We start from the raw sequence: 67,500 nt of genomic DNA, 5'->3' as shown, positions 1-67,500 counted from the left end.
ATAAATTGTGGTAGGTGAGGGCGCTCACCATCCACTCGCTTGATGTAGTGCTGCTCTCAGGTGTCTGCCCTTTCCTCTCCTCCGTCCTTCTTTCCTTCCATCCTCTTCTCTCTTTCCTTCATTCTTTCCTCTTCCTTCTGCCTACGGGTGACTTTACACTCCCTCTTCTGTCTTTCTTTCCTTCATTCTTTCCTATTCCTTCTGCCTGTGGGTGACTGTACACTGAGTGACAAGCCAAATGGTTTCCTGTACACCAGGAAACCATTTACTACGCTGGGTGGTAACCATATAACCAAATTATGGCGCCTGTTGGTTTAGTGGGTAATTAAGGCGCTCCAATCGGAATCAGCCGGTGAAGGTTTATATTCAAGGGGTGGTTGGGGATTATTGCTCATGTGATGCCATTCAGGGATGAGTGAGGCTGGTCACTCTCATCTTAAATGTCAGGACCATCTTGACTAGCCCCGGGCTCCTACGCTCCTCATGGGCGAAGTAGGACTGGATGATGGATGGATGGATGGATAATAATAATAATAATAATAATAATAATAATAATAATAATGATAACAATAATAATAACAGAAAGAAACAAAACAAGGGTTAAAGTGAACAGAGTATGACTGATCCAAAGTTTGCATGCGAATCCGGATGCTTGCTTACAATGGGATACGAACCATACGAACGTCACTGCTTCGGTACCTCGACGGCGAAGCGATGGAGCAGACAGGGCAGTTATTCTAGCCAGTCCCTGCACCACCTTCACGACAGACGGATCCAGCTGCCCTCTGGCTTCATGCTGCTGTCTCTCTCGCCCACTACCTTTCGTAATTTCCAGTCATCGAACGATTACTAAATAACAGTAAATAAACCTTGAAATCTTACGTAGAAATTCTATCATATTCTGAACTATTTCCAGACCCTGAATTACTACTAAGTATCGGTGAATAAACCCCTAACTCTTGCCGAAATATAGAGGTAATATGTATCATAGTACTGTTTGATTGTACTGGCTTTGTTTACTAATTAATTTTGATTGGCTAAGCTCCTCAGGTCATCTACCAACGAATAGGACACGATGGAGTACAACAGCAGCAATTTCTCTCCCTCCACCACTTATTTTATCACTCCACCACTTCATCAGTTACTCCTCCACTCCACCTACTCATTTAACTGTTATATATCCTGTGACTCAAATTTCTTCACATCTGCTATACTCTTTTTACTCTAAGTTGGCTCTTATTTTCATCCTGCAACTCATTTCACGTAGTTCAGCGGCAGAAATGGACATTACTTTTCTAATTTCCATAGTTTTTCTTCCTAAACAGCACTGATAGTCCTAATCTCCTGTTGCAGCTCAAGATTCAAGAGGGAGAAGTAGCAGTTTTAGACCAAGTTAAAGAAAAAAGCGTAAAACTTGAGGAAAGATGGATTGCTGGAGTTTAAATAGGTCCTCCCTGTGCACCACCATCAACGCCCCACCACCCACCCTCCACACTATAACACCGGTGGAGACCTCCCTCGTTGTGCTGGCGGTCCTGTTCGTCGTCCTACTGGCGCTTTTATTCATCTGCGTCTGCCCCTGCTGTTACAACTACTGCATCAAATATCTGTACATGGAGTAAGTACGGGATTCAGAGCTGAACTGTGTGTGTGTGTGTGTGTGTGTGTGTGTGTGTGTGTCTGTCGGTGTCTGTCTGTCGGTGCCTGTCTGTCTCTCGGTGTCTGTCTGTCTGTCGGTGTCTGTCGGTTCTGTGTATCTGTATGTATCTGTCTGCCTGTCTGTCTGTCTGTCTGTCTGTCTCTCTCTCTCTCTCTCTCTCTCTCTCTCTCTCTCTCTCTCTCTCTCTCTCTCTCTCTCTCTCAGCGATTTTCTTCATCTCATTATCTTGTCGGATGTTTTGATGCTGCAGGTATAGCTTTTTTTTGTTTTTAATGCTAAATCTGTCCCACCAAAAAGATATACATTGAAGGGGGCTATGTTTCTGGTGGGGGTGAGGGCGTCACTGGCTGTTACTCATGGCGAAATAGTTTAATTTGGCTAAGCTGGTATCTCCTTTGGTTAGACGAGTTTGATATATACCGAAAATTATCCAACAGTCTGCAGCATTAAATCGATCCACACAGGAAAAAATGAAAAAACCGCTGAAAGGAGCCCGTCAATTAATATTAACCCAGGGGACGGGTCAGTCTGCTGGTGTGGGTCTGTGGCCGTGGGACTAGGAATATAAATGTAAGGTGGATGTTCATGTAAAGCCACTAGGCGAAAGGGAAAAAGGTATATGTTGACCATCTCATATATATATTACATTTAAGGATTTCTAAAGCCAGTATTGACGAAGAAAATGTTAACATTTATGATCAGGTGATGCTTTTATCTGGACTTAGTTGATACAGGCAAGTAATTATCAGGATGTAACTGATAACATTAGATAAGCGTGTGGAGTAATAGATTAATGTATGAAATTAGATAAACTTGGGGCCAATATCGTTAATCTTAAATTGCTTGTCACACAGCTTCCCTTATAAATTTTTTTTTTTTTAATGGCTGACTACATAAACAAATTTCTTATCAATACTTTTTATGGTTTTGACATGAGGAATATTGTCATGATACCTACCACCCTATTATTATTATTATTATTATTAATTTTAACAGCCCCTGTGAAGATGAAACCCGTCCTCTCCTCGGGGACGCTCCATCTCGCACCCCATTCCTGGAGCCATCACCCACAGACCAGACAAATCCAACACAAGACAGCAGCGAATCCTGCTCTTCAGACGAGACTGAATTTTCTACAGACCAAACTGAGCACAGCACAGAGCAGACCGAACCCTCCAGAGACGAGACCGAACGCCAGACCAGCAGATATTTGTTTGAGCCGGTATTCTCAGACATGCCGCGGGTTGTCTTTCTGCGGGAACTGCGAAAAAGGTTCAGTCAGCGAGGCAGGAGCGTAGGCAGAGTAATCTGTGTGAAATGAGTGGGTTGTTTTTAGCGCGAAATGTCTTGAAAATGTAAATTCCTTAGTTTTATTAGACTAGTTCGTAACCAGTGTGAAATGAATTGACTGAGGTTAAATGAATACTTGAAACTCTGCTAATTCGGTGATTTTTTAAAACTTTGCAAGGTGAAAATGACCTTACTTCCTTAAACCTCTTCGGTCCGACGATCTATTATCAGTTTTAAACAGGCTAGCACCAGACGATAAGCGGAGGCTGTTCCTTTCCACTCCAATTCGAAATGGATCTAACAAACTGTATAGTAAGATAATACTGTACAATCTGTAATAGAAAAAATAAACCCTCTCAAAAAAAAAAAAAAAAAAAAAATCACACCATAAGAAGTCTCCGGATTGTCAACCCACATTCGCACTTTTTTTTTTTTTTTTTTTTTGTGTCCTACAGTTGAAAATTTCCTGATCAGAATGTAAAGGTCTGGTATTATATGGTATATAGTTTTTTTTTTTTCAGTAATAGACTTGGGATCCTCGAACACAGTCACCCTTAATTCCCCTTCGTAATTCATGATTTTACTAGAAAAACTAACCAAGGGAGGCTTTTGCATGCATTTCCCTAGTCTTCCTGCAGAAAAAGTTAACCTGCTGTAATTTTCGTCTTTGATTTATTGTTAGAACATGAGACTGGAAGATTAGACAGCCTCCCTATCCTTCCTGCAATTCAAAAGCAGAGTTAAGACAGGGAACTGGTAGTGTTCATGATGACTGATAAAAGTTCTCGGTCTGAAGAGGCTATAATGTAGTTTGTAAAATTTATTCACTTTTTAGTAATTTTTTTTTATTTCTGATTCTTTAAATAAAATATTTAGTTTTCATTGTATTTTATTTCCACCTAAACAGATAACTGTGTACCAAATCTTTCTGAAAGAATAAAAATGTGTTTACAGAAGTGTTTAATGTAAAAACCGCTGTGACCAGATAGGCTTTAGTGGTGTAGGTTATTTAAAACTAAGGTACGCTAGATAAACCGTAAGCAGTTACAGCAGGTGTGGCCAGGAATGAAGTATATAGTTTATGAACTGGAGGAAAACTGCATAGATTTGGATAAGTACTGGAGGGGAAGATGGAGGGATATAAAGTCTCTTCCCCTCTCCTCTCTTTATGTCTTGCAGTAATAAACTTAAAATATAAATTAAAGTGGTTCTTGGATATGTTGTAACCTGGTAACTGCCAAATAAAATAGATTACATATGAGGCCCAGCAATCCTACGCTAAATAGATGGGTCAAAGCCTTCTCATGTCACCGCTTAAACACTGAATACATGGCAGGGCCGGGGTAACGGCAATAGATGTTTTTACGACACAAGATGGTAATGTTATGATGGGAATAAACCAAATCTTCAACTAGGCTCATTGTATCATTGGCTGGGACATCTCGTGTGAAGGCGATTTGCGGTAAGATAGCTAGAATTTCAAGCCTATATAATTCACGTGAGATGTATATAAATCTGAGAAGATGGGCTAAATTCCAAACATAAATTCACGTTAGATCTATCTAAATCTATGGTAGGATGGGTAAAATTATAAAGTATATGAATTCACGTGATATTTTGAGGTAATAGGGGTAGAATTCCAATTAAACATATAGCTTCACGTTAGATGTATATAAATCTGAGGTAAGATGGGTACAGATCTAAAACATAAACAAGGGAGAAACAATCCTTAGTCTTACAGGACGGGAAATCGAACCTCTGCTTCCTCTTGCAAGCTAGATAAATTAACTAGTGTACCGCCGACCTCCCCCCTCCCACCCAAAGAAAAAGACAAAAGGGAGAAAAAGAAAAAGATCGAGGCAATATGAAAAAACAAAGGAGGCAAAGGAAAGGAAGAAAAAATAAAGCAAAGAAATGAAAACTAAAAAGGAAGTAAGTGTAATAATTATGAAGAAATAAATAGGGAAATTTCTCCACCAACCCAATTTATATTTAACCCTCCTTTACCCAAAAATGCAAGCATCATTAGCAAACAATCTTGCGGGGTTCTGGCCTTTGGTTCCTTCTTTCCAGCATAGAAAAGCTCACTTTAGGCGGGATTCTCGAAGGTATATACCCTATATACAGTGGGTTCCAGTCATATCTCATATTCATTCCTGTAGGATTGGTTAATGACATTTGAATTTTTTCTTCTTGCGTTCTTTCGTCAAAATAATTCCTGGTGGCGAGAGGAAAATTGCCACAGCTGTTGTCTATTTTGGATAGAAGGACAAAGAAAAAAATAGAAACTTTTGTCTCCAGCTCTTCCTATTAAAAAAAAAAAAAGTTCGTAAACATTTTCGAGCATCCCATCTCTGACTTCTGGGGTGGAGAATAGGCCACGATGCATAATAATAATAATAATAATAATAATAATAATAAATCACTATACTCTGACTACTTCAACTTGGCCTAAAATTTCCATCTCTCCATTTTGAATGTCGAGACGAAAGAAGATATAAATACTAGAATGGGAAGCCAGTTACGAAGTTGTGCTGTGGAAGGGATGTAGGGACTACATACTGTACATATTATTGTATTATTCAACTACTATGCTACGAGAAATAAGACGAATATGAAAAATCCATCAGATTAACCTGAACGAACGATAATTTCTCGCGGTTCATGCTTTGAACATACTCTATGTGTTTGTGTTTTCTTTACGATGATGGATTTCTTTCAATTTTGTTACCTCCGGACGATTTTATTCAGCTTAGAAAATACCTACCATGTGGATAAGGATAATGAAGCCTATATCAAACCCCTTCATTATAAAAGATAAATAAATAAATAACTTTAATATCAGGAAATCGAATACAGTGTAATGTAGATCTAATTAATAACAGTACAATAGATACGGAAAAAATCGTTTGACTATCGCTATATGTAAAATAGGTGTCGCTAAAAGGAAGTGAATGTCTTTAGGTTTAGTGGATAGAAGCACTACTTAGCAACTGTAAGAAAAGAAGTAGCTTGGTTTCTTATTCCTATACGTTAGAAACTGTCGCTAAAGGGAAGTGAATGTCTTTAGATCTAACTGAAAAACACACTAAGTTAGATATTTTTCGCTATACTATTCCATTTCCCTCCCCCACCGGTCAGTGCATCACAACCGCTAACTCAGAGGTTCGAAACAGTGGTGCATTTTGAACATACCTGGACACTATGATTAACCTTTATTGTTTTTATTATTATTATTAGTTTTGCATTTTCCATATATAAATTTTCTTCTTCCATCTACACAATTTGAAGCAATGATTGATTTGTTCTGAGCTTCCATTTGCATAACGCGAATTTCATCAGAGCTGTACGGTACGGAATAAACAAAAATCCTGTCTCATTTCTCGTAGCTTGTGGATGAGTTACTTCGAAATCGAAGTTTCTTTCACCGGTAACCTTCTGTCTTCAGTGACCGAGCAGCAGCCAGACTGAGTGCCCACAAAACACTGAGTGTTGCTTTGAAAACGTAAATCATTGTTACTTGATATCAATATATTATATTTTTGCGCCTTTGGGATATATTAACAAGATAGGATAGCTCTGGTATACGCAAGATCCCAGGTTCTAATGGTGTTTAATAGGACGCCTAGGGTTATTAAATCTGATCATCCTGCGTCCCATAGAATTAAATGTGGTGAGCCAGACACGTTCCACAGCATAGGGATCATTTCGTCATCAACCAAGGGGTCGATTCATACTTAACAGTAGTTGGGTACTGATTTGAGAGTTCATTAGTAGACCTCAGTCTTACAGAACTCGACAGATGAAGGTTCACTGGTGACCATGATTGGGGACGTGCCTTCTTCATTATTTGTTTCTATTTTCTTCGATATGGTCAGGGTGCTATAAACAGGGTGATAAGGGTGGGGGAGCAGGGTAAAAAAAAAAATAATCTTATCAGTTTTAACCAAAATATAATCTTGAGAAACTTTATTATACTGTTTCATCAATATTCCAGCTAATTTCCTTCTGCAACATACTTTTTTTTTTTTTTTAGTACTCTAAACTATTATTACTTTCTTGTTTCTAGCAGGATTGTGAGGAAAAACTTATTATTTTATATCTTCCAGGATTGTAAGGAAAGATGTGGGAAACGCTGGAGGCCGTCGCAAAAAGGTTACGCAGGAGGGTGATATACGTCGATTCTTCCTCCGATGACAACCCCCTAAATGACTCTCATCCCCAACGCCAAGGTTCAGTGTTTACTCATTTTCTTGACAAAAGTTTTTGTAAGGGATTGCTTGTTCCTACTTGCTTGTCTTCACTTATACAGCTGTCTTAAACGTCACAGCCGAAACAGTTGAAATTGTTTATACTTCTTTACTCATCCAACATCTATAAACAGTCGGAGGTTATTAGATTATTTGTTTATAGTTTTGCCTTTATTCGTACAGTTCCCATGCACTTTACCAAGAGCCGATATTGTTGTTAAAACCCGGTCTGTCTGGCCGAACAAATCCAATAAGCAACTGAATATGTGAGGCCGTCTACATGTGTAGTACATACGCTGTGTAGGGATACGGCGCACGCCTTATGGAAGATAGCTCCTTGTCAGGGTCAGACCTCTAGGTTTCTCCTCAGGGCAAGGTACAGGGAACTGAGGTGGTTTGGCTCCTGGGTGGACGTCGGAGCTGTTCCATTAGGGTGCTCAGTGTCACTAAGTGTAGGCTCCTCGTCATCGCGAGTTATTAAAATAAATTTAATGATAGTAAACTGCTAGATAAATGATAAAAATTGCTTATATAAATTTTTTAATTAACTCAGACTCCGGCCCCACAATAAAAAAGATCGACACTGATGTGGGCTGGGAGGACTACGGGAAAGCCATAGTGCCGGTGTTCATCGTGATATTTTTCGTCGGGATGCTCTGTTGTGGAATCGGGGACTTCTGCAGACGTAAGTGTACTGTTTATTTTGGGTGGCTGTGGGAGTGTTTGGGTGGTTTTGGGAGTGTTCTCGGGAATTTTTGTATATATGTAGTTGCTGTATGTAGCCTACTTATGTCACGACGTCTGTGTGTTTCATCACAGTCTTCTATTTTTTTAAGTTTTCAGCTACAACTATTTTGTTCCCGCAAACGTAAAACTTTTTTTTTTTTTTTTTTTTTTTTTTTAGATTAGCGGGTAACGTAAATTTTAAATCTTGTCTAGTAACTGACTTTCTCCGTCAGTGAACTGCCCCGGATGGTATCAGTCAGCGAGGAGAGTGCTGAGCTGGTGGTTCCCGGGGTGGGTGAGGGTGGCGCAGCAACAGGAGGGCCCCGTTGTCATGCACGTGCTGGACGGGGACGACCTGCACAGGAGAGATGAGACACGACCTCGACGACAAGACCCCGACGAGCACAGACGGGTGCGGACGGGGGCACGGCAAGGACGGGGACAGGGAGAGGAAGGCTCGAGAGATGAGGCTGAGGCACTGCTGCTTGACACCCGTTGCTGAGCTGACTGATGCTGCATGATTCACTGGTGCGCTGACTGATGCTGCATGAATCACTGGTGCGCTGACTGATGCTACATGAATCTATTTTAACTGATGTTATGAATTCAGTGCTGCACCACACGAGACCTAGGCAATCGGTGTCATGACTCCATCTACACTAACTGCAGCATGACTCAGTGTGCTACATGATCCTCACTGACGGTGTTGGGGTTGGTAAGGCGTGGTAAAACTAAAAAAAAATCAGTTTAATACTTGGCCTACCTCATTTGAGTGTATACTAATCCCGTATAACTGTCTACGTTGTCATGGTTTATAGACAAGCACTGACACCGATACAGGTGCATGATTTTTATTGTTGCAAAACATTTTTAGAGCACTTTCTGCATGAGTCTGACATCGCATGATTGTGCAACCTGACTTGGCAATGGACCACAACTCGTCCACAGTAAATCTCAAAATTGCCATTTTTATGAAAGATAGCCTTTATTTTTCAGTGAATTGACATATTAGTTTTTAAGCGAAATGGAATTTTTAAAAATTGTTCTACCTTAAGGTGTGTTGAGAATGGGTCTTGCTAATTTTTTTTTTCTTGTGAGCTTTGTAGATTTCAATAAACAAATTTACCAGAACAATTATTTCAATGTACATAAAAATAAAAAATTTTATCTACTTGCTACTTAATAATCCTTTTATATGGAACCATGTAGAAATTTCTCGTTAATATTTTCAGTCAGAGGAAGCAAAATTGTAGTAACGTGTTCCAAGTATTTTGCCAAATTTTTTATTATTTCTAGCACGGGAGGAGACTTATAAAACAGGAGGGGTTAGTCTTGAGTAAGTCCTGAAATGAAGAAGGTCCAGAATGAATTAAGGTGGAGGGTGAATGTCGCCGGACTAAAGTATTTAATTTGGCTACTAACAAACTACTTTAAATTCGGCTAAGAACTGATTTTCTCTAGATTGCCGAACCGACATAAGAGATAAGAGGTAAAGTACGTCTATGGTCACGAAGAAGTGCCATGGAAAGAGTAGAGCCGTTGTATTGTCATTATGCCTTTAAACTACGAGATAAGCTGTCCAACCTCCATCAAGACAAAAATAACTGGATTGAAGTTTTCCCTGTGTCCCTCCTCACCAAGTAGTGCGATTGGGGACCTGGAAGTAACACTACTGCAGGTCGTGTACAAGGGAATGATAGAATGTACGTCATCTGACTGAAAGGGTTAGGACGCACCACTTAAAAATGTTGCTTTATTTAAAAGGTTTAGATATGAGTAAAGTATTCTGAATTTTTTTTTCTTATTAGTCATACTCTGGGCATAGGCTTTAATAGTCAGGTCCATGAGACCCGTAGTCCTACGTGCACACCTCACTATGTCACTACTTGGGCGCTAACACTCGCCATCCATATTGAATAGATGTTAGGACTGTCTCGCACAAGGCTGGTGTACTGGTATTAACAGGGGTGTTTTTACATGCCAGGTCTTACGGTAAGTCGGTAAAGTCTGCTTTGACGACATTAAAGTCAAACTGTTCCTTGTCCCAGCCGGGATTCGAACCCGCATATACTTTACTTAACAGCAGATAACCTCTCTACCGTCTCTGTCAACACCTTCCCTTATTGTTAACTGAAAGAGAAAATTTTCTTCACCTTTATTTGACAGACGTTCACATAATTCAGACTTACACCAACTGCAACAAGGATCCACAACAAAAAATTACACAGACTGTAGCTGATCATATACTAGAGAATCCATAACGACTAATCAAGTAACAAATGTCTAAAACATCTAAAATTATAAAAAATAAACAGCTGGACCTCTTACATGGAGTCTTTAAAAACTGGTCAGTGAAGACGTACAGAATTTCAGTGCAATTTACGTAATTTGTTAATACAGAGCAATCTATAAGCTAAAACATGTAAAGCGAAAACATGAAATTTGTGAAGTTAAAACATGGAATTTGTAAAGCTAAAACATTTCGCTTATAATTTAGTTAAGCTAAAATAATTGAGCAGTGCAATTTTACATAGTTTTTAACATTATAGGTCAATTTGTGGAGCTAAAACATGTCACAGATCAAAGCAAAAACAAAGCTAAAATATAAAGCTTAAATATACATTAATTCATTTGCGCAAGTTAAAAACATTTGTCCTGTTAATTTCATCTAAAAACACGAAGATGTCTTGCGTCGTCTGGTCCTCATTGGTCGCATCAGGACTTGCGCACCTATTAGAAAGATTAGAGAGTAGAAAGATTAGATTATATCAGATTAGACTGTAAAGATTATAAATTTATTTTATTATTATCTTTTAACTAACTTGGCCTAAAATAGCAACTGGTATCTTTCTATCTCGAATGTTGAACTATAACACCAGATCAATACGAGAATACAAGTCAAGAAAAAATGCAGTGGAAAGATGTTGAGCGTAGCAATAGATTAACAGTAGAATATGATGCTAGTCACGAAGAAGTGCTGTAGAAAGGCTGTGGAGCCGTAGCACTGTATTTTTCTCCCACTGAGCTACGTGAAATAAACTACGAAAGTCAGGGGTGGATCCAGGAATTTTCGGTGGGGGGGGGGGTCTGATTCGCTGATTCAACCAAAGACTTGACAAGACATACTGATATTTCAATGTTGAAATTGCCTCTTTATTCAATGATGCATGGCCGGTGGGGGGGATGCATCCCCCCATCCCCCCCCTGGATCCATCCCTGACGAAAGTGACTCAAATCTGAACCAAGTTAAGGTACAAGAACCATAGTGTAAATCTATCGAGCTTACGTATGCCATTTCGTATCCTTACCATATCAATTTTTTTTTTTTTATATGCACAAGTTAAAGCAAAGGGAAAAAAACGGAAGAAAATTAAGATAAAATTATCAATTTAGCCATTAGATTTACCAGATATCACACTCACGTCTGTCTGTTGAACCGTTAAAGATCACATTAGCGATCTAAGTCCGGCATGTCATCAAGTTCCTCTTCCTCCTCGATGCCCACGAAGAGTACATAGATAACCACAGACCACATGAAGAAGAACGCACACAGGAACGTCCCCGCCACCAGGGTATCCAGTGCCGACAAAGCATTCCCCATTCTCACGGCTGATGTGCGTTCAAACATCGTGGAGAAAAATACTCCTTGAAATATACCAGATCTCTTCATTCCTCAGGCTGCTATACGTTCAAATAGCCTGTGGGAAAAAACACTTTACTCCTACTACTGCTACGCACTTAGAAATCCTGGGGAAAAAAAAAAATGCATCTTTGACTCTCACGGCTGCAACAAGTTCAAACCTCCTTCATAGGGAAAAAACTAATCATATTTTTCAGAATTAAATAAAAAAGCTTTGACCTCCTGGACGATGATGCCAAGACTTTCCGGGAAAAAAAATCAGGCTCCTGTGACTCAGATGAAATTACAGAAATATAGCTTTAGCTAAAACGGAATAATATAATTGCTCTGACCACGACAGGCATAAACACAACAAGTTTTTGTCTTCACCTCCATTTCACCTGCATATACTGAGACTAAACTAGATTCGTGTTACTTTAACTTGGCCTAAAATTCCCATTCCCCCATCTTGAATGTCGCGTTGCAAGGATAGATTGATATTAGATTATGATGCTAGTCACAAAGAAGTGCTATGGACTGCGGTAGCGTTGTCACTGTCAGCCACAAAGCTAAGTGAAGTAATCTGTAAAAGAACGAAAATCTGGGCCAAGTTAAGGAGAAAAAAGTATAGAAACCTACTTCTCCGGGATGAATAGAATATAACAACGAGATAAATAATAAAACCTACTTTCCCACGGGCTGCAAGATAATAAAGCAATAAAGGTTAATTAATAAAATGAGAGGAATATTTGCCAAGAAATGCGACCAACCGTGCCAGTCTGTCCAGGATGCGACTCCGAGCCCTCCGATCCCCGGCCCTGACTTCACCTCGCATCAGCTCGCCAAAAACATTCGAGTCGGGGTTTCGAAACATAAAATGCCGTATATATAGGTGATCATGACCATTTTCTACGATAAAGACGTCTAAAAATAAAATAGTAATAATGATGATTATAATAATCATCATCATCATAATAATAATAACAAAAACTATTGGCATCTATCGATCTAGAACGCTGAGGTGTAGCAAGATAATAATGCTGGAATGTGAATGTGATGCTAGTCATGAAGCAGAGATATGGAAAGGATGTAGAGCCGTAGCATTGTCTTTTCCTGCCATTTAGCTACGTAATATAACCATTAAAAGAACGAAAATCTGGGCCAAGTTAGTGTAAAAGAATTATAGGGAAGAGTAAAGGATAAAAATGACACAATGTTAGTGAAGACGGAAGGGAAAGTGAGCAGATGGGGAAGGATATTAATTTTTATTAGATTTAAAGAGCAAACAGGGACATGAACATATCCTATCTCATTCTTCGTACATTCTCGTGTGTGTGTGTGTGTGTGTGTGTGTGTGTGTGTGTGTGTGTGTGTGTGTGTGTTTTAATATCGACATAGCTTGCATCAAGAACAGGATACTGAGGTGTCGTGCAGAATAAATCACTGGCAAAGATGTGATACGAAATCTCCGAAACTACTCAGTCTAGCAGTGTGACCGGCCCGGGAATCGAACGAAAACATTGTCTTATTCCGTGAGTCGAATCTGGCAACAAGCATGACCCGAGCTGACCTGTGCTGGCTGACTACCATTTCCACTCACTTCAGTCCCAGCCCTGTCTTTCACCTGTCAATTCTTTCATTCTGGGTCGAGATTTATTTTGGTATTGTACACTTTCGATTATTAGATTTCCTTGCATTGGAGTTTGTTTATTTTACTTATTTCAGCATTATTCAGTTTTAACTATGTACTTGATATGATTACTTTTTTTTTTTTTTCCTTTTCATTTTATTGTCCAGTTACATCTAAATTAAACTACGCTTAGCAACAACGTTCTACTTGTAAGCCGAGGTGTAAGTTTTTATCATTTCCTTTTAGATTATGCATCAAAGTATTTCTAGGATTTAACGCTCATACGAGTATACTACACGGACATACGGACAGTCGACTATCCCTAAGACTCCAGGTTTCGTTTTAGATGTCTTGCTTAATTTAGAAGAAAACTGTCTACTGAATACAGTCCCTAATTAATCTAAATTCAAACCTCCCTCTAGACTGACACACAGCGCTCGAATTTATAATGATAGTCCTATTTTAATTTAGGTAAGATTAGGTTATACTAGGAGAGTAAGGTGTTGAGCAGACTATCCCTACTTTATTTTTCGCTGTGACCTTCAACCGTCAAGTTTTCATTCCAGATCCCCAATTCTGTTCCAGGCACGATGTCTTGGCTGGTGTTTAAGGATCCAAACGTGCCCTCCGAGGCTCATTCCGACCGTATCATCCTGACGTCCGTCTTGGCCCCCGTCCATCACCACCCACCTACCTTCCACCCGCCGCCCAACTACCACCCACCGCCCACGCCTTGGCCGCCCACCACCCACGCACATGACATGGAAACCTACCTCCCTGTGTCCTTCATGGTGTTCAAGATCTTTGCTATTTCCATGGCCATAACTTTTCTCGTGGCTGGTTTATTTGTTTTGTTCTTCTGGTGCTATTATGCAGTTAAAAATGGTAATTGATTCTTTTATTGCTGGGTTACCGATTGGGCTGGGATGTTGGTGGGTGGGGCTGGGATATTGATAGGATTGGAAGGGTTGGGATGATGAAAGGATTGGGGGGGCGGCTGGGATGATGATAGGATTAGGGGGGTGCGGCTGGGATGATGATAAGATTAGTGGGGGGGGCGGCTGGGATGATGATAAGATTAGTGGGGGGGGCGGCTGGGATGATGATAAGATTAGTGGGGGGGGCGGCTGGGATGATGATAAGATTAGTGGGGGGGGCGGCTGGGATGATGATAAGATTAGTGGGGGGTGCGGCTGGGATGATGATAAGATTAGTGGGGGGTGCGGCTGGGATGATGATAAGATTAGTGGGGGGAGGCGGGGATGATGATAAGATTAGTGGGGGGGGCGGCTGGGATGATGATAAGATTAGTGGGAGGGGGGCGGCTGGGATGATGATAAGATTAGTGTGGGTGGCGGCTGGGATGATGATAAGATTAGTGGGGGGGGCGGCTGGGATGATGATAAGATTAGTGGGGGGGGCGGCTGGGATGATGAAAAGATTAGTGGGGGGGGCGGCTGGGATGATGAAAAGATTAGTGGGGGGGGCGGCTGGGATGATGAAAAGATTAGTGGGGGGGGGGCTGGGAAGATTAAAAGATTAGTGGGGGGGGCGGCTGGGAGGATGAAAAGATTACAGAGGGGTGAGCAACGGAAGATGATAAGAATAGTGGGGGGGCGGATGGGATGATGATAAGATTAGTGGGGGGGGCGGCTGGGATGATGTTAAGATTAGTGGGGGGGCGGCTGGGATGATGATAAGATTAGTGGGGGGCGGCTGGGATGATGATAAGATTAGTGGGGGGGCGGCTGGGATGATGATAAGATTAGTGGGGGCGGCTGGGATGATGATAAGATTAGTGGGGGGGGGCGGCTGGGATGATGATAAGATTAGTGGGGGGGGCGGCTGGGATGATGATAAGATTAGTGGGGGGGGGCGGCTGGGATGATGATAAGATTAGTGGGGGGGGCGGCTGGGATGATGATAAGATTAGTGGGGGGGGCGGCTGGGATGATGATAAGATTAGTGGGGGGGGGGCGGCTGGGATGATGATAAGATTAGTGGGGGGGCGGCTGGGATGATGATAAGATTAGTGGGGGGGCGGCTGGGATGATGATAAGATTAGTGGGGGGGCGGCTGGGATGATGATAAGATTAGTGGGGGGCGGCTGGGATGATGATAAGATTAGTGGGGGGGCGGCTGGGATGATGATAAGATTAGTGGGGGGGCGGCTGGGATGATGATAAGATTAGTGGGGGGGCGGCTGGGATGATGATAAGATTAGTGGGGGGGCGGCTGGGATGATGATAAGATTAGTGGGGGGGCGGCTGGGATGATGATAAGATTAGTGGGGGGCGGCTGGGATGATGATGATAAGATTAGTGGGGGGCGGCTGGGATGATGATAAGATTAGTGGGGGCGGCTGGGATGATGATAAGATTAGTGGGGGGGCGGCTGGGATGATGATAAGATTAGTGGGGGGGCGGCTGGGATGATGATAAGATTAGTGGGGGGGCGGCTGGGATGATGATAAGATTAGTGGGGGGGCGGCTGGGATGATGATAAGATTAGTGGGGGGGCGGCTGGGATGATGATAAGATTAGTGGGGGGGCGGCTGGGATGATGATAAGATTAGTGGGGGCGGCTGGGATGATGATAAGATTAGTGGGGGCGGCTGGGATGATGATAAGATTAGTGGGGGGGCGGCTGGGATGATGATAAGATTAGTGGGGGGGCGGCTGGGATGATGATAAGATTAGTGGGGGGGCGGCTGGGATGATGATAAGATTAGTGGGGGGGCGGCTGGGATGATGATAAGATTAGTGGGGGGGCGGCTGGGATGATGATAAGATTAGTGGGGGGGCGGCTGGGATGATGATAAGATTAGTGGGGGGGCGGCTGGGATGATGATAAGATTAGTGGGGGGGCGGCTGGGATGATGATAAGATTAGTGGGGGGGCGGCTGGGATGATGATAAGATTAGTGGGGTGGATGCTCGGATGATGATGATTAGTGGGGGTGGCGGCTGGGATGATGATAAGATTAGTTGGGGGGCGGCTGGGATGATGATAAGATTAGTGGGGGGCGGCTGGGATGATGATAAGATTAGTGGGGGGCGGCTGGGATGATGATAAGATTAGTGGGGGGGCGGCTGGGATGATGATAAGATTAGTGGGGGACGGCTGGGATGATGATAAGATTAGTGGGGGGGGGGGCGGCTGGGATGATGATAAGATTAGTGGGGGGGGCGGCTGGGATGATGATAAGATTAGTGGGGGGGGCGGTTGGGATGATGAGAGGATTGGGGGGGACGGCTGGGATGATGAGAGGATTGTGGGGGGACGGCTGGGATGATGAGAGGATTGTGGGGGGACGGCTGGGATGATGAGAGGATTGGGGGGGGACGGCTGGGATGATGAGAGGATGGGGGGGGGACGGCTGGGATGATGAGAGGATTGGGGGGGACGGCTGGGATGATGATAAGATTAGTGGGGGGGGCGGCTGGGATGATGAGAGGATTGGGGGGGACGGCTGGGATGATGAGAGGATTGGGGGGGACGGCTGGGATGATGAGAGGATTGGGGGGGACGGCTGGGATGAAGAGAGGATTGGGGTGGACGGCTGGGATGATGAGAGGATTGGGGGGGGACGGCTGGGATGATGAGAGGATTGGGGGGGACGGCTGGGATGATGAGAGGATTGGGGGGGGACGGCTGGGATGATGAGAGGATTGGGGGGGGACGGCTGGGATGATGAGAGGATTGGGGGGGGACGGCTGGGATGATGAGAGGATTGGGGGGGGACGGCTGGGATGATGAGAGGATTGGGGGGGGACGGCTGGGATGATGAGAGGATTGGGGGGGGACGGCTGGGATGATGAGAGGATTGGGGGGGACGGCTGGGGTGTTGATAGGATGGGGAAGCTGGGATAATGATGTGGGGATTCAATTTTTTTTTTTTTTGTCGTATAACCAGTAAGGTAAGTAATCTAGTTTCTAAGGAAGAAGTCTCTGTTTAACATTACGTACTCTAGTTAACTTTGCTCTGCCTTTGAAGTAACTAAAGCCTAAAACTGATGTGTATTTTTAAGAACATATAGATTCATAACTAATATTTCTTTATTTTTCTTATTTTTTTCAGGACAAGCTTTACGATGGTGGTTGGCGGCTTCTCGTCGGGTGCACAGTCTCTTCCCACGCTGGTTGTCTGCAGTACCGTCAGAGGTGCCAGAGCAAATTCTGTTGGAAGAGATACCTGAAAGGGAAGGGGAGACCGGAAGAGGGGTCCCGGTGCAGGGTGGAGAGGAGGGGGTGGAACAGGCAAGGGAGAGGCAAAGGGGGGTCCGCACCCGCCCTAGGCCCGTCCGTACACCCCCTAGGCCCGTCCGTACACCCCCTAGGCTTATGAGACAATCCAGGATCAACACCATTCGGCCGGAGGAGAATACGTCTACGATATGACTTTAATATTTCGACCGGATGAGAGGGAGAAGTGACTTCCGTCAGAGGAGAGTAGGGTGATTGTTTAGGTGGAGGAAAGTTAAAATTTAATGTTATTTATTCAACTGGAGAAGTTCTTCAGTGCGACCTTCCTGTGCCTAAAAGAGACTGTGAGGACTGGGACTGGAGTCTCCTTAAGATTTTAACTGATATACGAAGCTACACCGATACTCGTATTTGGTGTCTGTCAACCTGACGTGCTACTAACTTTCACTTTTACACGTAGAAAATTTTTAACATGACTGGCTACAATTATAATAAATTTTAAGGCTGGGCTGTGTTTTGCAATACCTTTGGAGGGATCATTTACGCAAGGACGTCTGCTACGCTGAAGTCCTTGCACTAGCCAAGAAGCTCTAGAACTGAAGGGATTACGATACACTGCAAAGCTTTTAATTTCTTTGAGGTGAATTAGAAGTCTGATTATACCAAGAATGGTCACTTTACGTGGGATAGTTATTAATTATGAAGTTTTCAGAACTCTAAACTGAGAGATTCTAAAGCCGAAACGAATGGAAACTATTCATGATGTTGTTGTTGTTTAAGTAGTGAAGGTTAGTTATAATTGTAGAATCGATTACACACTGATCACAGGGAAAAATACTATAACCTTGTTATTCAGTCACCATTTTTTCATTGCAGGTATTACTGCTACAAGACTTTTTTTTTTTTTTTTTTTTTTTTTTTTTAAACCTTGGGAAAAATTAGTGGAAGTGGATGTAGGAAGTATATTTTATACCCTTTATGAACTCTGGGTCTCTCCTGAGCTGTAAATCTGGCAGCATCTGAAATGTACCACAAAATGTAAGTGTTGAAAGAGTTAAAGGGTTTTTCTTAATTATTTTGTGAAATGAAATGAATATTATTGAAAGGCATTTTATAAACATTCATTTGGCAAAACCGAGTTTTATCTCTAATTTTAGATTATAATTATAACGATACAAGAAGGTTCTTTAAAGCCTAAACTTAAATCAGCACTTTAAGAATTATTCCTAAGAATGAAATGGCCTAAAAGATGTAAAAACGGGCCTGAAATGCATTGGTTATTAAACTTAGTATAGGCAATATAGATCAGTAACGTTAAATATAAACCCTGAGAGTAAATGGGCCGCTTCATTTTGAGCATACGTGTTGACCTAAGTCCCGTAGGGGCTGGTCAGGATAATGAGGACGTACTGTACAGGAGACATTTTATTTTTAATTTTAGTGCAACCAGTAGTTCATTTAAGGTTTCAATTTTTCAAAGGAGAAAGTTTGATTTATATATATTGTGGCCTGTTTCATTAGGCACTGAGTTGGTAATTCTGCTTTTCTACTGTACACGTTTAGCTAATAAATGAACATTAAGGTAACATGCTTATTTTGTCCTTTTTTAACAATATAAGCTACATCAGTCTTCACTAGCGAGTGGAGGAATATGTTCAAGCATCTGTCTACATCTATACATCAATCTATATATTTCTCTATACAGTTTAATGTATAATGGCGTGAAAGTGTGTGCACGCGCTTAGTGTAGGCCTATGGCTTAAGTTAATCTTTAGGAAAAGGGCATATTGCAGTGTAGATCTCCCCAAAGATAGTTACTGCTGGGCCAACGAGGACGTTTATCCACATCTGGGCCTTTGGAGACTCCCCTCCCCCCCTTTAACATGGACCTATGACCTTGCCCTTTTTTGATTTCTCAAAATCGAATTAGTTTTGCGTAATCTTAAGCCCTCCCAGTTTGGTATATAAATCGGATCAAAACTGTTTAAGCTGTCTTTTTTTCGTGAGACCTTGACCTTCGACCTACAATAAGGTAACCCCTGGGAGGACTCCAGCCCTTTCCAGATTTGATAACGGGATACACGCGCCAAAGTACCCCCTACCGATTTCAGCGTGCGCGGGTGTAGAAGAACGTCTGCAAGTTCAAGGATGAAGAGAGAGAGAGAGAGAGAGACGAAATATTGTTCTAGAATGGCAAAAAGAAAATACGTCTTGGAGTTTAAAGTAAAGCATAATGTGCCAAAATTATCTTATTTTAGATAACAAAAAGGACTACAACAAAGTGTAGCCGTAATAAGTTTGTGTCAATTTCTCTCAAGCTCGGTGGTAAACAAGCAGACGATGTTTGTAGGCTTACCGCTTGTACTTGAAGTATTCATGGGTTACATTGTAGTTTTACCATGGAAAAGTACATGTTTAAGTCACAAAAAGTAATTCAGGGCTGTATTTTTGAGAGAATAATATTAGCTATTAGTGTGTGGCACACGTTGCATTATTCTTAGGCTAATGCCGAGGCACGGCGATTCTTCAATGGCAGGTGAGTTCCAGTAATAGTTTGCGGTCTCTTCATAATCTTCATCTGGGCAGTTGGCTCAAACACACACTAAGTCTCTTTCTCTTGTGGTGCCCATGGCTCAATTTCTCCTTGACATGAGTTATCCACCCAGTGCACAGGCAACAACTCCTTGCAGACTTGCCTATAACCGAGAAAACATGGTGCTACACTATACCCAGCAGTTATCCGTAGGCCTTTCAATAAGTTAGACTGGTTCCCACTCAGACCTTATTTTAATTCAGCTGTACACATCTGTCTGAAACAATCCATTACCTTGATTTTTTACCCCCAGTAGGTTAATGTAAATTAGGCTATGGATAAGTTAAATGTAAAAAACTGCCTAATAGCCTACTGTAAAGCCTGTATACTTGGTAATGATAAGTGAACAGTTGACAGCTATGGTAAAATCAAGTCCATTTTAACTGTGACAAGTAGATTTATGTCCAACTTTCTGTAACAAAACAGTAATCCTTACCATATATGGTTGGTTCAAGAGTTCTGTCCTTTTCAAACACAGTTCCCCTACTGTACTTTGGTTCAGTACCTGATAGAGTGCTGGAAAGGGATACTTTCATGTAAAGGCACTAACATGACTTGTTAGCTCTAGTGGCCAATTTTACAAATTCCCCACAGCTTCTCTCTCCCCTGAAAGGAGGATGATTAACTGCAGGAAAAGGGCAGCTTAAGAGTACAGCTGACTGGATTCACATCTAAATGAGCCTGAGGACAATAACAGGAACATCAGCTGCACAAACTATTGGTACCATGTGGCTGCTTAGAGCTTATGAAACCAGTAGCATGCATTTATGGCTGTACCAGAAAACACTGTTATACAATTCATTGTTAATGCTGTATTGGTAGATATGGTATGAGTATTATGTTTTTTTTTTTTTAATTATTATTATTGCAGATGATGATATAGTTGGCTTAGTACTGGCACGAGGAGGTAGCAAGGGGATAATGGGCAAGAATCTGGCATTCCTGGATGGCAAACCACTTCTGCAAAGGTGTCTGGAAGTGATGCTCAAAGCTCAGTGTAAGTAATTGGGTTTTAAAACATAGTTTTGTTTTGTTTTTTTCATTCATTCATATGGCAAGTATTGTATTGCAATGCCCTGTTTTAATTCCAGTATTGTTACAGTGAAATTCAGTACCGAGTATAAAGCTGTTTGTGTGAAACATTCCTTCTTAATCTTATAATGTACCAGTATTTTCTGTTTCGTTCTTGCAGTTTGTAGAGAATTCTGTTTAACTTACTGTCTGGTGCACTCATGATATTTTCCATTTCACTTATTTTTTTAAGTACCACAGACATCATTACATATAGGTTCAGAGTTACTGTAGTACTAAATTGGGTTAAAAAATTTTTCCTTCATATCTAACCATATCTTTGGTTGCAAAAAGGCCATGATGATGATGGTGGTGATGATCTTTTTTTTCCTTCTCTCTTTAATTTCAAGGCTTCAGTAGTGTGTGGGTGAGCACCAATGATGCAAATGTGGCTGAATGTGCCAGGCAGTGTAGGGCTGAGGTGCACCACAGGGCTCCATACACTGCCACTGATGATGCTTCCTCTCTCTTAGCAGTTCAAGAGTTTCTACACCACCATCCAGGTAAGCCTAAAGGGTTGAGCAGTTAACAGAGGAAAGTTGTATTTCACTGAGCTTGGGGTTGTTTTTTTGTTCTTAGTTTAAACATTTCTGTTTTACCTTATAATGTTGTTCCAGTATTCTGTTTCCTTCCATTGGCATACTTGAGAATTTTTTAAAACTGTAGGAATATATCTGTACAGTATTTCATGAGCAGTGTAACCTATAGATGATGGTAATTTTCATTGTAATTCCACTGTACCAGAGAATATTGTAAATTTATATTTTAGAAATGTAATATTGTTCTGTATGGTGTGTTTACTTATTGTTACAGGATCTGATGTTACATACTGTAGTACAGTAGCCTACTTGTCTGTATTTTTCATGGTGGTGCAAGAAGTGTCTGTGGTGTGCTTGGTGCAGTGTACATCACCCTTTCTACGCCCTGAGTACCTGGTGGCTGGTGTGAACAGACTGAGAGCTGATCATTTGGACTCTGTGTTCTCAGTCACACGCAGACACCTCCTTAGGTGGTCAGAAGGTGGGTAGCATAATGAGCATCCAGATATAATGCATTTTTTTTTCTTTCTTATTTTTGTGTGTCCGACTTTTGGCATAAACTTGATAGTCATTTCTTAGAGACCTAGTGGTCCTCCTACATGCCATGCAGCTTATTATATCACCTAAGCAAGCCCATTCACATACATATACACAGAAACACATAGACTTCCAAAATGTATACATTTTTATTCTTAAGCACCTCCTCTTAAATATAAAAACAACATCATTCAAACTCCAGTACTTCTTGTAGCCTCTTTAGATATTCATTCTCATTCACCATTCTCTTATGACAGGTAACCCTACTGATGCACTTAACTTTGACCCACAACATCGACCAAGACGGCAAGACTGGAGTGGAGAGCTATGTGAGAATGGAATGTTTTATATTGCGAGGTTCGAGCTGGTGATGAGAGGACTGCTACAGGGCAAGAGGTACAGTTATGTGTGATTGATATTGTATTCTTGAGCATAAGAAGTGGACTTCTTTAGGTGGATGTATGACTTTTGTTTCCCCCTTTCTTACGTGTCCTATTCTGGACATGAATATAATAGTCCATTCCTTGAGGTCAAGCAGTTCTCTTTAGGTGCTCTCACCTTCACATGCCACCACTTTAATACCCTCTTCCTTGGTCATTACATCCCAGAGCTCTCTCATTCAGGACTGGTGTGATGATATTAGAAAGGGCATTTTTATAACATGCTGGTGGGTCTTCTGGAAGTTTGGTAAAGTCTCATTCACCAAAATTTACAGTATATCAATAAACTGGCTCCAACTCAGGTTCTTTCAGACAGCTGCCTGCTTCTCTAACCGGCTTGACCACCCTGTTTGGGATGTTTGCTAGTATGAATGAGGAATGAGTTGGTCTGTGTAGGAAAGAGTGGGTTTGTTTCATTGATAATTTAGTGAATATGGGTTTGATGAGTTTGGTTTTAGTTATTCTAATGACTGAATGAGATAAGGAATGAAGGAAGGGTGACGTTGGAGAAGATGGCACAGGTTTAACCCTAGAGTGTCATACTCATTATAATTTTATTCATCTCAAGAGTCAGAACCCCAGAACCCTCTCCCTCCTATTTGTATTTGTACTGATGAAGAGGTAGACTCTACTACCTAGCACTTGTATTACAAGCTGTTTCATGCTCTTGGATCACAGAAAGAGGGGAAAATTTACATGGGACTTCTGTTTTCCTCTGCCATACAAGTATACTGGATATCTGCAGATAAACCAAAGCGTCAAGCTCTACAAATTTCCACTTTATATCAACATGAAATGTTGTGTTAGAATGACTGTGATGGTGTCCAATATAAATCTTAAAATGCATTTGTAATTTCTGTTCCAGCAGAGGGCATGTTGCCAGAGTTTTTCATTTTGGTCAGGACATAGAAGTACATTGGTACCTTTTGCAGTGAAGTAAAGTTACAAGTTGAATTTGATGTTCAACATGCAGTGAGAGCTTATGGAGTTGTATACTTCTGTAAAATGTGCATATTTAGTGAATACATATTTTTCTTCAATAGTCTGACAATAGATAGATAGATAGTTATCACATCATTATGCACAGATCACCATATTCACCTTCTTTGGCATGCTAATAGCTTCAGTGGTGTTCTTGCAGCTGTGGGTATGTGGAGATTCCAGTGGAGGATAGCTTGGAGATTGACACCTCAGTAGACCTGATTGTGGCACAGGCAATGCTCTCTCGGCAGGCAGCAGGGAAGGCAGATGCATGGCAAGAGACTATATGAAGGACAGCCATTTAGAAACCATTTAGAGTGCTGAGTGTGTGATAACCATATAATCAAATGGACACATGGTGGTCTGTAGAGTTAATGCACTCCAGTGGGATGTGGATGATGCTGATGTTATTCAGTGTGGTGATGTCAGCTTGTGTCTCACATAATGCCACCCTGGAGTGAGCAAATGGTCACTCTTGTTTTAAATGTCTGGATCAGTTTGCCTAGGTCTGTGTTTGTATATTGCTGATGGGGCAGTGAAGGATAAGAGGGCCTATGCTTCTCATGGGTCAACACAGGATTAAATGATGAATAAATTAATTAAACTTTCTGGTCTGGTGATATACCAGGTATTTTAGTGGCTTATTCTTGCTGCCTCTGGGGGATTTTATTCAGCTGTGGAAAGGCATCACTGTTTGAGGAGGTTAATGAAGTGTATACCGTATTTAACCCTACTGATTAGGAAGGACTGCAGTATTTTATTCAGAGTAGGTAACGCTCCTGTTATTTGAGGAAGGCTATATCAAACCTCTCTACTTAGAAAAGTCTTCCCTGAGCATAATAAAATCATCTTGAGATATCATGATTAATTGAAAAATATTTTACATAATTGAAGTGAAAAACCTCAGATTGCAGCAAGGATAGTATGGCAGTGTCCTAAATATTATTCTAGTCATTCTTGATCATCATGCATCATACTTACAGTATTAATTACAGTATACTACGTACAGTATTAATTACAGTATACCATGTTATTTTTTTTTGTCATACTTTTAGAATGGTTCAGTATTTTATAATTGCAATTGCCATATAGTAATTTCATAGAATATTTACTTATCAAGATAAAAAATACTAAACAGTCCTCTGAACCAATTTCTCTGCTATAGTTTTTAAAACAGGGTATATCTTTAAGGTCAGTCTTAGGATTATAGATGCTTGCTTGAAACCATTATTTGTACCTTATTATCAGCCACAAAAGCCGTTAATACCATCCAGTTGATGTTTCATGCAGTGTGGAAAGCAATCATTAATTGAAAAAGGTTGACATGTGCAAGTGTGGAACACACTGCCTTTCAGGATTAATCAGAATCAGTTAGGTACCATTGGTGTAATTTTTTTTTTAATTTCATCCTTCATTATGCAGTACTTCAGTCAGGCTTGAGATATGTATATTTAAAGTTTTATTCAAATTGTAATCTGTAATAAGCTAAAGAAAAAATTGAAACTGTTTTGGTATCCTTTAGTGTACAGTATTAAACTTGCAGGTATTTCTCAGCTTTGTTGAAGTAATTTTGTTATTCACATTATTGTAAGGTTTCATATACTGTAATGTAATGTATTTAACTTCTGACACAGTTGTTTACAGTATAGTATTTCTAATTCTTCCAAGTCTTAATAAAACTAATCTCTCACTGTCTTATATTTTCATTTTCACACTTGGGTGACTATGTTTTATCCACATTAACTTGACATAGAATTTTGCATTTTTGTAGCTTATTTTCCATAGCTCCATGACAGAGTAGTGTAGCATTATGGCTCTATGGTTTCCTCGTAACACTTCATGACTAGCATCATATTCTAATGTCAGATTCTTGAAACAGCTAAGCACTCAAGTTGAAGACATGGCAAATTTAGGCCAGGTTAAACTGAACATCATATACTGTATCGAGTACAGTTAGTCATAATGAACTGTAGACCTAGACCACAACCTCTCATTCTTGTGGTTTTATTATACAATCACAGGTGCCTGACAGAAAACCTTTTCCTTGAATGAGTTTTGTTTTTTGCACAGATAATACATAGCAAGTACTGTATGACCAAAATCATCATGCTGTTGTGATATCCATGCCATCTAGGTGATGCAAACATATACTGTACTGCTTATAGTGAACTCGGCATCTATGATGGTCAGTTAGGTCATTTTTCATTACTGCATCCTTGTTTCTGACTCCAGCAACATCTAACCGAACCTACAGAGGCAGGTACTTGAAATGTCTTGCTAGGAAGGCTTTATGATAAGACTTAGAAAGACCATGTTGACTTCTTCAGCTTTGTGCGCAGTATGTATTGATCAACAAGTCATCTACTTCACATTCCAGTTTCTTGGACAAGGAAAAAAAAAAAAATCTTACTCTCATACCCAGTAAGTAAACCACTCCAGTTTCCCAGGTTTATATGCCCAGAGTGCCTTTGCACAGACAGAAGAGGACAGGGACCTTACATGTTTTGTATATTGTAAATTTTACCTTGAGAGGCTAATTATTTCTTTTCTTTGGTTACCAAGTACATATCCTCACAGTTGATAGTATGGTGCAGTACAAGAGAATTTGGGACTTATTACAATGGCAGTTCTTTAAGGTGGTCAAAAAAGTTCTTTGAATATCAAATGAGAAGCAAAAGCTTATTTTTCTTTTTTCTTTTTTTTAGTCCTGATTAAAATGAAGTTATGAAGGAAATTTATGCATTCCTATAATGAACCTTCCCTTGCAATGCCCAAAGACTGGATCCACATCCTTGTTAGTACTGTCTATCTGTTTATTGCCAGACACCTCAATCCCATAAGGGGTGGCCACAAACAAATCACCTCCATGTTGCCTTGTCCTCCACCATTTCACTGCCCTCCCCCCAGCTCACACCCCCTTTTCTCACATACAACTCCATCCCTCCATCTCATCCTCCTCCTCTCTCCCCCCATCCACCTCACTCATTTACACTCTCCTCATTAGTCTCTCGCTCTCCATCCTCTCCACATGCCCAAACCACCACATTGTGTTTCTCCTAATGCTTTCTATCACATCCATATCCACACCACAACTCTCCCTCACTTCCTCATTAGTCAGTCTCTCCATGTTCCCCATGCTTCTCTCAGGTAACTCATTTTCACTTCTCCCACTCTGGAATGATAATGTATGCAAACCCTTTACAGCATTACTTTATCTAGCTGTGATTGACCTTTTCAAGACATTTGTCATGCGAAGTTAGTTTTTTATTGAATGGTACCAGGGAATGAGGTTAAAATTTCCCGGCCAAAAACACTCACTAGCGCATGCGTATTGTTTACACCGAACGAAATACCAATTACGATGCTGAGTTAGCATATTTTCAGCTAGACATTGGACTTTATGTCTCGTTTAGCGACAGTTTACAATGTTTAGCGACAAGAAATTAAGTCATATTCTATATTTTGTTGCAATGTTTTAGTGATATTCAGGAAATCTGGAAAGGTTTTGGGGAGTATTCCTTGTTATTTCGATATCTAGCGATTTTCGTGGAAAAGGTTAGCGGTATTTGTGTGTACGTGGCTTTGACAACTCTGAGTAAGGGTGCAAATTCGAAACAGCTGGAGTGTGGTCTTTAAATTTTGGATTTTAATTAATGTAAAGGTTAGTGTGATGGTTTTTTCAAGGGTACAAGGTAATGACGAAAGTCTTAAGAACAATTAGGATAGTATGATTTTGATGGAGGATATAATCTTAACTATTAGACACACGTGCTGCTTTCTCATGGTTTTTAGGCCTTTGTTTATGATTCCTTTAGTGACCACTGCCCTGTGTCATCAGTAACTCCAGTGTCCACTTCTCTCATTAATGTATGGTACCTGTATGATGAGTCAGATTCCTGTTCCGCAACGATACCTTCATTACATGGGGTCACCTGATGAATATGACTGACTAGTAGTAGGAAGAATAAACAGGAAGATGTTATTGTAGTGAGAGTTGGCTTTTATACAAATGGAGATGCCAGCTCTAGTCTGAGATGCAATGGTTGGTGTACATGTGCCTCCAAGAGATTCCGGGCATTAATTTGCAGATGAATAATGTATTTAAGAGTTGATTGAGAAGGGAAGCTATTAAAACATGTCGGTAATGTTAATGCTTCCGGTACCGGTACTTTACAGTACAGTATATATATGTACTGTAACAGCCGGCCTGTATGCGCCTGACATCAGTGGGCAGCTCTGTTATACACACCCAAGCTGTGTTTGGGGGGTTTAGTTAACTGAGCCTACTGTACAGAAGTCTTGTGCCTGCAGAATTCCACCATGGGCAGCACCAACCCACAGATCAAGAACTTTATCACCATCGCCTATGACTACCTCCGCAGTAGGACTGACAAGAACCTCATCCAGCTCCAGCGCCACCTTCAGGTACAGTCTGAGATAAAGTTGACTTACCCTGAGAGTATAGTAGTTTTTAAGCTGATTAGACAGTGGGTTTAGTTCCACACCCACATCTTACACCCTTCCAAAGCTCATCGTATGTTACTGAATTGGTCCTGATCTTTAGGTCAGACAGACTGAGGAAGAGTGTTCCAGATTGATCTGTAGCATACATGAAAGGGCGAGACTGTAGCTGAATGAGTGCTGTGTGTGCGCTATACTGGGAGAAAAGTAGTCAGAAAATATAAAAAACATTAATCAGAATAGTAGCAATAAAAGACAGAGAAATACAACATTGCATTTACCTATTTGTAGTATACAGGAATTGAGCAATGCTCGTGTTGTCCTGTCTCCATATCCACATTTATCAAGTCTACCTTTACACACATGAATGTTTTTCTCATGCACCACCTCTTTGTCTAAGTCGTTCCAAATATTTAAGTATTTACCTAATATACCTAATTGTGATATACACGGAATGTACTATGCTCGTGGGTTTCCGTCGCTGTTTCTCAATAAGTCGAATTTAACTTTAAACTCGTTTAAGTTTCTAGACTGGACAATCTCTTTGTCCAGGCTATTCCGTAAGTTTATACTTCTGTAAGGAAAGCTATATTTCTTGATATCCTTCAGGCAGCTTGACTTTTTCAATTTCATTCCATGTCCTCTTGTTACTCTCTTATCCCATACAAACAGATCTTCTTTGTCAATTTTATCTACTCCCACCATGGTCCTGAACACCGCAATCATGTCTCCCCTCTTTCTCCTTTCCTCTAACGAAGGCAAATCCAGTTTTTCCAGCCTCTCTCTGTATGACAGGTCTGTCAGACTGGGGACCATCTTGGTTGCTGTTCTTTGTATTCTCTCAATCTTGTTTATATCTTTCTTTTTGTGTGGGGACCACACTACCGCTGCATATTCTAACCTGGGGCGGATCATGGCCACTATCAATTTTTTCATCATTTCCTCATCCATATAATGAAATGCTACTCTTATGTTAGTCAAGAGTTTATAAGTCTCTCCAACTATCTTGTTAATGTGCTTTTCTGGTGACAAACTATCTTGGACCAGCACTCCCAAATCTTTCTCTTCTCTCCTTTTTGTGATTAATTCATTACCCAAAAAATAATTCAGTGATGGTCTCCTGGTACTTTTACCCATTTCCAATATTTTACATTTCTTTACATTAAATTTCATTTCCCACGTCCGGCTCCAATTGTGTATCCTATCCAAATCCTCCTGCAGTATTTTACAATCCTCCTCAACCTCTATCTTCCTCAAGATCTTTACATCATCAGCAAACAGACTTGCATAACTGTTCACTCCATCTACCATATCATTTACGTAAATCAGGAACATTACTGGCGCCAACACTGAGCCTTGAGGGACTCCACTTGTTACTTCCCTCCATCCAGACATCTTTTCCTTTATTACTGTCCTCATTTGTCTGTCTCTCAAAAAGTCTCTCATCCATTCCAGAAGTTTCCCCTTTCGTCCTCCTATATATTCTAGTTTCCACATTAGTCTCTTATGAGGTACCTTGTCAAAGGCCTTCTCTAAGTCTAAGTACACACAGTCCACCCAACCATCTCTCTCCTGTACCACATCAATTGCTCTTGAGTAAAAGCTCAACAAGTTAGAAACACATGACCTTCCACTTCTGAATCCAAACTGACATTCAGCCAAAATATTCATCTATTGTGATGAAGAGAGAGGGGCTGTGTGGTGTACAGTGTTATAATATCCTTTCTTTGCACTCTACTCATATTCCTCAGCATTCCTATTTCCACTGGTCTTATTCTTGACATTTCACACTCATGCCATGTCAAAGTCTCACGCCTGTTAAATTAATGTGGGCACCACTGCCCTTTCATGCAGTCCTCATGCAACCACTGTACTATATTTCTGTTTCCCACCAATGAATTGAGTGAGAAGATCCAAGGAAAAGGAAAGACTAACAAAAATGTAGGAAAACCATTAGCAGAGTGTCAAGTGAAATTCATCATACATCCATTTATTCAGCATTTAAGCCTTCAACTTCTTTTTTCTTTTTAACTCCATCCAGCAAGCATTAACCATCTATTATATGCATTTCTACATTTCATTAATTTTTTCAGATACTGTCAGTGGTCAACGAGCTTCGTATATTTGAACCAACATCTATGGAAACGTTGGAGTTTTACATGTGCCTGGAGAAGTTTCTAGAGCCATCACAACCCAGCTCACCTGTAGCATGGAAAGTTATAACACTCTTGTCCCACATCAGCCAATCCAAGACAATCTGCAGTGCTCTGAGGTAAGAATTTGTTGGTTTCTACAATATCATTTCTCGTGTGTGTGTGTGTATGCATATTTTATTATAATCCTTTTGAACCATTCCTTTATATTATATGGTAATCCATATGTCATATTTTTCTTTCATTGTTTCAGAGATGACATCAAGATTGTCCCTGTACTATCAGAATATTACTTAAACTCCAAGCTTAGTAAGGACAAGCAACTCAAGACCCTGAACTTAATTGAGAAACTTTCATACAGACTGAAGGTTAGTGCAGAGTGTACTGGTACTTTGCTGATAATGTTAGTATTGTTGTAAACTTTTGATGATCATTTCAGTAGAGCCTGTCATTCTTAAAACTTTGTTAGATGTGGAGTTACCTTGAGTGTGGTTATCATCATATACATCTCCAACACTTTCAGAGGTGTACGGTGGGGAGGGCGAAGTTGAATCATATTCATGTTACTTTGTTTTAGTGGCTCATCGCCATCACTGAAATGCAAAGGAAGAAAAATGTCAAGAATAAGGCAGAGCAGTGGAAGACCGGTTGTAGCAGTCCTTTGGCCATATTATACCTAAATACACTATACCTCCTTTTTATGAAGTAGGATTATAATGTGCTGCTCTAGCTGAGTAATATGTACCAGTTCTTGCATTGTCATGTATGGTATGGGCTACGTGAACACTGATCAGCAACCAAGACTAGGAATTTGTATGCAAAGTTGTGTTCTCTCTCTCATGGACAGTTTAAAGGCAGATCATCTGGTAGCTTAGATGTAATTTAAGTCAATTAAATGTTCCAAAATATTACAGCTATTTCCATACAGCTGGTTCAGTATATTAGCGTAACTGGCAAATCAGCTTAGGTAGCAGTGGGACTTACCTATGCAGTCTTTATAGCTAGTTTATTGGTGATATTACCTCTACAGTCTGAGGATATATTTTCAAATATTCATGTGACTGTCAGACAATTTTATTCCACTTAGGAAGCACCTCTGTTCATGAAGGGGATAATGAGGGCTATATTTAACTCCTCCAGTGGCAGTTTGAAAATTCTCTCAAAGCTGAATAAAATGTTGAATCATCATCACCATCCGGACCTTCTTTCTCACGCAAGGGCAGGGTGAGGAGTAGCAACGTCCAGACAGCACAAACTTGCCCAGTCAAATAGGCCACACTTCCATTCACTCATCATTCAAGCCCACGGAATCCTGGCCCTACTGGATACGCCAAAAACATTCACCACATTCTGCTGCTTCACGCCGACGTATCTGATTGAGTCATTCCGGACGCTGCCATGGTCACAAGGGGTGCCAAAATCCCTGATCATGCACATCTCCTCACAACATTCATCCAGCCAGCTTGATCTCAGTTTCCTAGCCTCACTGACTTCCAAACCTCTCTTCCTCAAACACTCATCCACCATATCTCTCCACCTTCTCCTTGGCCTGCCTCGCCTCCTCCCTCCCTCAGATTCGCTCAGGTATTACCTTTTTCACCACTCTATTGTTATCCATTCTTTCCACATGACCATACTATCTCAGGATACTCTCTTTGATTCTGGTGTCCACCGACTCCCTCACTCCGCACCTTTCACGAATCACATTATTTCGTATCCTATCCACCCTCTGTACTCCACATACATTCTTCAGCAGTCCCATCTCCACTGCTCTTACTCTTGACTTTTCATTTTCATGCCACACCATAGTCTCACACCCATATGTTAAAGTTGGCACCAACACACCCTCATGTAAGCCTTGTGCAGCTGCAACACTCAAGCCTCTGTTTGTTATCAAGGCCTTCATTGCACCAGCTACTTTTCTTCCTTGTGTAACTCTACATTCCACTTCTTTTTCACATTTTCCTCTCTTTTCTATCACTGTACCTAAGTATTTGAACTCTCACCATTTTTAGTCTCTCTCCATTCACTGTGACATCACACTGGGAGTCACCTTCTCTCTCAGTAACCATCACTTTACTCTTCTCTACATTTACTCTCAAGGCATAATGCTCACAGACATCAGCAAAATACTCTGCACTAGCCTACCAAGTTCTTGTCTGGTACTTGCAAGCAGTACTGCATCATCAGCATACAACAAATTTTAGATATTCCATCTATCACCATTCATTACCAATGCCATCCCTCTCTCCATTACTCGTGTTTTTACTACTCTCATCACCCCATCCATGTATATATTGAATAACCATGGGGACATCACACAACCTTGTTGCACGCCCACACCGATCGTGAACCATTCACTTAGATGCCCATTAACCCATACACATGCTTTGCTACCATCATAAAAACTCTTGACAGCACCTATCAGCTTACAATCTACACCGTACATGCACAAAACTTTCCACAATCCCTCTCTGTCTACTTTGTCGTATGCATTTTCCAGATCCATGAATGTTATAAAGACCTTATGGTCCTTCTCACAAGCCATCTCTGCTATCTGTCTCACTGCAAATACTTGATCCACACATCCTCTGCCACTCCTAAAGCCACCCTGTTCATCACTCAGTAGGACTTCTGATACCTCTCTTACTTTCTCTATAATAATTCTTCCATATACCTTCCCTACCACACTCAGTAAACGTATGCCACAATAATTCTTGCACTCACTTCGCTCACCTTTACTTTTGTACAGGGATACAATCACAGCCTTTTTCCACTCTGCAGGCACAGTTTCCCTCTTCCATGCCTTCTTACATATCTCCAACAAGCACTTCATTCCACTCTCTCCACTACACTTAAGCATCTCTGCATACACCTCATCAACCCCAGCTGCTTTCCCATTTTTCAGCCATTTCACAGCACTCTTCACCTGCATGAATAAGCTATCAGATATATCATTGGATTGAAGGAGTTAACATAAAAAAATTGAGTGTGGTAGGGAAGGTATATGGAAGAATTGTTATAGAGAAAGTAAGAGAGATATTGGAAGTCCTAATGAGTGACGAACAGAGTGGCTTGAGGAGTGGTAGAGGATGTATAGATCAAATATTTGCAGTAAGACAGATAGTGGAGAAGGCATGTGAGAAGTTCTATAAGGAGTTTATGGCATTTATAGATCTGGAAAAAGCATATGACAAAATAGACAGAGAAGGATTGTGGAAGGTTTTGCACATCTACGGTGTAGATGGTAAGCTGCTAGGTCCCGTCAAGAGTTTTTGTGATGGTAGTGAGGCATGTGCAAAGGTAAATGGGCATCTAAGTGATTGGTTCACGATCAGTGTGGGCCTGCGACAGGGTTGTATGATGTCCTCATGGTTATTCAATATATATATGGATGGGGTGATGAGAAAAGTAAAAACACGAGTAATGGAGAAAGGTATAGCATTGGTAATGAATAGTGATGGATGGAATATCTCATATTTGTTGTATGCTGATGATGCAGTGCTACTTGCAAACACTGGACAAGAGCTTGGTAGACTAGTGCAGAGTTTTGTACAGTAGATGTCTGTGAGTTTTGTGCCTTGAGAGTAAATGTAGAAAAAAGTAAAGTGATGGTTCTTGAGAGAGAAGGTGTCTGCCAGTGTGATGTTACAGTGAACAGAGAGAGACTGGAATTAGTGAAAGAGTTCAAATACCTGGTTACAGTGATAGAAAAGAGAGGAAAATGTGCAGAAGAAGTGAAAAGTAGAGTAACACAAGGAAGGGAAGTAGCTGGTGCTATGAACCATAGACCTTGACAAAAAACAGAGGCTTCAGTGTTGCAGCTGCACAAGACTTACATGAAGGAGTGTTAGTGCCAATTTTAACATATGGGTGTGAGACTATGGTGTGGCATGAAAATGAAAGGCAAGAGTAAGAGCAGTGGAGATGGGACTGCTGAGGAATGTATGTGGAGTACAGAGAGTGGATAGGATACTGAATAATGTGATTCATGAAAGATGCTGAGTGAGGAAGTCTGTGGACACCAGAATCGAAGAGAGTGTACTGAGATAGTTTGGTCATATGGAGAATGTGGATGACAATAGAGTGGTGAAAAAGGCATATCTGAGTGAATATGAAGGAGGGAGAAGACGAAGTAGGCCAAGAAAATGGTTGGGGGAGATGGTGGATGAGTGTGTGAGGAAGAGAGGTTTGGAAGTTGGTGAGGCTAAGGGACTGAAGAGACTGAGCTGGCTGGATGAATTTTGTGCAGAGAAGTGCATGGCCAGGGATTTGGCACCCCTTTTTAACATGACAGCATTCAGACTGACTCTGTTAGATAGGTATATATGAAGCTGCAGTACATGGTGAAAGTTTTTTGGTCTATCTGATGGAACCAGGATTCTGTGGGCTTGAATGATGAATGAATGGAAATGTGGCCCATTGAATTGGGCAGACTTAGGCTGTCTGGACATTGCTACTCCTCACCCTGCCCTAGCGTGGGAAAGGAAGTTCGGATGATGATGATGAAATCTATCTATGATATCTACTTGTCTGTAGCCAGACACCTTACCATATTTGTTTCTGTGTTTCATAGGTGGTGAGGACAGAGGCATGGGTATTGAAGATGGTGCCAGAGCTGGTGAGACTGGGCACTGATGGTAACTTGGGTGACGACCTCCTCCTTCCTGCACTCAAAACACTCGTTAACCTTTGCCGTGCCAACCCTCCCGTCCTTCAGTGTCTCCATACCGTACATAATAAAAAGGTAACTATTGTTTACACCCTTTACACTCATTTGGTCTAAAGGTGTCATCGCTCCCTCTTTAGTGCTAGGTGGTAACAAGAGATTAAAATACAGTATGGTACTTGTCACAAAGATAAACAATGGAACAATTGTAGAGTTGTAATGTTTTCTTCTGCCACTGAGCTACATGAAATACTCTACAACAGGACAAAATTGTGGACAAGCTTTTATGTGTGTCACCTCTGTTTATCAGGCCCTGGTGCACAAGCTGACAGACATGAAGACAGCCACAATCAACATCCGACTGCTGGCCACAGAACTCATGTTTTATATGAATTCTTTAATTCCCGTTGTTGATGCTGAGTTGGTAAGTTTTTTCTTTTTTCTGGTTTCCTGGTAATAGATGTTTATTTTTATTTACATTTTTATAAATCTGATAGCATCATTGTCCACCACCTACGCAAGCAGGTTGATAGTTCTAACCCTACGTGAAAGGGGAAATTCATGTTCTGAATGCTAAGAAAACTACTCTTAGGTCTGTATTCTCATTGGTTTGGGGGGCTTCCTGGTACCTTTTTTTTACCTGTTTATCCGTCAGGTATTATAATATATTCTTGTATGATGTTTACACAGTCTGTGTTAATACTTTGTAAGACTGTGAAAAATATGTCAGCAGACTAATGAGAATAATGCTGAACATAGTGGAAAAGCCATTGAAAAATTGAATTTCAAGTATACCTCATGAGTAACATGCACTTCTCATACGTAACAGATGGAATACATTTTGGATACGATCTTCACTGCTACAACGGATGGCTTAATTGAGAGCAACATATCCTTACTTCAGCATTCTGCAGATGTTTTTGGAGAACTTATATCACACTCGAGCATAGGAGAACACTTGAGAGCGTAAGTTTGATAAACACTTTTAAAGTGTAGTGTGCAGCTTTGAGATGTTTCCATTACATAGATTGTGAATTACCAGTCACAGTTTTCTGTAAATAACTTATACTTGATATCAGGATAAGAATAGAAATGATTTCTCTTAAGTACAGCAATTAGTGTTTCTTTCAACAGACCAGACAAAACTGTGCCAGTTTTTGCATCAAGATATGTTGCTATAAGAAGGCTACTGTTAACACAGTTGGGAATTAAAGAAGAAATGATAGGCAGTGTAGCTCATTCTCACCAACACACAGGTATGAGAAGTACGGAGCATACGTAGAACGTATTGCAGATGGCTTGGTGCCTGAGACGCCTGAAGGACTGGTGGAACCCATCATGGATCTTCTGTGTCATCTCCTCCATCTTGACCACCCACACATCCACCCATTTTATGATTGCCTCTTCTCAAAGTATGTTCCTTCAGTAAAAACTTATGTACTGTCACAGTCAAAATTTGCTGATACTTCTCTGCAAGGTTTGACAGTGGAAGTTATGTGAAATATTTTATATGACAGCAGTACAGTATGTTGCATGACAGCAGAGTTAGAGAAGGAAGGATACTCAGATGTTTGGAAAGGAATGAAAAATACTGAAGGGAGGACATAGTGTTGCAAGAGGATTGTTTGCAAAATTTTGCTCATAAGTCTACAGTGCGTATGTATATATATATATATATATATATATATATACACACACACAATATTTTTTCCCTGTATTTACAGTAGTTAACCTTTAACCTTGTATGTACAGTAGAAAAGGATGTTGGTTAATAGCCTCCTTCAGTTTAATGTGTTGTCTGTCTTTTAGTAAAATGATGAAATATAAAAAAGCTTTAAATCCATCCATCCATCCTTCATCCAATCCTCTGTTGCCCAAAGAGGAACATAGCAGCCTATGGCTAAGCAAGTTGGCCCTGACATTTAAGATGAGAGTGACCAGCCTCATTCATCCCTGAGTGGCATTACATGAGCAATAAACCCCAACCACCCCTCAGATATAAACCTACACAGGCTCAATCCGATTGGAGCCCCTTAATTACCCACTAAACCATCACGCGCCTTAATTTGGTTATATGGTTACCACCCAGCATAGTAAATAGTTTCCTGGTGTAAAGGAAACCATTAGGCTCGTCACTCAGTGTAGAGTCACCCGTAGGCAGAACAAAGAGGAAAGAATGAAAAAAAGACAGAAGAGGATGGAAAGAAGAGAGAAAAGGGCAGACACCTGAAAGCAGCACTACACTGAGTGAGTGGATGGTGAATGCCCCCACCTACCACCAAGCTTTTAATATTTTAGTAAATTAAGGAGCTGTTGAGTTTGCTTGTGATTAATCGAAAAGTTATTTTTGTGTTGGCGATAAGTGTTATCTTGTGCTTTTACCCCCTCTTTTGTGAGCCAGAAGCATATCTTACATGAAATGCTTCACCTAAAGTATTAATTTATGTACACGTATATTAGATTTAAGTGAGGCCTGACTGTAGATAAAGATAATAGTGAGGTGGTTTGGCCATGTGGAGAGGATGGAGGGTGAAAGACTGACAAAGAGAGTGTATGTGAGTGAGGTGGAGGGGGAAAGAGGGAGGGGGAGGCCGAGGATGAGATGGAGAGATGGGGTGGAGAGGTATATGAGAGAGGGGGGTGTGAGTTGGGAGCAGGGGAGTGAAATGGCGGGGGACAGGGCGACTTGGAGGCGATTTGTTTGTGGCCACCCCAAACGGGATTGAGGCGTCTGGCAATAGATAGATAGATATCAAAAAAAGACATTATTCACTTCCAGAGCAGTGACTTGGATGGAGTCTGAGGTATGTGGTGTTGCTGCAGTGAAGGTTGTCCAGAGTCTTGTTAATAAAAATGATGGTACTGTCAGCTCTGCACATATGAACAGCATCATCAGTGTTCTTAAGGTATAATTCTACACATTTTCTATTGATAGATTACAGTATGTTGACTTGCATCAAAACTAACCTGTGTCTGCTGTAATGGAACATAAGTATGTATGTTTAGAAAGGTGGTAATACTAGGGGCAGTGTTCTGTTGTAGATAGGAAACTTACTAACCTCTCTTCCTTACCAGTTGTTTCTGTGTCAGATGCACTAATATATTATGAACATATGTCAATGTAGAAATGATAAGAGATAGCATACAAGAGAATAATAAGCACTCACCATTAAGGATGAGGTGCTTGGATGCCTCCTAAGTTAATACGAATGCAGCCCAAAAAGTAGGGTTAGGATGGATGTAAATGATTGTTTTATTTATTTATTTATTTTTATGTAAGGAAGAAGTAACCAAAGACAAGAAGTTCACAAGACTGTTCCCTCCAAGAAAAAACAAAAACAAGATAACAGAGATCCAAATTAGAAAGGTGTTGCAGTTGGGAGTAATTTTAGGAAAATGGTGCAGCTAGAAATACTCTGTGGCTCCGACAAATTGTGTCAGACAGGAAACTATTTGGCCATTTTGATGCTTGTTCTGATGTTTATTCAGCTTTGTCACAGATATGTGGTTGATAAACCTTCTTTGTGTATATCAGTGTGATCTGAAACTTCACTCTTAAAAGATAAATAGGTATTATATTAAAACATTATGAAATAACACACCATCATATTGTTACTACTTTGTACCTTACTCAGCATGAGGCCCCACTGTTGTTGCTGATTATAGGTTAATGATGATGATTATCAGTGGACCAATTCCATAAACCTAACTACAAGTAGCAAAGGTCATAATTGTTGGTGAGAAAAATACCTCGTTTAGTAAGATGTGAAACATTTTAATTACTGTATGTGATCCATATATGGCCTCATAGCAGTGATTTTGTGTAACATAATACTGCAATAATTTTCAGGTGACACTGAAACCTGATGATGCAGTGATGAGTGCTGGACAGTTGCATCACATCATAGCAGTCCTGACCCTGCTGGAAGGACTATGTCAGAAGGATGTTGCACTTCATCTCATGCTAGCTGTTGACCTTCCTCCCTCCATCTTTTCTGTTCTCCTCAACAAGATAATGAATATTGATTCCAATCTCCCAAATGGTGTTGCAGACTCATTTTGTAGCCCTAGTATTGAGGCCACTTCCAGTAGGTTAGTTAAAACATGTAGTGTGTTTATTTTAGCATTTCAAGCAAGCTTTTCTTTTTTCATTCTTGACTCTAGACCATCCTTTTAGTTATTTTTGTTGTTGTTGCTTGAGCAAAAGAAGGCCTGTTACTGGGTATGGTAACATAACACCTGCACAGGTATTTCGTTAACTTGATGTTCTCAGCATCATATTATTTCCCTAGTTAATACTGCCTTATGCAGCTTACTCCATGCATAAAGTAATACTGTATTGCATGCAGCTTGTTTGTATTTTTGAAGATGTGTTTTAGATTTATGGGAACCATACTGTGTAATCATAATATACATTAGTGGGAGGTGAAGGAAAAATCACAGGTGAATTTATGAGTCTTTTGTAGGATAGGATTGTTAGTTTGAAGTGAAGAAATTTTTTTACAAGTTAGCTTGTCAGTCTTGTGTGGGAGTGAAATGCGACAGCTGCAGGCATAAGTAGGATGGATGGCATGAGTAAAAAAAAAATTTATGGAAGAGGAGCCAGTAAAAGTGAATTTTGTTATTGCTGAAAGGGTAGATACATTGAGATGGTATGGAAATCTTCAAATAATGCACATAGATAGGGTGGCAGAGGAAGTTTTGCAAAGGAATGAGGGTACAGTACTTTTACAAGAGAAATGCCATATATGGTTGTTGCTGTTGTCTGTCTGGTTGAGCATACCCACTGACCACAGGTACACAACTGCTTCTGTGGGGCAGTCCTACGGGTACAGTACAGTACATACACTACGTAGGGATCTGGTACCTCCTCTTGGTAGACAGCGCTTCACCGGGGTTGGGCCAGAGTCTCTCCCACAGTGCGGTGCAGGGCAGTGTAGGGAAGTTTGGCTCACTGGTGGGTGCTGCAGCTGCTTCACCCCATATGTGGTATGAAAGTAGAGTGGAACACATTATTAATCCTTTAAATTTGATGATGTATTTATTTTATTATTATTTTTTTTTTTACCATCATCATCATCATCTAATCCTGTGTTGTCCCACGAGGAAGGTAGTAGCCTGGGACTAGGTAAGTTGGTCCTGACAGTTAAGGTGAGAGTGACCAGCCTTACTCATCCCTGAGTGGCATTACTTGAGCATTAAACCCCAGTCACCTCTTAGATATAAACCTACACCAGCTCAATCCAGCTGGAGCACCTTAATAACCCACTAAACCACCAGACACCATAATTTGATTACATAGTTACCACCCTGTGAAGTAAATGGTTTCATGGTGTACAGGAAACCATTTGGCTTGTCACTTATTGTAGAATCACCCACAGACAGAAGAGGAAAGCAAAGAGGAAAGAGCCAAAAGAGGAATGAAGGTAGGAAGAGAGGAAAGGACAGTCTCCTGGGAGCAGCACTACATCGAGTGAGTGGATGGTGAATGCCCCCACCTGCCACCTTACCAACAAATGATGTTATTCAGCTTGAGAAAAAGCACTATTTATATCTAACTACTGTTTGAACAAACCTCCAAAAGCATATAGATGATTGCTCACCATCCACCCACTCGATGTAGTGCTGTTGTGAAGTGCTTGCCCTTTCCTCTCTTCCTTCCTTCTTTCCATCCTTCCTCTTCTGTCAGTCTTTCTTTCCCTCTTTCCTCCTCCTCCTCCTGTCTACTGGTGAGTCTACACTGAGTGACAAGCCAAATGGTTTCCTGTACACCAGGAAACCAGTTACTACACTGGGTGGTACTATATAACCAAATTATGTACCATATGACCAAATTATGGCACCAGGTGGTTTAGTGGGTAATTACAGCACTCCAGTTGGCTTGAGCCTGTGTAGGCTTATATCCAAGGGGCGATTGGGGTTTATTGTTTGCATAATGCCACTCAGGGATGGGAGAGGCTGGTCACTCTCAACTTAAATGTCAGGACCAACTTGCCTAGCCCTGAGCTTCTACTCTCCTCATGGGGCAACACTGGATTAGATGACGAATGAATGAATGAGTGTATGTCATAGTGGTATCGTGAATGGTCAGCTGAGAGACAGCAGTAGCTGAAGGCATTGGTGATGTGATGCATAGGGGAAGATTGAGGAGGTATGGGCATGCAGAGAGAAAGGTGGATGAATACTGGGTGATATGATCTAGGAGTGTGAATGTGGAGCACCAAAAGGTAAATCTAAAAAGATTTGGGATGTGCTCCTACAAAATGACCTCAGGGTTCAGGCACTGAATGGAGATGCTATCAGAAATTGTGTAACTTGGAAAATTACCATGAGGTGTAGAGAGTGAGTTACTGATGATGAAAGTGGTGTGTATAAATCTAATTGAATTCAACTTGACATCCAGCCGGCAAATGATGTGCAGCCAGAGGAGTCTTGCAAACATCTCAGTCCTCTCTGTAAATGACATAAAGGCCAGCATTGGAGAAGTGGTGTCTCAGGCAGTGGTAATTGTGCTTTCTGTGGTCAAGATGCTCGGGAACCAAAATGCAGAGTTCATGCTTGAGTACAGCAAGGTAGGAGATCTTCATTATTCACAGAGGTTTTTCGTTCGTGATTACAACAGTTTGTCAACTTTCTGGCTGCAGTTAATTTCCGTACACTAAATAAGACTGTCCATCATAAGCTGGAATGAAATATATACAACACAATTTATTCTCATGATAGTTGCATCATTGTCATTATAGTTTCTGAACATTTTTAGTGCCCTAACATTATTTTGGGTATAATAAGCCCTTATATATTCACCTGTTGTTCACTTTTTTTTTTTTTTTTTTTTTTTTTTTTTTTTTTACTCCCATAGCCTGAAGATGTCTTCTTGTCATTATTCTTGATGCTTCCACATGACTTTACTCAACATAAGAGAACACATAAAGATTGCCTCTTGTATTGCTACCTATAAAGCTGATTTACCAGTTTTCCTTGTTTTATGGTGGCTGCTGGTTGTATGAAAAATTGGTGATATTTTGAAACATCCATGATAAGTTATGAAACAGCATATAATAGGAAATGCATTTTACATCACTCCAACTCTTTTTGCAGATGCTGAACAACCAGCCTGTGATGGTTCATCTAGTAAGATGTGAGCGAAGTAACTCTTCAGATTTTGTATCCAGGGCAGTCTGTCTTATGACAGAAGGAACTATTCCCACTGACAGGTTTGTTGGTGATTTTGTATTCCAGTATGTTTTTTCTCAGGTCTGAAGAGTAAGAAATTTCAGTTGACAAGAAATGAACGAGGTAATCTTTTGCTGAATGTATCATCATCATCGTCATCATCTGGACCTCCTTGTCCACCCTAGGGCAGGGTGAGGAGTAGCAACATCCAGGCAGCCCAAGTTTGCCCACTCCAATGGGCCACACATCCATTCACTCTTCATTCAATCCCCTGGTATCCTGGCTTTATCTGATATGCCAAAAACTTTCACCTCATTTTGTAGCTTCACACAAACATATCTGATAGAGTCAGTCTGAACACTGTCATATTAAAAAGGGGTGCCAAATCCCTGATCATTCACTTCTCACAACATTCATCCAGCCAGCTTGATCTCTTGTCAGTCCCCTAGCCTCACTGACTTCCATACCCCTCTTCCTCACACACTGATCCACCATATCTCTCCACCTTCTCCTTGGCCTATCTCGCCTCCTCCCTCCTTCAAATTTGCTCATGTACAGTATACATTTTTAACCACTCTGTTGTCATCCATTCCCTTCACATGGCCATACCATCTCAGTACACTGTTTTCAGTTCTGGTGCCCACAGACTTCCTAACTCTGCCTCTTTCACAAATCACATTATTTCATATCCTGTCCACTCACTGTACTCCACATACACTCCTCAGCAGTCCATCTCCACTGCTCTCACTCTTGACTTTTCATTTTCATGTCCCACCATAGTCTTACATGCATATGTTACAGTTGACACTAACATTCCTTCATGTAAGCCTCGCACAGCTGCAGCACTCAAGCCTCTGTTTCTTATCAAGGCCTTCATAGCACCAGCTACCTTCCTTCATTGTGTCAGTCTACATTCCACTTCTTTTGCACATTTTTCTCTCATTTTCTATCACTGTACGCAGGTATTTGAACTCTCTCACCAGTTCCAGTTTCTCTCAGTTCATTGTAATATCACAATGGGAGTAACCTTCTCTCTCGATTTACCATTACTTCACTCTTTTCTGTATTTACTCTCATGGCTGAATAGTCTTTTCTATATTTTCTCTCAAGGCTGAATGTATAATTTTCATTATTTTCATCACCCAGACCAGTTTTCATACTGAAAGATGTGGATCTAGAAATAAGGGAGATACTGAAGTGGGAGAACCATCATTAGCATGCCTAATGAAATGGGCCATATACACGTATCATCAAACATTTGGAATCCTGGTTCAGTTATCAAATATAGATAAAAGTGCCCTTCTTTAGTTATTCTTTTCCATGTTAAGAATTAACAGTAGGGTTAGGATGATGACTGTGATGATGATTTGTGTAAATTACTGTGTAAAATAAGAGGGGATGGAGATATTAAGTGGTGCTGTTTACTTTGAGTCACATGTGGAAAGAGATAGGATAACTGTGCTTTATGTCTACCCACTTAGTACTGTATACATACAAACATACATCATTTAATCCTGTGTTGCCCAATGAGGAATGTCGGAGCTTGGGGCTAGGCAAGTTGGTTCTGACATTTGAGATGAGAGTGGCCAGCCTCACTCATCCCTGGTGGCATTATGTGAGCAATAAACCACAACCGCCCCTTGGATATAAGTCAACACAGGCTCAATCCGGTTGGAGCACCTTAATTTCGCACTGAACCATCAGGCGCCATAGTTTGGTTATGAGGTTACCATCCAGCATAGTAAATGGTTTCCTGGTGTACAAGAAACCATTTGGCCTGTCACTCAGTGTAGAGTCACCAGTAGACAGAAGGAAGAGGAAAGAAAGAATGAAAAGAAGGACAGAAGAGGAAGGAGGAAAGACGGAAGGAAGAGAGGAAAGGGCAGCAACCCGAGTGCAGCACCACATCGAGTGAGTGGATGGTGAGCGCCCCCACCTACCACCAATTCTGCATACAATATACCTTACTGTATAAGAGAGACTTAGAATGAAGGTGGTGTTAAATGTAGTTACTATAGTTTTTTTTTTTTTTTCTTTCCTAAATTTATCGTTTGTGCATTGTTTCCATCTAGTGCTAAAAGCTGCAGCCATGTAGTACTACCATCGGGTTGTTGTCTTTTCACAGGAGGTGGCCAGTCTCCTGGTGCCTGAAGTTTTATAGCACTGTGAGAAATCCCTTTTAGGGGGGTGTGAGCTAGGAGCAGGGCAGTGAAATGGCGGTGGACAGGGCGACATGGAGACTATTTGTTTGTTGTCACCTCTTACGGGATTAAGGTGTCTGGCAATAGATAGATAGAAATCCCTTACTGTAGATGTTTCATGCCAGTTGCACCGGAGTGCTGTAGCTTTTCCTCAGTTGCTTATGGATTATTCAGATATTAGTAGGCATATGTAATGCTTTTATAAGCCAGTTAATCTTGTAAATCCAGCTGTGGTCCATTTTAGTTTACATTTCCTGCTACTGTTTGATTTTATTCACCCTAGGAAAGATATTTCATATTGAAGAGTTTTATTAAGACTATATCTATACCCCCTCCATTTTGAAACATCTATCCTAAGCTAAATGATATTGTTAGAGGGCAAGAATACAGTGAAAATTACATGGGTTTAAAGGGTGAGCACCTCTTGAAGCTCACAGGTCTTTGAACAGTATTAGAACTGATGTTCATCTGATGCTGAAATACTGCACTGCACTACAGTTTTGACTGGAGATAGTGCTGAAATTTCTAACCAAACTGGGATAATAGCTGTGCACTATAATACAAAAATACAGGTGCTAGAGAGGGGCACCTTCATGTGGTGGCACCAATGTAAGTGGGTGGTTTCATTGCCTGATTATAGATACATCCCTCACTTCTCACCCTGTACCCTAGGGATTGCAGAAGGGCAACTTCAGCCTGTAGTCCACTGGGTTAACATTCAGATGAGCGTAGGGTTGCAACTAATACAACTACAGTAATGCAGATTGCATTATCTTTTCAGCTTGAGTGAGCTTGTGAGAGTATCAGAGGAAGCAAATTCATCTCAGTCCACGAATGGGGAAGATCCAAGAGAGAGGTTCTATAGACCAGAATCTTTTCAACAGCTATTTTCACCCGAGAACGAAAAAAATGCTGAATGTATGATATCACGTCTGAGGGGCAGTGTTGATAAAATGGAGGTAGGTTTATTGTAGTCTTTCACATGAGAGGTTAAGAAATAGGGCAAAGCTTTCCAGAATTATTAATCAGGCAATCTTGTTCAGATTTATGTAAAGATGTGTGATTGGCCCAACTACGCAGTGCCAGAAATTCTGAAACACTGAATGATGTTTACAGATGCTGCTGCATTGCTTGCTAATATTGAATAGGAGCTTTACAGACTGAATCAGAGTTTTATGAATGTCTGTAAACAGCATGGTTTGAAAGTAGGGGTAGCAAAGAATGAAGTGATGGCTGTAGAGAGGGAAAGTTACTCTCAATATGATGTGCTGGTGAAAAAAAATGGACTGGTGCTGAAGTTTATGCACTTCAGTGTAATAATAGAAAAAAGGGTAAATATGTAAAGATAGTTGAGAGAGTCAAGTTGCTCCAAAAAATAAAATTGCTATTGTCATGGTCTTCATACCAAACAGAGGTCTGACTGTGAAGGATGCAGGAGGATTGCCACATATAAGTGGGAAACTTTGGTTTGATATGGGTGTGAAAAGGTTAAAAGTAAGATCATTGGATATGGGACACGAGGAATATTTGTGTGAGCTGCATAGATTGGACAGAGCAAACAAAAATGTGATCAGTGAAGGACATGGAGCATGAGGAAGTCTGTTGATAAAAGGGTAGAAGAGATTATGCTTAGATGCTGTGATCATACAGAGGTGGATCTAGATAGAGTGGTAAAAGGGTATATGTGAATGAATTGGAAGATGAGAAGAGGCATGGTAAGCCAAGAAGAATGTTGGAAGGGGCATGGTAAGCTCAAAGAATGTGGATGCTTATGGTAAATTAGCTAATGAGAAATGAGGCATGAAAGTTGATGAGGTTACAGAGTTGACAGGGGATCATATTGGTTTGACACAGCATGTGTAGAGCAGACAACAAGGATTTAATGCCTGTTTTTAACTTGGTAGTTGTTAGACTGACCATCAGGCAGGTTTATATGAAGCATATCTGTGAACAATATACTGTATATATACAGAAAAAATGTGTAGATGGTTAAGCAAATAGAAGTACATACATACATACATTATCTACTCCTTTGTTGCCCCATGAGGAGCATGGAAGCCTGGGGCTAGGCAAGTTGGTCCTGACATTTAAGATGAGAGTGACCAGCCTCACTCATCCCTGATTGGCATTATGTGAGCAATAAACCCCAACCATCCCTTGGATGGAAACCTACACAGGCTCAATTCAGTCGGAGCACCATAATTGCCCACTAAACCACCAGGTGCCATAGTTTGGTCATATGGTTACCACCCAGCATAGTAAATGGTTTCCTGGTGTACAGAAAACTACTTGGTTTGTCACGCATTGTAGAGTCACCTGTAGACAGAAGGAAGAGGAAAGAAAGACAGGAGGAGGGAAGGAAAGAAGAAAGGAAGAGAGGACAGAGCAGTTACCCAAAAGCAGCACTACATTGAGTGAGTGGATGGTGAGTGCCCCCACCTACAGAGAGCTCATAAATTGTGCTGGTATTACTGTATTAGTATTTAGGATAATGAATGAATTTAAATGTTTATCCTTTGTATGGAACTTGGGATAGTAAAGTATATGTGCATGATTATCAGAGATGGAAAGCTCCAGTGATTAACGTGTCCCACAACATGGCCAGCTTGTGGATGCTGAGGCAGTATCTTGAAGTGATGAGCACGAGTATTTTTATTATTATTATTATTATTTTTTTAGTAGCTCTTAACCTGAATTATTAGTTGTTTACTATATATTAAACTGACAACAAATAAATATTACCTGTAACATATGAAAGTACTAATATTTTTCAGATCAAGGACTCTGCTTTAATTGATGTGATGGAAATGTATGAGTATAAACTTGCAGCCATGGCCCATGTGGAAGATGCTCTGCAGAAAGCTCTTACAGCATCTGATGCAATGAATAGACAGATTCATAACTTTCTCCTCCAAACAAGGGTCCAGGTTTGTGACATTTTATTGTTAATCTTCTTCTCATGCATCATCCTATCCTGTGTGGTCCCATCAGGAGCCTAGATATCCAGGGCAAGGCTATTTTGTTTATTAGCTTTTATTTTGTAAGGTGGAGCTGTGGCCTGTATTAGGAATAGATTATTTTTATGGACCCGTAATGCATCTGGTTGTAAAGTGCTACATATTTAAAAAGTGTCCTCCAATTAGGAACATTGCTTTGGTACCTGAAGAGGGGAGTTGACTGTGTACTTCTGCCAGTACTAATCCTAATTTTGTGTCTTCTCTTTTTTTTGTGTTTCTGTATCATACCCACCTCATTAGATGGTAGCAATTAGTGCTGGAATGATGATGATGATGATAATCAATATGTGTACAATATAAGCAGCACTGCCATGGTATTTGTGTGCTTAGCTTTTCTTTTCCTAAAATATGTTTCGCTGTGATACTTAATGGGTGTATAACTGTGTCAGAGGAACAGAAATGTGTGTGTAACATCAAGCAATTTTTCAGAAGTAACTTGCATTCTGTTAATACAAAAATTATTAAATTTTGATTCGGGTTCAGAGAAGAGACCTAAGGTTCAAGGGACTTGACAGGAATGCTGTTGAAGATCAGCATAACCGTGGTTGTGACCATCAAATGAAGAAGGCTAATCCATGTTTTTCTGGAACACTGTCTTGCATAATATATACCAGGTATTTGTTTAAAGCTAGATTCTGTTTGACAGAGGAAAACCTTGTGTACTCAGCGGATTAAATGTTTATATCAGTTACCCGGTATCTTTTTTTTTAGAGCCCTTCCCGATAAAACCACCAACTCAAAGCCAATCGGCCACCCCTTATGTGATTATGGCGTCTGGCTGTAGATATATAGATGTATAGGTAGACGTAGCTATATTTTTCACTTTGCCTATCACAGATAATTTTTTCAGCTTCACTAGCACCAACAGGTTGTGCAGTTGTATTGTATGCTTTATTTGATTGCTGTTTCTATATGAATATGTATATTTGTGTGTGTATGTACATGCCCATGCATTTTCTTCCCCCAGAATGACTGTCTGCGTGGATTGCTGTGCAGGCAAGAAGAGCGATTACAAGAAGTCCTGAAGGACAAAGCTGATATTGTGGCTGGTTTGTCCCAAGTCAAGGAGTCAGCCAGGCAACAGAGAGAGAGCTTTCGAAATGTAAGTACAATACCATAAATTGGCTGTGCGCCTGCCGTTTGATGAATCAGAGTGCTGTATATATGGCAGGAAAATTTGTATCTGCAGTAGATGATTATTTACTGATTTGATGCAAAGCAATGGGTAACACTGGTTTCATAGTTTTGCACATGGATCTTTAGATGGAGCACAGTGTGATAAGCATTGAATGTATTCTAATGCAGAAGATTTATATGATGGCCAATACATGATAATGAACAAGAGAAAGGGTATTACAATGCCAGGATAATCTTCCCCTTCATGTGCTGTGCCATGGGGAAGTGATTATTAATTAACTAGACAAGGTGAAAGAAAGGAGATAGTTTCAGAATACAGTACCAGTAATTTACATTTATTTTTCTTCCAAGGTGTTCTGAAGATGGGAAACAACTCGGCAAACAGGAAACTGTTTTGGAAGGAGGTGCAAAAAATGTAGGAATGGGTATGAGGAAAGAAGTAAAAATGTAAGGAGTTAAAATTGAAGACAAGTGGTGCTCACATTATTGTAGGGTGTAATTTTGGTATGGCTCGGTCTTCTTGTTTTCTGGATCACACCTCACCCCATCCTTAGGTGGGAGAGGGGGGACAGGATGCTGATGGTTACAGTGATTTAGGTAGGCAAAGATAATGTACCATCACTTTACTTATGGAATCTTGGTTGCATTGCAGGAAAAGGCTTCATTTGAAAGGCAAAAACAAGAGCTTAAGAGAGAAGTTGCCAGCTTAAAAGAGTCACTTGACAGCCGAGATGAAAAAATTGCCAAGCTTCAGCGGCAGGTCAGCGAGGCCAACCAGGAAAGCAAAACCCTTCACAAGCTGATCAAGGAGGAGCAGGACCGATTCCAGAGTAAGGGTTATAGACCTGCAGGGGTCAGAGTTGCTATACAGTCGGGTTACTTTTATGAAAAACGGATCAGATAATGATTGATTGTATGCTGTATCAAAAAATGAGGCATCATCGGGGATTTTAGTGATAACATACACAAAACTGGCGGTCGTGTATCGAAAAGAGGATGTTAAATGTTAGGGTGACCTATTCTCATTGGTTAAGGAGGCCTTCCTGTTGTTTCTCACAGGTTTATATCTGTCATGGTACTGTATGTTAGTTGTTTTTTGTGTGCTGTTCATGCAGTCTGTGTTGGTGTATTAGAGATATAAATAGCTTACAAGAGGATAATTTAGTTGTAATATGCAAGTGTAATCACTTAGGAAGAAATGCAACTAATCCTTCTAACCTGATGAGAACACAGGTAAAATTATTGTTGACTTTGGAGGCTTTCTAGCACCTCTTCCTCAGTTATTTGCCTTGCATATTACACCATAACATTCTCTTGATATGTGATCCTTGCTTAAAAACAAGCATATTAATATTTATTTACATTGTTCAGAAATAACCAGGTAAAGATAAGGTGCTGGGGAGTTTCTTTAATTAACAAGAAGATGAACCCAAGAGTCATGCTCACAATGCTTAACCCTTTCAGTGTGGTGATGTGTTTTTTGCAATTTATTTTTGGTAGCTACAGTATTTGCAGTTTTACTCAGTTATCAGTGAAAGGGGTTAACAAAGGCTTCATATAACCTCTCTAGTTTGAAAAGTCTCCCATTAACTGAATACAAGAATCTGGAGATGGCAAGAGTAGAATAAAGATCAGGTCACTGCAATGAAGGGGTTAAGCTTTTAATCATGAAGGGTAAAGAAAGCCCCTAATTTTTACAAATATTATGGTTACTGTCTGTTTATAGCCAGATTCCTTAATCCTGTAAGGAGTGGCCATAACCTAGAGGTAGCAGTTAGTAAATTAAAGACACATCTGGATGAAGGATTGTATAATTTGTGAAATGGTTCAAATGAAAAAAGGTATATTACCAGTTAGTGCTTATGATCATTACATGCAGTGTTTGTTCTGTAATTACAATATATTTTTGTACATTGATGGTCTTGTTACATTCAGAGCTTGAATTTTGCAGAGGCTTTGGATGCTAATCAGAAATTAGAAGAAGAAATGAAAAAAGGTCGACGAGAGTATGATGACCTTCAGCGGGAGAATCAAAGGGTTGAGAAGGAGAAGACACAGCTCAGAGATGAGGTAAGGTCTTAAATGTGTTAGTGTACAAACTTTGAAATCCCAGAATTTTCAGTAGATTTTGTCAGTAATTTATAATCTAGACATCTATCAAGAGAATTAAGAATGAACCAGGAAGGGAAGCTCCTGCTACTTGGATGAGCTCTCATGTGCTGTAACCTCCAGAGTGAAAAATAAATTTTTGTACTTGTCATACATCATCATCATCCATTCCTGTGTTGCCCCATGAGGAGTGTAGGAGCCTGGGGCTAGGCAAATTGGTCTTTACATTTAAGATGAGAGTGACCAGCCTCACTCATCCCTGAGTGGCATTGTTTGAGCAGTAAACCCCAACCACCCCTTGGATATAAACCGACACAGGCTAAATCCAGTTGGAGCACCGTAATTACCTACAAAATCACGAGGCACCGTAGTTTGGTTATATGGTAACCACCCAGTGCAGTATATGGTTTTATGGTGTACAGGAAACCATTTGGCTTGTCACAGTGTAGAGCCACCCATAGACAGAAGGAAGAGTAAAGAAAGAGAGAAGAGGAAGGAAGGAAGAGAGGAAAGGGCAGCCACTTGAGAGCAGCACTACATTGAGTGAGTGAATGGTGAGCTCCCTCACCTACCACTATTACTATCAAAAGTTTATTTTGCATTCGGTAAGGTAATGGTAAGACACGAGATAAAACTGAAACATTGTATGTGGATGTTTCAGTGCCTAGGTGACTCAGCTGAAGTAGTCGTTCTGTCAGAGAGCTGAATTCAGCTCCCATGACCTTTACTGTAGCTATATTATAACTTTTCACAGATGTACCTTACATCCAGTCATTCAACTTCCAAGAGCTTATAATTCTTTAGCTACTCCACCCCAGAGGCAGTGATTCACACAAAATTGTTTCATATGATAGCCTTTTTCAGTGCTTGAGAGTTGAGACCCTTCTGTCAACTTCCCGAGCTTGAAAAAGGGTGCAAGTCTTTCATATGCATCGCCACCCCATCTCACTCGTTCACTTACCATACTGAGCCATCATCATCTTGGCCCTTCATGCTTCCTCCCATCTGCTTACAAATATCCTCTTCACCACCTATTTCTTGTTCTTTCTGTGTGACCAAACTAAACATTCTTTCTCTTTGATCATTAAAAGTTCTTGCCATACTGTATGTGTTTCACCAGGCTGTACGTCTTATCCTGTCTAAGCTCTGCAACCAGCAAACTACACATTGTAGCATTAAAAACTGCCACTCAGCCTTTGCAATCAAAGACAAAGGTTTGTCTATACCTCCACTGCGTCTGCTTCACATTTAGGCATATCTGTCACTTTCCATCTAGATGCATCATATCAGAAAGCATCAGCTGTGGGCAGAGAAACATACCAAACATCTCTCATCTTTGACATATGAACCAGCAGAGGAAAATAATAAGTACAAGAAATGAAATATTACAATGTAAACTTCTGTCCCCAACTGGCTGTACTCTGCTTTAACCAGGTATACAGTTACCAGCTGTCCATCTTGAATGCCAAGCTGTGGAAAGAGATTACCACGAGAACATGGTTCTACTTACAAAAAGTGCTATGGAGAGGATACAGGGCCATAGTATTGTCTTACTCTGCCATTGTGTGAGAAATAAGCTGCTGCAGTACAAAAATCTTTGCCAAGTTAAGATAACTGAACAACAGATGTTTTGGAATGCCAGAATGTTTTGCCCCATCTTGTAGTGCCACCCATTAACTCGAAGACTAACCCCTTCAGTATGGTGATGTATTTTTTAAAAATTCTTGTTACCATCAAATTCTAGTCAGCTTGGAAGAGATTTTTCAAACTGGAGGAGCTAGAAATAGCCTTCATTAATTCCCTCAGTGCTGGAGGTCCAACTTAAGTTGAATTAAACAATCTGGGAATTGCAGTAATAGACATAGAAATATGCCTCTGGATTCAGGACACAGAAATATTTAAATTTTTTGTTGGTTACCACTTACCAATCTTGTCAGTCACATTCTCAGAGGTTTGATAATTCCTCATGAGGCAGCTTTCTAATATCCATTACCATTAAATCCACAACAGAGTAGAGAATAAATATACTGTATGTCCTTTTCACCATCCTGTTGATGCCCATTCCTTTATGACCATACTTTATAAGCACACATCCTTCTACATCATGATCATAGACATCCTCACTTAGTATTTTCCAAGAATCTCCAAATGGGATCTGGTTCCAGTAGTCAGGTTCATCTTGTTTCCACAAGTGTGGTCTGGTCTTGTCCTGGTAGCCACAGTATTTTAACCATAGTCTAGTCATTCAGGCTGATTCCAGTCAGTTTCAGTAATCTGGTCCAAGAGACTATTTCTGACACTTTTCTGGTCAGGCTCCAGCTTTAATAAGAGGAGAGAGGTCAGCAGTATGAAACTGTTCACTTATCAGATAATCAGTAATTAGCCTCCTGATATCTTCTCCTCCGATTCCAGTTTGGTGAACTACTTCTGGCAATTTTGTTCTTGTTCAGTCAAGTTCCAGCTGTGTTCTTATCTAAGCCTGCAAGTGCAGCCCACATGTGTTTATTAATGGTAACAGTTTCCTGGCTGTCACACCTAACTTTTCAGACTCATACCATAAGCAAGTTTACTTAGTCACTATGTATTTTACAGATCCATAAAACACTGTATTGTGCTTCTCACATTGTGTTGTATAATGATTGATTTACAGATCAAAGAGCTGGAAATGCTGGTGCGCAGCCATGAAGATGCTATGTCTGCCAAGGAGAATGAACTGGAAATTGTGACCAAGAAATTCACTGAGCTGAAACGAATCCAGGACATGATCCATAACATTTCATCAGGCAAAATAGGAAACTTGTATGAGCCAAATAAATCATAGTGATGACCAGCTGAGGATGATGATGAATTAGTGATTTACTGGTATTTCAGCATCATTATCTTCTTTATCTTTTTTCATCATTCCATAGGAAGCTATTATCAAGGCTGTACTGTACTGTACGGTACATTCCTATGTAGTTTGTGTACTAATTGTTTTGTGAATGAATTTTGCTGTAATAGTGTGATTGAGTCCAGCATATACAACAGCTTATGATAGTTCATGGGGTTTTGTGTGTGTGGATGAATTTAGTCCATACCATTTTTTGGACAAGGAGTCTCTGGCCATGTGATAACACTGACATTGATAGTTCTGATGAGTATCTGTTTGCATTGTCATGTTCTTAGTCATGACTCAGTTTAGAAAGGGATGGGGATTGGATTCACCCACATTCACACAGATCCTCAAGGCCTTGTGAGCTACAGTTTAGTTTGTGAGGTGCTTCTTCTCCTGTGTGTGTGTGTGTGTGTGTGTGTGTGTGTGTGTGTGTGTGTGTGTGCGCGCGTGTGTGTGTGCGCGCGCGCGCGCGCGCGTGCGTGCGTGTGTGTGCGCGTGTGCGCATGTGTGCACATGTGAGAGTGAGTGAGTGAGTGAAAGTGTGAGTGTGTGGTGCATGCACATGTGCATGCGTGAATTTTGTGTGTGTACTGGTGTGTATATTTTAATTCTTTTGTTGGTTGACTGCATACTTGGCATTCCATGAATACTTGATGATAAACAACACAAAGTGAATTAGATGAATGGAAATACTGCGGTTAGTGCCAGAGGTGAGATCATGCACATGCATTGTTCATTGTTAATCACTTAATAAACTGCATATTCTTATAAAATAAGTATGCCGTTGTGGTGTTTTGTGATTTTTCACTCAAAGCAACATTTTCTTGCGATACACCTGCAGTGGACAAGTGGGGAATTACTACACCGGAGAAAACTATCAGCAAGGTGCCCAGTGAGAGTATGTGCATCTGTTCACTTCTTCAAAGCTTCAAAATTGTCTTCGTCATATAAGTTGGCAGTCTCACCTCGTGTCATTTAATAATAACAGGCTGGTGAACTGTCTCTTAATTTATATTTAAATCTGCTCATGATATTATTAGGTTTTGAAGTTAGAAATGATTAGATTATTTAAAGCCCCCATTCATGAACAAAAAGCATGCCTCACTTACAGCTGTTTCACTCAGAGCTGCATTTTGCCTGTACAGTATACATGCAAGACAACAAGTAACTGTACCTTCTAAGAGTAAGGAATCATTATTGTTATGAAAAAGACAATATTATCTATACAGATTTATTACAAAAATTCATCTATACTGTCTTAAGATACAAAGATCAAGAAATTCAGACAGCATAGTATTGTGCATGAACTGGACCAATGGCAATTAAAAATGGAAAACACTTTAACACCATGTTCACATTACACAACTGACATACATGGAAGACAATTTACACATCAGCATAACATTTCCATTTGCTTGAAAACCATATTTCCATAATTAATCTAACTTGACAAAAGATCCCTAACCCCCTGCATCTTAGTGATGGCTAAGTACAATCAGCTTGCTAGGCTGATCTGACTTGTTACCCATGAGTTTCATCTCTACCTCATGACTACAGCTCATAGTTTCATATAACCATGACTTTGTATTAAAGTTATAAGTGACCCAGTTCTGTTGGGTCACTTATTCATCATCATCCGGACCTCCTTTCCCACCCAAGGGCAGGGTGAGGAGTAGCAATGTCCAGACAGCACAAACTTGCCCAATCCAAATAGGCCACGCTTCCATTCAATCATCAAATCCTGGCTCCACCGGATATGCCAAAAACATTCACCACATTCTGCAGCTTCACACAGCGTATCTGATTGAGTCAATCCAGTTGCTGCCATGCTCACAAGGGGTGCCAAAATCCCTGATCACACACTTCTCACAAAATTCATCCAGCCAGCTCGATCTCTTGTCAATTCCCTAGCCTCACCAACTTCCAAACCTCTCTTCCTCACACTCATCCATCATATCTCTCCACCTTCTCCTTGACCTACCTCGCCTCCTCCCTCCTTCAAATTCGCTCAGAGCTGCATTTTGCCTGTATACATGCAGGTATACATTATGAAAATATGTAAAATTATAAAAAATATCCACAACACACACAAACAATTTGTAATCTTGCACACACAACAGCTACAAATCCTAATGCCAAATACTGTAAAATACTGTATAGTCAATGCAGATGGCAAATTTTCAAACCGTAAAACGAGAACAAGTGGAGGCATAATTCTCTAACTAAAGGACAAAGATGCTGGGAAGCACCGCAACAAATACAGTGTATGTAATGTACTGTACAGTAAATCAGTAACTCATTAACATCCTGATCTGTTGTCTGACCTAAATATCCAGAAAACATGGAAAGAAAAAAGTATGAACTAGAAAAGCCATAATATCTGGAAGTTCTTGGCTATATTAAACTTTTCAGAATGACATCATTTACTGGTTAATTCTGCTAATTCCAGACTATTTCAGTCAACTTAGGAATGACCTCTTTTAGGATTAATGATGCCTATATCTAACCCCTTAAATGAAAAATCTCCCCTTAGCTGAATAAAAGTATCTGACAGTGGCAAAAACATAAGTTTTCTTGCTGAAAGAGTTAAAAGATACAAATGTCAAAATCTAACTGCATGGTATCTAAGAAAACAGTTGTGGATCAAAATAATGTAAATTACTGTACAGTATATACAGTAATCCCTCGATTAACCGAAGTAACAGAGCCAAAGGTTTGTCTGGGTAATGGCTCCGTCTGGATACTGGACTTTCCCCTGGCCCACCATCATACATAACCTAACTTTGAAAGTCATAGTAAATGGGCCTCTACAGTACATCATACAACATTTGTTCCTGTTGTTTAACACTACCCTATCTGGTCATGCAGACCTAAACCACAATCGCCAAGGTCAAGCAGACCCATCAACCACAGATAAGCAATTACCAAGGGCAAGTAGACCAATCAACCACAGACAAGCAGTCACCATTCCTGGGCAATACTCTGCAGTGACATGAAAAGAAATGGCTACACAAGAAAAATGCAGTGGGCATGCAAAACATAATGGTAAAATAGAATAAAATCATGGTAAAATTGATAAAAATCATGGTACAGTAAAGCAAAAATAAAATCAACATCAACACATGATTCGACCATCCCACATCAATCTTCGTGATATTCCACCTCTCTAGAGTCAGCACTACTCTCTTCCTTCTTCCTGGTGGAGGGGCCATCATCACACACCCTAGGGAGAGGCATGCAAGGAATAACAAGGCCTGAAGCAGGTAAGGAAAAACCACAAAAGCCACCAAGTGCACCGCCATGACAACTCCACGAGGAGCTGTTCACTACACTGTCACTGCCCACGAACTGAGAATGACTGAGGGCATCTCTAGTGGAGGAGGGTGAACTACCCAACCACACAGGGTGGCACCACTGGGCTATTCCCGTCCAGCCAGGAGCAAAAATGTTCGCGGTCATAATTTCCACCCAGACGCATGCATTTTGTCTGGATAAAATGGAAAAATGTATGAATAATGGTTTCAAACAGCCTCATCACAGTGTCCAGGTAAAAGATGTCCAGATTACACAGGGATTACTGTACTCTCTTCATTTTAACTTGGCCTCAAACTGACATCTCCCCATCTTGAATGCTCAATCATCACATGGAGATTAACACTAGCATATGGTGCTAATTACAAAATATTTTTCTCAATAAGGGGGAGCACGGTAGCTCGGTAGTAGGGTGTCGGGCTCGTAATCATGAGGTTGCGAGTTAGCGCCACGCCCGGTGGCCGTTGTGCTGAGAGGGGTAGCGCTCTCCTGTAACCCTAGCAGGGCTATATGATCTGATGTGGTCTAACTCGGGGATTAATTCCTTTATGTAAATGATGTACAGTACAAAAGAGTTGTGGTATCATCTTATTCCACCAATGAGTTATGGAAAATTAAGCATCAAAAGGTCAAAATTCTCTGTCAAGGTAGACAAACATTATCAGATCAGTATAAAATGAGAGAGATAGATAAGGCACTGCTTTCAAACAAAATATGGTCATAGTAATTCATAACTATGATGGGTACAGTTGGGGGGGGGGGGAACTCTCCTCAAATTCCACTTCTACCTTTACCTTACTTATGAGGCTTGGTATACTTTTCTGCCCACACAGGATTCTCTGATATGATGCAATAGGGAAGGAATGTCACAAACTTGCCTAAAATGTGATGGAGGCACAATGGAGTAGCTGGAAGCACACCTGATATTTAAACCTTTATTAACCGAATGGAGCTCCCAATAGACCACCAGGCATCCACTTGTTACCTGCCTGGAATTACAATGAAGTAGATTTTCCAGAGGGAATATAAATGTCTGCACAGGTTGGGCTACTAGTAACTGAATTTTTACCAGTTTTGTCAATAAATACAATACACACAGCTCACACTACCAATTATAATTATCACTTAGAAATAATACTCTAATACTGTAAAATATACATAGCTATTAACCCTTTCACTTCTTACAGATGCATTATGACATTTGCTATGGCTGCCATGAGATAATTCTCTTCAAATAGAGGGAAATTCTAATGGTCAAAGGGTTGAAAACTGTCTCATTTAACTTTTGCAATGCTTGCAATGGTCCTGGAGATGGATACCTTCATACAGGGACATAAAAATACCTTCGGAACTCCACTACCAGGTTATAAAAACAGCCCTCAACTCCCCCAATCCTATGAAAGGAAGATGGTGAATTATATGAAAAATGGATGACAACGAACCTGGGGGGGAACACCAACAATGCTTGAACTTCCCTCACCTGAATAAATTGGTCTGGATCTAGCCTGAACAAATATCCAATTGCATCTATGGTGGCAAAAAGGGTTAAAGGTACACTCCCCTTACAAAATGTACAGCAAACTCAAATGGACAGAATAAGGTGAACATGGCACAAGATTCTCCAAATTAGCATAAAATTCCACACACAATACCCTGCTCAAAGGCATTTTACCTCAATTAACTCCCCACTACAGCCTAATGATGCATTTTTTATCTGACTCTATCACCAGATGCTTTTATTTAATGATGAATGTATAAAGCTTTTAGAGGCAGATCTCATAGTGCAGAAATCAGAAACCAGATGATTTGATTCAGTTTTTAGATATATCTTGCAGCAATGTTGTTAAAATGCATACAATTTCTTTCAGCTTTCAGGTAGAGATCTCACAAGGAAATTATTAAAATCAGAGAATTTTAATCAGCTTTTATATTTACTGTACCTGGCAGAAAAGTTAACAGAAACCATAAAAACTTATTCTGCTCTTAGATGGACACCTTGAAATGATTAGAAACTACTGTATATACAGGAATCCTGTCACCAAAAGAGATCATTTCCAATCTGAATAAAGCGATATGGTGATAGCAAGAATAATTTAAATGGTAACACATTATTGCAGTATGGAAGCTTAATCATTTTTTCTGCAGCATATTAACTCTTCCCTTGCCATGGACACAAGAGTATTTCATTCAAGCCATGCAGTTGTTTTTATTTGACGTTTCTAGCAGTCCAAAGGTTAACCAAGACAATTTTCAACCCTGTAACTACCAAGAATTCCCCACAGCTACACAATATCATCTTGTGGTTGCTATTCATCACCAATTCTTGCTGAGTGACCAACTGCTTACCTGAGTAGTACTATGACAGAACTGAACTCCAACCACCCCAAGGATGTTAACAATTATGAGCCACATCCAGCTGAAATGCGTTAGCCTGAATAAAATAACAAAGTGTCCTCCGAAGGCAAAAGGGTTAACAAGCTCAGTAAAGTGGTAAAAACTATCCATAGTTATGGAAGACATTACTTAACCTGTAGATTACACCCACCACTCCCACCAGCAAATAATACTCAACCCCTTCATCCAGAGGACATAATTTTATGCTATGCTATGCTTGAGGTACCAGATAACTTTATCCATCTTGGGAATGCACTCGAAAGGGGAATGGATGATAAAGGCTATGAGCTGTAGTGTTGCTCACACAGGAGACTGTAATACCTCTTTCCTCGTGATTAATTTTGCTCGGTGTAACTTGAGTATCCTGTTTTATGCCATACAACTGGTAGTATAAACTGAATCTGGCAAATCAACTTCATGTGCAGCAACAGAGTTTTAACTGCTACTCTTTCCATAATTTACTGTTAACTTAATTTAAAAAAAAGGAACATCAAAAAGAGCTGACTTATAACAAGGATTTACTTTATATCTGACTCCAGTTGAAACTCACTCCCATGCTGAGTAAAGTCATCTGCAGATGAGTAAGAGAAAACTGTAAATAAAAATGTCATGGGATTAACGGCATCTGCTTGAACAACAAACAACAACAACAATTAAAATCTCTCCAACAAATAACAGATTTACCGCAAAATTAGCTTGAACCCCTTCAGTACAACAACGGAAGGGCTGCATACAGCCTTCATTAACCCCTTCACAGTCCTAGAATGGGATGCCTTCACATGGCGGCACTGATATAACCAGGCAGTGACAATACCTTTTGTAACAATGTATGGTATCTCAACTTCCTCCCAATCCCCAACAAAGAAGGATGGTGGATTGCATCAACAGGGCAACTTCAGCCTGCAGTCCACCAGGTTCATGTCCAAATGAATAGGGCAACAACAATAACACATGCTTATGTGTACAGTGCACTCCTAGGCTGAACAAAATCATCTCAGAAAAAAAAAAAATCCTCTGTCTTCAGGGTTCCACTACCAATACTGTAGTCACATTTACAAGGCACAAAAAGGCTAAAGTTAGGAAAGGCACAGGAAGGCACTGGGTTGCATAATGTCAAAATGTCTTAATCTACTTCCAACAGTCATCATCATGCTTGTCACCATCATTATCTTCATCATTCTGTCTTAATCTATTTCAACAGTCACTTTCATCATCATCCTTGTCATTATTAACCTAATTATTCATTTTTCTCACCTAAGGACGGGGTGAGATCAGAAAACAAACATTATGCCATGAACTACAGTAACAATTGTATAAACAGCCCTTGGACCATCAAGTACTGTATGTTAAAATTTCATTAAGCTATACAATTTTACCTTATCAAAAAATTCAAGTTCGAGTCAATGAAAAATATACAGAATTACAGTATACTTGAAAATTACCACTGTCCTTAAAAAAAATCAAATACGATAAACTGCGGTAGATGTGAGATAATAAATTAATATACAGTAATGTCATATGTCTTGGTTTTCCTAATAATGCCTTAATAATGCTGCGAAGTCATATTATATAAGTGTACTGATGAGGGTTAAAATTCACCTCATATTTCACTTTCCTCAACTGGCTAAATATGCCTTCACCGAGAAAGGATTCATATTTATCTTTGCTCACAGATGATGCTTTTTGATAATGCACCCTGAAGGAAAGTGATGGACATAACCCTAACTGAAAAATAGCTGATGCAGTGCAACGGTACCGGGTAGGCAACCTTTTGCCCCTGACTGTAACCTTATTTCTTTACCAAGCACTGAATGAAGGAAGAAATTAATACCAGCTGTTTATGCATATATGCAGGAAGTAAAAGATTATGTTAAATATAGTAAACACTGTCTTAACTTAAAATCTGAATTACAAATTATAGAATACAATACATTTAAGCCTATTTTCCAATTGGTATCAGTTCAGTACACGTATAAGTCATGATGTTGTCTGAGACCTAAATAATATGCTTCTTTTACAATTAACACACCAAGGACTTTTATTCTTTGTCAGTACGGTATACAATCATTATGTTAAACAAAATAAGGAAAATTATTATAAGTTCTGTTTTATATATATTTCATATGCTATTAATATGTACCTGTACAGCAGTCAACACTGTACTGGATATTATATACTTGGTCATTTTATCATAATTTTCTAAGTCACATATCCAGTACTGAATACTGTACAAAATAACTTTCCCCAAATTTTCTGGCACTTGACATGTACTGCAGCTGTTGTGAAGAATTCTATATACTGTACTGTAGTTTATAATATGCATTTTCTTTTATATTTAGTGAAAATACGGCAAAATGTTATAGCTATCTGTTACAAAAAAGATACTTAGAAATGTAGTATTTACAAAAATAATGCTTAAAAGTACTCTATCACTGTACCATAATCAAACTTTTAATCTGGTTAGTAAACTAGATGCAGAACATGCCTATCATCCCAAAATGCTATACGAGTAATTGTCACTCCGCTGCTGTGTTAAAATCAGATGGTCTTACTATCAGAACATACTATGCCAGAGGGTCAGATGAACCAATATGCAACTCATGCTCCTCATATTCACTGTCTTCATCTTCCTGTGTATCATCATCATCCATTGGGTTATCAGGTTCTAAGTCTACCTCCACCTGAATTTCTTCAGGCCTCACATTTTCTAGGGACAGAGATTCATCATTACCAACACCTTCCTTTTCTTTAATATTCTCTAAGGTGTCGTCCACGCTGATGAAATGTTCCGAGTTAAAGTCTCTAACAACTGGTACCAGCTCTCCAGTTGGGGTTTCTCTCCAGTTCTCTCGTTCGTGTGCTCGAAGGTGCTCCCTCAGTTCTATGCGATCTTTGAAATCTTCCCGAAGGCAGATCACACATATCAAGTTGTCACAGTGGTATTTTTTACGATGACATCGTAAGGCTGACTTATCGGTGAAAGACTTCTCACACATGTCACAGCCATATGGTCTAGCACTGGTGTGTTTCAAAACATGAGCCTTTAAGTTCTCTCGATGATTAAACGACTTCCCACAGCTCTGACAGCGGAATGGCTTCTCTCCTACATGTGTACGCTCATGGCGAAGCAGGCCTACAATCTGTGTAAAAGTTCGGCCACACAGACTACAGGCATATGGCTTAAGCCCAGTGTGAATGCGCTCATGTGCTTGCAGACCGGATTTAAAACGAAATGGACGATAACACACCTTGCACTGAAAGGGTTTCTCTCCAGTGTGCAGCTTCATGTGTTGCTTCAAGTGTGTGTTGCGAGAAAAGCCCTTGCCACAAACATTACATTGCACAGGGCGTTCACCCGTGTGGATTCTCATGTGGGATCGCAAGTTGGACTTCTGATTAAAGGATGCATCACATAAACCACAAGTAAATGGCTTCTCCCCAGTGTGAATTCTCATGTGACGAATTATGTCGATCCTCTGGCGATATCTCTTTCCACACACCTCACAGGGATACGGTCGTTCACCTGTGTGTATTCTTAAGTGGGATACAATATGGTCCTTGGTTTTGAACTCTTTAATGCAAAATGGGCACTGGTAGTTATTAAGGGGTGTGATAGTAACATCACAAACATCCTTCTTGTTTGGCTCCCTCTCAACTTCAACCCTCAGGAACCGATGATCTGAATCTGTGTATTCACCTATTATGGTTGTATTACTTTGAGGGGGCATCAAGATCTTGTTCTTTGTTTCCAGTCGTTTACTACCAAGAGTTTTCATTATGGTTGCATTTTTCTCAGCGGCAGGTGATACATGACAACTCACAAAGTCTTTCACACTGACATTGTGAGGAATCAGTATATTTCCATCCTGACCCAAACTACTTGCATCCTCACCAAGGGCTTTATGCAGAGCAGAGGTTTTGAAGAAACTGAGAGCATTCATGAGTTTCTTTTGGTTATTCTCTACCTTATCATGATAATTCAGACCCAGAGCTTCTGCCTCCTCTGGTGAGATGGTGACTAGCTTGCCTTCTGATGTTCTAATGAAGAACCTGGGCCGCTGGCCAGCCTGAAGGTTGTTGGCCACACCCAAAACCTGACGCAGTTGTTCATCACGCGCCAACAACTCGCCTGCTGTGGGATAAAAAAAAAATACAGTATACTCTCTCTTACTTTTTTTTTTTTTACCACTGCTTCCTCTCCATCTTCATCGCAGAGTTGTAACAATAATTTAACACCAGATCAAGATGTTAACCATGAACAAGTCATATGGAAACGATATAGCCTACTGTAGTCATAGTAGTGTCTTATCCTGCCACTTAGCTACACAAAATAAACCGGAAATGGACGAAAATCTCCACCACTTGAGGTGACAACTACTGTATAGTGCATTGTGTATCTAACTCTAGCCAGACACCATAATCCTGTAAGGAGTGGTCATTTGTCTTTGAGTTAGCTGTTCTATGGTGAGGGACACTAACCCTCCACCAACCCACTTGCTGTCACATAAGGAACAAGTATGGGTTGCTAATATGATTACCAACCAGCAATGTAAATGATTTCCTGGCTTACAGGAAACCATTTAGCTTGTCACTCAAAGTAAAGACACCTGAAAAGGAAAGAAGAGTAATAAAACATGTCAGGAAAGTTGGAAGAAATAGGGAGAGAGAGGGCAGACACAGAAAAAGGGCAATAAAGGTAATGGAAGAAGTAGGCAGCACTACAAGTAAGTGGATGATGGTTGCCACCACCTACCACCTTTAGTGTAATGAATCTCAAATAATAACCTGCCCAGAAATGAATATCCACTACCAGCTAAATACAAATATGACATCCATCCATCCATCAAACTTTTACTGCCTCATCAGGAACAAAGGGGTCCAGGCATTTAAGACAAGAGTAAACAGTTGCTCTTCCCCAAGAAGCATTAAGATGGGAACAAACCCAACTAACCCATTGCATATAATACCACACGGTCTATATTCACTTGGAGAGATTTAATTAACTAGACCACTGACATCTATTAGTCACAGTAGGAACAGTATGAATTGCAATATATCTCAACATTTTAGCACAAGTCTACCAGAGGTGATAGTACCTAACCACCCACTTACCAAATCCATCCACATTCTTTGCCTTTCTCACCACCTGCTACCCTCATAACTCACTCATATCCTTTTGACTACCCTAGCTACTGCCACCCTCTTAATGTGCCTGTAACATCTATGGTATTCACACACACTTCAACACTTTGATTATGACTTCCTTACTCCATATCTTTCACTAACCTCTAGATTTCTTATACTATTTGACCTTGGAACTCCACATATATCCCTTAAATAGTTTCATTTTTACAGCCCTCGTCCTTAACTTTCGATTCATATACCCACGCCATGCCAATCTCACATCAATCAATTCACAGAAGTAAAACACCTTCATGCAATCCTCAGGCAGCTTCTGTACTAAGACCTGTATTCTTTATCAAGGCATTCATAGCATTATTCACTTTATTTCCTGAGCCACTCTGCTCTCCACCTGGCAGTCTTCCCTTTTTCTATTACTGCACTACACATACAGTAGGTAAAAAACTCTTCTCACATCAGTCTCTGTATTCACAACACTAATAGTACACTGAGTCCCCTTCTTTGGCAGAGATCCCTTTCACATAATAATAATAATAATAATAATAATAATTATCATCATTATCACAATCATCCAGAAATTCTTTCCCACCCTAGGGCAGGATGGAGTAGCAACATCCAGACAGCCCAAATTTGCCCAATCCAATAGGGCATGCTCCCATTCACTCACCATTCAAGTCCCCATAATCCTAGCTCTATCTGATGATAATAATAATAATAATCAGTGGTGGGTGGGGGTGCTCAACATTCACTCACTCAATGTAGTGCTGCTCTCAGGTGACTGTCCTTTTCTCTCTTCCTTCCTTCCTCTTCTTTCTTTGGTCTTTCCTCTTCCTTCTGCCTATGGGTGACTCTTTTCTAAGTGACAAGCCAAATGGTTTCCTGTACACCAAGAAACTACTGACCACACTGGGTGGTAACCATATAACCAAATTATGGCGCCTCGTGGTTTAATGGGTAATTAGGAAGCTCCAATCGGATTGAGCCTGTCCAGGTTTCTATCTAAGGGATGGTTGGGGTTTATTGCTCACGTAATACCACTCACGGATGAGTGAGGCTGGTCACTCTCGTATTAAATGTCAGGACCAACTTGCCTAGCCCTGGGCTCCTACGCTTCTCATGGGTCAACACAGGATTAGATGATGATGATGATGATGATAATGATGATGATGATGATAATATAATGGAGTTGAAATAGCTGCACCATACTTACTATGGTCATCCCTGGGCTCCTCCTTGATACTAATATCCAGCATGGTATCAATCCCCTCGACCTCTCCATTATTCAACCCTTGTGGCTCGTCCTGTGCTGCATTTTCCTCTTCCTCATTCTCCTCCTTGATGCCAATGCTCTCTTCCTCATGTATCTCCTCCACAGCCCTGGGTTCCTCCTTGATGCGAATATTGAGGTAGGCTGGGGGCTCAGCTGAAGGAGTGCCCCTGACTGAAGTGAACGAGCTTAAAGGTTGGAACGTTTTGTTTTTTCTTAGGGGAGGCAAGGGGATCTTCTGGCCTGCATCTTTGTTCATTATAATCTTTGGGGCAATTTTAGGAGGCTTTGGAAATAATTTGACAGGAACTGGCTTACCCACCACTTTATATGTTGCATTCCCACTTTTCAGATACATGACAGGATTTGTAGAATTTGTCTGAGTACCAGAGTTGGGTGCCGTGGAAATTACTGGATTGTTGATGATACTGGCAGTAGGATTGATAATGGGTATCGGAGTAGTACTGGTAATGGGTGAGGTACTGATGATGGGAAAGGTACTGGCGATGGGAGAGGTGCTGGCGATGGGAGAGGTGCTGGCGATGGGAAAGGTGCTGGTGATGGGAGAGGTACTGGAGATGGAAGAGGTACTGGCGATGGGAGAAGCACTGATGAAGGGAAAGGTACTGGTGATGGGAAAGGTACTGGTGATGGGTGAGGTACTGGTAGTGGTGGAGGAAGTGGCACTGACAGAGGTAATACTTCTGGTACTGGGAATGCTTTTGAAAGTTGTACTAGTACTGGCAGTTTTACTGGGAGAGATACTGACTGAGTTACTGGAAGTTGGAGAGATACTTATAGTGGTACAAGTACTGGTAGTTGGAGTGGTGATAGGGCCATTCTCCTTAGGTGTTACTTCTGGGACCACTGATGATGATTCTTCATTTTCATCATTTACTGGGTCTGAAGGGAACTGTTTCACAACAACTGGCTGATTAAGACCAGGAATTTGCAGAATAATAGGCTGATTGATGCCATTTTCTCCCAGTGTGGGAGGTTTGGCAGGGTTGAGAACAACTGTACGAGGGGCATTAGCTAATTTAACAGGACTGATTGGTGACTGTTGTACTGTAGAAGGCACTGTGGTGGTATCTGCTGATGAACTGACTCCACTAAGGCTAGTCTGGGGCATCATTATAACATGCTTGTTTGCAGTAACCTTGGAAGTCCCAACAACATTGGTAAGAAGTAAATTTTTCCCATCAGTTGTTTTCACTAAGCGCATGTTTGAAACTGGGCTTGAACTTGATGTGGAGTTTAAGTGAGCCATGGAAGACTTGGAAGGGCTGACTTTTTTCAACAGAAACGTCTGAACATGTGGGGCTGCTGGAGTGCCTTCTGATTTTCCCATGACCACTAATGGAGGCATGTTACCTCCACTAGTTGGGGAGACAACTTTCTTCATTTTGTGTGGATTTAACTCAAAATAAACTTTCAGGAAAAAACTCAAAGAAATAAAAAAAAGAAGAATGGCAAAATCCTGCAGAGCTTCACATTTTCGCAATCTGAAAAAGAAGACAGGGTACAAATTAATACCACATCATCATCATTGTCCTAACTCTTTATTCCTATCTAAGGATAGAGTGAGGTATAAATTCTGTTACATACCATACATATATATACCGGTATATATATATATATATATATATATATATATATATATATATATATATATATGATAGGTGAATGTGATGCTTCACTAGATTTAATTCTCAAATCATCCAATTACCGGTATTTTATCATTATTATTATCATCATAATTGCCATTTTTAAGGATTGTTTTCAGTGCAATTATACTGTTATGAATATGTGAAGGTAAGGTGTGAAATACAGTATACTCAGGTTAGGTCCACAGGATCCCAAGGTGGGGCCCTAAGGATGCGGCTTTCACTGTTACGGTACATTAAGTTAGTTCTGATGGTGTGATTTCAAGTATTAAACCTCCTAAGGGATTTCTGAATAAGGTTAGCATATGAATGTATTTCTTAATGGTTTTATTTCGTTTAATCATGACATCTATTTCTACTGACTAAAAACCATTATACACGG

At 40.4% G+C, this 67,500-nt stretch overlaps 3 protein-coding genes across 3 annotated transcripts; 2 read left to right on the top strand and 1 right to left on the bottom strand.

Moving 5' to 3' along the window:
• The first annotated feature begins 19,811 nt into the window (after nt 1-19,811).
• On the top strand, nt 19,812-25,224 carry Csas (CMP-sialic acid synthase). Its single transcript, XM_080278617.1, has 6 exons — nt 19,812-19,916; nt 20,845-20,970; nt 21,395-21,547; nt 21,921-22,064; nt 22,378-22,516; nt 23,702-25,224. Exons 1-6 carry the CDS (start codon nt 19,886-19,888, stop codon nt 23,829-23,831), a joined length of 723 nt encoding a protein of 240 aa, XP_080134743.1. The 5' UTR covers nt 19,812-19,885; the 3' UTR covers nt 23,832-25,224.
• A 2,637-nt stretch (nt 25,225-27,861) lies between these two features.
• LOC145407690 (protein CIP2A) lies at nt 27,862-53,282 on the top strand. The gene is made up of 17 exons (XM_080278556.1): nt 27,862-27,966; nt 30,096-30,274; nt 30,409-30,523; nt 34,732-34,902; nt 35,135-35,248; nt 35,654-35,790; nt 36,081-36,236; nt 37,604-37,730; nt 38,675-38,916; nt 41,246-41,396; nt 41,923-42,038; nt 44,980-45,157; nt 46,973-47,125; nt 48,183-48,317; nt 49,005-49,182; nt 50,304-50,422; nt 53,112-53,282. Exons 1-17 carry the CDS (start codon nt 27,862-27,864, stop codon nt 53,280-53,282), a joined length of 2,547 nt encoding a protein of 848 aa, XP_080134682.1.
• Nucleotides 53,283-61,606: 8,324 nt separating this feature from the next.
• LOC145407843 (uncharacterized) lies at nt 61,607-66,867 on the bottom strand. The gene is made up of 4 exons (XM_080278701.1): nt 66,548-66,867; nt 66,259-66,511; nt 65,395-65,862; nt 61,607-63,171 (listed from the first exon to the last, which is right to left on the bottom strand). Exons 1-4 carry the CDS (start codon nt 66,854-66,856, stop codon nt 61,607-61,609), a joined length of 2,595 nt encoding a protein of 864 aa, XP_080134827.1. The 5' UTR covers nt 66,857-66,867.
• Between the last annotated feature and the right edge of the window lie 633 nt (nt 66,868-67,500).

This window comes from Coenobita brevimanus, chromosome 74 (assembly GCF_032717465.1).
Source record: "Coenobita brevimanus isolate Jiangsu-jjx chromosome 74, ASM3271746v2, whole genome shotgun sequence".
In the NCBI taxonomy this organism is placed as follows: domain Eukaryota; kingdom Metazoa; phylum Arthropoda; class Malacostraca; order Decapoda; family Coenobitidae; genus Coenobita; species Coenobita brevimanus.
The sequence above is the reverse complement of the archived record's forward strand: the minus strand, read 5'-3'. Positions and strand labels throughout refer to the sequence as shown.

Excerpts from the sequence above, each read along its gene's own strand:
- Csas (XM_080278617.1), top strand. The coding sequence starts at position 19,886 with ATGCCGAGGCACGGCGATTCTTCAATGGCAG. Across the intron at positions 19,917-20,844 it reads CGGCGATTCTTCAATGGCAG|ATGATGATATAGTTGGCTTA; the intron begins GTGAGTTCCAGT and ends TTATTATTGCAG. Across the intron at positions 20,971-21,394 it reads AGTGATGCTCAAAGCTCAGT|GCTTCAGTAGTGTGTGGGTG; the intron begins GTAAGTAATTGG and ends TTTAATTTCAAG.
- LOC145407690 (XM_080278556.1), top strand. The coding sequence starts at position 27,862 with ATGGGCAGCACCAACCCACAGATCAAGAACTTTATCACCATCGCCTAT. Across the intron at positions 38,917-41,245 it reads ATTGAGGCCACTTCCAGTAG|CCAGAGGAGTCTTGCAAACA; the intron begins GTTAGTTAAAAC and ends AATGATGTGCAG. Across the intron at positions 48,318-49,004 it reads AGAGAGAGAGCTTTCGAAAT|GAAAAGGCTTCATTTGAAAG; the intron begins GTAAGTACAATA and ends GTTGCATTGCAG.
- LOC145407843 (XM_080278701.1), bottom strand. The coding sequence starts at position 66,856 with ATGAAGAAAGTTGTCTCCCCAACTAGTGGAGGTAACATGCCTCCATTA. Across the intron at positions 65,863-66,258 it reads CACTCCAACTACCAGTACTT|TAATTTCCACGGCACCCAAC; the intron begins GTACCACTATAA and ends TCAACAATCCAG. Across the intron at positions 63,172-65,394 it reads GGAGCCCAGGGATGACCATA|GCGAGTTGTTGGCGCGTGAT; the intron begins GTAAGTATGGTG and ends ATCCCACAGCAG.